We start from the raw sequence: 72,089 nt of genomic DNA on the forward strand, positions 1-72,089 counted from the left end.
TTATCTCACATTATTTTAGCAGCACGTTCAGGTTTGCTGTGAATTGCCCTAAGGCCTACACATTATACTGGATTTTAAAGTTACATTTAATTCGGACATGATTCTTTTAACATGAGAACATGAGGTTTTCACATATATTCCAAACATTTCTACATTAGTCTCACACAGTTATGATTATTGTTACTTTACTTAACATTCTATGCATTTCACCACTGAATATAAGACACTCTGTATATTTCACTCCTGGATATAAAACACTCGTGTACAAAACATGTTTAAACTAACTACGTGCTTGTAAATATGGCGTACTTATACATTTTTTTCCAAACTTGTGCTCTCTCACCCTCATCAGTCATTAATTCAGTATTCTTTCACCCCAGATATTCCCAAGTTGCAAATATATCAAATATATCACGCAATCAAAATAACGGTGTTGCCTTATTTATTTTTAGTGTAATGGTGCCCTTTTGCAACTACGTTATTGATATTACAGGGGTGTCCATGGGAGACCTATTCTCAGTATGCTTTAAATTCTTCCTACAAATGTAAGCACAATTACGAGTCCCAGTAAATACTGGTGGGATGTAGGATCCTAACCCCTTTCATGCAAATGGTGGTCTGCACACTGGCAGTGACTGAAATGAGGGAGTGGCTTCAAAGGCGCCTGAACGGTATCAATTGCAAGGCTCCATCCTCCCCTGACGTCATAAGGCGGAAGAGCCAAGCAAAAATCCAGAGAAATTCAACCGAAGATCCAGCTACAGATAGTCAAAAAGCAAGAACAAAAATAGTAACAAATAGGTGATGAAGGCGACTAAAAATAATGGGAATAAATGTGTTGTGAAACATCAATTTGTAGATGTCTCCTTAAAGTTCCCTGGATACAACACCCTCTTGCAAAGGACAAATTATAAGTCTGGTTCGTGCCCCCATCTTGGAGCTCATGGTATCAGATAGGCATGCAAAGAAGTCCAAGTTTTGCATCCTTCTTACCATGTTGTATTCCACTGTTTCCATGCCACTTTTCCGTGATCACAGCATTCAGCCACATGCTGCCCAGCTGTGCGAGAATCAGGCCACCTTCATACTAGTAACTTCTGATAAGATTTTAACAATCCAGGTAATCTCGCTAGAAATGAAACAGTTCGGTCCAGAATAAGAGATTGGTTTTGTATAAACGAACTTAACCTTATTAATATCTTTCTTCATCTGAGAATGTATATGAAATAAGTAATTTTGGATATGGAGACAGAATATTTTAATAACATAAACTGTGAATACAGCTCTGTTGTATTGTAAAATGATGTTGGAAGTTTAAAGTTGAACAAATTTAGATTTAGTTGCAGGCAGAGGGAGACCCTTTTTGTTTAACAAACGAAGCGAGACAAATATCAAATGAATACCTGGTAGATAAACTTAGCAGTAAGTATTGGAAAAATATTGTGAGTGTTCAATAGAGGTCAATAAATAATGAATTATTTGCTATTAGCCTTGCTTTAATCTCCAAGGTATGGAAATAACGCGGAATTATATCCCGTTAGGGATATGACACTCTTAAATCAGCACAAACAACAGTTATGTAAGCAGCGCTGAGGTTGTTAGAGTAAGAGTCCGGAATCTGCTTCTAACACTAAATGGAAATACAATATGGTTAGGGCTCCTAGGTAATTTAGGAAACTGATCGAAATATCCAGATTTAAAAATGCATTTCCATAATATGAATATATAATCTTTCGAATGTGACCACATAGCTTCATAGTTAGCTCCTCTTTATTGAATGAGATAATTATACCAACTGTATAATTCATTTTTTTTTATTTCAGAAAATTTTATTAGAGAAAATTTTACAGTACATATACAGTGAAGGCAATACTGGTGTCTTATACGCTGTGAGGGTTACAGTAGTCATATCGTTTGACATGAGTAAGTGAATGTTACATTGGCTGGGCAAAGCTTGTTACAGGCGTATGTTGAGAAACTTGGCAATCTTGTGTATTACCCTAGCAAGAGGAATATATAGAAAGAAAAACAAAAGAAAGATGGGCCGAAGAGAAGAAGGGGGAAGCGGACAGGAAGGGTGGCGCCGTCGTTTTTGCCATACAACAATTGTATGTGCTATAGGGAGTATGGGCGTGTCCTATCTAGGGTGGTTAGTGCGAGCCCAAGTAGTTGTCTAGGCGTATAAGCTTAGAGCTAAATTGAAAACAAGCAGCTTAATTCTACTCTAGGGTAATATTGAAATGGGTATGCTTAATGATAAATGTGTAAGGTGACATGTAAACGTGAAACTACAGTGGAGGGTGCAGGGACATGTTAAGGATGTTGGGTGCCCTGGTCCAAACACATTTTGGGGCCCCTAACCAGAAAAGTTTTGAATTTATGATCCAATATCAGCTCTTTCATGCCCTTTTTGGCCAGGTCACTGACAGTGCACGGGCACACTGATCCAAATTCTAAATAATTACATCTAATACTCAGGGATAGTGATGTGTGTTTTCAATATTGTAACACAGCAGCAGCTCACTAATATTGCTGCAAATAATCTCTGTGATACCCTCTCATTTTTCATACATGAGGTCCTGTTTTGATCAAAATTAACTTTTTATGGATGTTGCATGAAACATAAACACAACATTTATCTGCAAAATGTCTGTAATAGACCACACATCACCCACATTAAAAATGAATTAAAGTAAAATTGCATTTGAAACAATCTGTTTAAAAATTATTTAACTTCATCGAGGCAAGACTCGATTATTGCTTATGCCTCAGTGTATGCTTAGTTTATAGCTCATAATCGTGTGGTATTCCCATCTTCCTTCAGTATCTGCAACTCCTGTAGAAATAAGGCTCCTGAGGTCAGGGCCACAAACATGTTCCTGTCCAGTGAGTGTCTGTGGCAGAGACACGGCGGTCGGCACCCTGGCAGGACAGAACGTGAGCAATTGCCCAACCTCACCTCCCATTGAGAGCGAATAACTAGATCATCTTTTTAAATTATAAGATCTCAGCCAGACATGGACGGGACCTCTAAAGAATTGTAATAAGCCAGCAAAATCAGGCGCTTTATTAAAGCCACTGCAGATCCATTCTACCTCTACGACCTTATATACTAAGATTAAGAGAACCCCATGGTTTCTGACTATTTGCAGACATTTGCTTAGTCCAAGTTGGCCCTGAAGAAGGTGAAACACAAATAAAATATCACTGAAACGTACGTAGGCCGTACGCATACAAAGACCCTCGAATAGGACAAACTGAAAGATCATAAGAACTAAATTGGAAAATAAATCCAAATCGAGATCACAACAAGAATATATAGATTGGTTCATGATTTAAGATAGACTGAAATCATACTACGAGGAGTCTTGTATTGGACACTGATAATACATTTCCACAAAGTTTGGAAACATTTATGTATTTTTGTCATTGTTGTGTGTATGTGAGTAAGTGTGAGTATGGATGCTAGGATGAATGTTCATATCTGTACATAAATGAATAATGAGGGGTTCTATCTAGAACAACAATTTCAGTTAATATGTTGCACCTCAACAAACGCACGTTAATTGATATTTAGTTATATTTATTATGTTTTTTATGTGAAAGAAAACTGCAGAAAAATTTAAAAAAGTATATATTTTTGTATAATGAATAAATTTATAAAAAAATAACAAATATGTGAAAAGTCTATTGTGTCATGTAATGCATCCTATGTACAAATAATTGACTTAACTGCTAAAAGTGCTGAATGATATTCAGGTCATAATAAGAGGTTCTTCCCGTGTCTCTGTACTATTTGCTACTCCCACCTCTTGACCACAAACAAAATACGGAGTACCCCTGTTCTTATTGCGTATTCCCATCTTCCTTCAGTATCTGCAACTCCTGTAGAAATAAGGCTCCTGAGGTCAGGGCCACAAACATGTTCCTGTCCAGTGAGTGATGCTGAGGCACAGCACAGACAATGCTGCATCCAACAAGGCTTATTCTTACCTGTGTTAGGCCCTGAAACCGAGGTTGGTGGAACAGAGGTGCTATCTATCCCACATGATAAATAACAATACCCTGTGGTACGTTATTAATCAAGTTCAATAAATAGCATCTAATCGGCTTTGTTAAGGACTATCCTGCTTAATGCACCAAAATCTGCATGTTTCGTTAAATATTGTGCACTTTTGTCTGGTTAAATTCTGGCAGGTTTGGCCTGCAAAAATGTAATGAAAGTAGTGATGTATTTAAAGCACTTGGTAATTACCAGACATAGTAAAGAACACCCAACTCGGAATTCTGACCCCTGGGCAAAAAAGGGTTTGCTCAGGAGTCAGATAACACCGACCCACTGTGTATTTATTAAAGCTATGCCCTCTAGCATTTCACTGTCACCACAGCATGCAGTACTAGAAGTCGTTTGAGTATTTTGAGAGAAAAAGATGAGTATTAAAACTCCACAGACTAGACAAACAACAATGTACAACCAAAGACTATAGTAAGGGAGCTCCTGCATAAAGACACTGGCAGACCTTCAATCAATCAATCAATCATGCCATTTGTATAGCGCACTACTCACCCGGGAGGGTCTCAAGGCGCTTGGGGGGAGGGGTATGCTACTGCTCGAACAGCCAGGTCTTGAGTTGTTTCCTGAAGGCGAGATGATCCTGGGTCAGCCGAAGGTGGATGGGGAGGGAGTTCCAAGTCTTGGCAGCCAGGTAAGAGAAGGATCTTCCTCCGGCGGTGGCTCTTCGGATGCGTGGTACGGCTGCGTGAGCGAGGCTGGTGGACCGTAGCTGGCGGGTGGGTGTGTAGAAAGTCAGGCGGTCGTTGAGGTACTTGGGGCCCAGGTCGTGGAGAGACTTGTGTGCGTGGGTGAGGAGCCGGAACGTGATCCTCTTGTCGACGGGGAGCCAGTGCAGGTTCCTCAGGTGGCTGGATATGTGGCTGCGTCGGGGGACATCCAGGATGAGTCGGGCGGAGGCGTTCTGGATGCGCTGGAGTCTTTTCTGTAGCTTGGCTGTGGTTCCGGCGTAGAGGGCGTTTCCGTAGTCCAGTCGGCTGGTGACGAGTGCCTGGGTGACAGTCTTCCTGGTCTCGGTCGGGATCCAGCGGAAGATCTTGCGAAGCATACGCAGGGTGTTGAAGCACGATGAGGAGACGGCGTTGACTTGTCTGGTCATCGAGAGGGAGGGGTCCAGGATGAAGCTCAGGTTGCGTGCGTGGTCGGTTGGTTTGGGTGCGGTGCCCAGGGCTGGGGGCCACCAGGAGTCGTCCCAGGCGGAGGGCGAAGATCCCAGGATGAGTACTTCCGTCTTGTCCGAGTTCAGTTTCAGGCGGCTGTCCTTCATCCACTCGGCGACGTCTTTCATCCCTTCGTGTAGGCAGGTTCTGGCGGTGTCGGGGTCTCTGGTGAGGGAGAGGATCAGCTGGGTGTCGTCGGCGTAAGAGATGATGTTGAGGTTGTGCTGGCGTGCGATGGCTGCGAGAGGTTTCATGTAGATGTTGAATAGGGTGGGGCTGAGTGAAGATCCTTGCGGGACGCCGCAGATGACTTCGGTGGCCTCGGAGCGAAACGGGGGGAGGCGGACTCTTTGTGTTCTTCCGGCGAGGAACGAGATGATCCACTCCAGTGCCTTCTCTTGGATACCGATGTTGCTGAGGCGCTGGACTAGGGTGCGGTGGCAGACCGTGTCGAACGCAGCGGAGAGGTCCAGGAGGATGAGGGCCACTATTTCCCCCTTGTCGAGCAGGGTCCGGATGTCGTCGGTGGCTGCGATGAGGGCGGTCTCGGTGCTGTGGTTGGCTCTGAAGCCGGACTGCGAGGGGTCAAGGGAACCGTTCGTCTCGAGGAAGGCGGTCAGCTGTCTGTTGACGATCTTCTCGATGACTTTAGCAGGAAAAGGGAGGAGCGAGATGGGGCGGAAGTTTTTGAGATCGGTGGGGTCCGCTGTAGGTTTCTTCAGGAGGGCGCTGATCTCGGCGTGCTTCCAGCTCTCCGGGAAGGTGGCGGTGTTGGAGGAGGCGTTGATGATGTTCCGGAGTTGGGGTGCGATGGTGGAGTCGGCCTTGTTGAAGACGTGGTGTGGGCAGGGGTCGGTCGGTGATCCGGAGTTGATGGTGTTCATCGTGCGGGCTGTGTCTTCGGTGGTCACCGTGGTCCAGGTGCGAAGGGTGGCGGTGGGGGGCGTTGGTTGGTCGGTTGGGTGCGTGGGTGGGGTGCCGAAGCTGTTGTGGATGTCGGCGATCTTGCGGTGGAAGAACGAGGCGAGGGAGTCGCAGAGGTCTTGTGACGGAGTGATGTCGTTGGTGCCGGTGCTGGGGTTGGAGAACTCCTTGACGATAGTGAAGAGCTCTTTGCTGTCGTGGGCGTTGTTGTCCAGTCGTTCCTTCAGGGATTTCTTCTTGGTGGTGCGGATGAGCTGGTGGTGCTTGCGGGTAGCGTGTTTGAGGGCGGTCATGTTGTCGGTGGTCCGGTCGAGGAGCCAGGCTTTCTCGAGGGTGCGGCAGGTCTTCTTGGAGTCCTTGAGGTCGTCGGTGAACCAGGATGCCTTCTTGCTTCTGGGTCTGCTGGGAGGGTTCTTTAGTGGCGCGAGGTCGTCGGCGCAGGCGGTCAGCCACTGTGGTCGTCTTAGGGTCGGTGTGAATCTGGAAGTGGAGATGTTCGGCTGCGGCGAAGGAGTCGTTGGCGTCGGACGTGATGCAGATGGTGTTCCTGTGGACGATGGCGATGCCACCTCAGGTCTGGTTGATGCGGTCCCTCCTGATGATCTTGTACCCGTCCGGGATGGCGATGGCGATGTCGGGTGCAGAGGAGGCGTTCATCCAGGTTTCCGTGAGGAAGGCGACGTCCGGTGATGTAGCGTCGAGGAGGTTCCAGAGTTCCACGGCGTGTCTGTGGACGGAGCGGGTGTTGATCAGGATGCACTTGAGGTGGTTGCTGCTGGTGTTTGTCTTGGCGGGTGCCGGGCAGGTTCGGAGGCAGGTGAACTTGCAGGTGCAGCAGGTGAAGGGTCCGTGGGTGCGTCTCGGGGTGGCTCGGCAGCAGGCGTGGGTCCGGCCGGCATTGAGTGCGTTGAGAGTGGCGGCATCGTAGGTCAGTCGGGTCGTCTTGCCTCGGCGGGGAGGGCCAGGGGTCCTGGCGCTGGGCGCGGGCCAGGAGCGGACGGGCGCAGACGGGCTTACCTTTGGCGCACCTTCGGCACTCAATCGGTGCTCCCGCTGCGCGCGTCCGCTGTGCGGTCGCTCTGAGGGCGTCATAAGTAAGGAGCCGGGAGGGAGGAGCAGCTGGGTGGCGGGAGCGGGGCGGCGAATGGAATCACAGGGGGGCGGGGCCGCAGGGAGGCAGCGGCGGGAAATTCCAAGAAGCAGCGGGCAGCGGGAAATTCCCAGGAGCAGCGGGAAATTCCCAGGAGCAGCGGGCAGCGAGCGAAGGAATCTGCAGGCAGGAGGCGGCAAAGGCAGGCAGGAGCGGCAGCAGTGAGTGAGGCGACCAAGCCCTGTGGAGGGCTGAGCGGTCACCTTGACTGAAACTAGTTACCATCAACATTTGTTTGAATGAGGGGAGAAGTCAAAAATAATAGTGAACAAAGACTGCAGTACTTCATACGACATGGGCAGTGTGCCGACATCCCAAGGGGTGCCATTGACCTAGATCTGTGCCACGCGCGTGCTCTTCGTTAAGCAGGATTTTGGTGTTATTTTCAGGGTTAAGCCTGAAGGCATTGATCGGCAAGGCTAATAGCTAATCATTGGTGCAGAGCAGATGGAAGCATCCCAGGTCACGAGCCACAGTGCTGCTGTGAGCATCAGGGAGTGCTGGTGAACTTATGCTCTGCCATTGGGGGCTCATACATGCAACAATCACGGATGATTTGCTAACCTGAGAGGCCTTCGTCCAATCAATACACAGGGCGCGTGTCTATTGACTGCCTCGTGCGCCTTTAATTGACCAACGGCTTCCTTTAAGAAAGCATTGATGTTGACAGAAGAGGCTCGAAAATCAGCTAAAATGTGATCAATAAATTAGAAGGGACTGGGGAGACAGGTATGGGCCGGAGCACGCATCACTCAGCCTGCCTGGGAAGAGATGACGCAGATGCTGCCCGTCATGTAGCTCGCGCCTGGGCTGTATATTTACTTCTCTTTTTCCTGCTTCTCCGTCGGCAGGTTGGAAACATTGATGATAGCTTGAAATTATACCGTGTGTGACAAGTCGTCATTAACAATGAAAGAGCACGGGGCAGAAGGGAGGCAGCACTGGTGGTGGAGGCACGGCCGGACAGGACTTTTATTCCACTGCGCATTTCCCCGGTGGGCTGGAGCCGGTTTTAAAAGCCCAGGGCGTCTCGGCTCCCCGAGGTTAATTACAGCAGACACAAGGAGGCAGGGGAGGGAGGGAGGGGGAAGGTAGAGAGAGAGAGCAAGAATAGAGGGAAAATATAAAGAGGAGCTATGGAGAGTGAGAATGGATGGATGGAAAAAGTGATCGTGGGAGAAGACAGAGGGAGCAAGGTTGGTTCGACCAGGTTTGCCAGGGCCGCTCCTGGTGCCTCTATTCCTCTCCCCTGCTCCTCCCCCACGTTAATTGAAGGTAAGAGTGGATTCAGGAAAGAAAGACAGGGTGGAAAGAGGAGGTATAGGAAAAGCGATCAAAGAGGGAGAAGAGAAAGAGCGGAGAAGAGTGAGAAAATGAATGGAAAGAGATTGCACAAGAAACGAAGGGAGCAGGACTTGTTTGAGCATTTCTTCCAGGCCTGCTTTTGGTCCCCCAGTCTGGCCATTGGTGAAGGCACGTTTTATGGCAAGCAGAGCCAAAGTTTCTTGAGTCTAACAACTGTGTGGTGTAAATACCAGGTTGAAAATGTACACAGTCAGAGAGCAAGGCTAGCAAACCACAGCTACTTCAGTGATTTTCGAAAGTGTGGATGGGGCTGGCCTCTCCTGCAGAAATAAAACGAGAACACTGAGCCCAGATAGTGCATTCTAAAGTATAATATGTACCTAAACTTGCTAAATAGAGGAACGCTGTGAAGGAGCAGTCACAGTTCAGTTTAATACCTTCATTGTGTGCCAAGCAAACCTGCCCATCTCTAAGGGTGTTTGGGGTTTACGTGCTCCAAAAAACTTGAAAAAACTGCGTACAATTATGCACTTTTCAGCACAGTTTCACAAAAAAGACATTGATATGCCTAGAATTACTTTTAATAGTTCAGCGGTGCACTTCATCGGGCAGAGATGGCCCTAGAATAGCTGCTGCCTGGCATAAGATGCTATGGGCCACCGAGGGTATTTGGGACTACGACAGGGAAAGGGATGTGATAGGGAACCAGAGTGTGACACATATTGGGAGGATGACCGCAGTGGCATAGCAAGTGTGTCATGGGCCCTAGCGCAAAGAAGGAAATGTGCCCCGCCACTATTTGAACTGTCAAATACAGCAATAATCAGGGTTCAATGGAATCAGCAGGCCACTGGGCACTGGTGTCACTGAACCGGCTGCACCAATGAAAGCTACACCCGCTGGTTGACAGCTACCTTCGTGACAGGGATTGTGAGTGTGACAGGAATGGTGAAGTTGACAGGGCCGGGGCAGCTGACAGGGACTGAAGCTGTGCCAGGGATGGTTAGGGTGATATGGACTGGGAGTATGGCAGGGACCAGGGATGTGAATTTGACGAAGAGAGTGACTCATGAAGAAGGAGGCAGGGACTGGGATGGTGACAGCATGGAGAGGGTAACAGAAATTGGTAAGGTGATAAGGCTGTGAAGGGTGACAGGAACAGGACTGCGCCAGGTGTTGGGTGTATGAAAGAAGAGGGGGTGACAGGGATGGAGATGGTGACAGGGATGGGGAGTGGGACCCAGGTGTGGGTATGATAAGAAGTGGTATGATAACGAGGTCTAGTAAAGTGACAGGGATTGGGAGTGTAATTGGAACTGGGAGTGTGACATGGATGGAGGTTGACAGCAACTGTGAGGGTCACAGGTATGGGGAAATTACAGGATCTGGGAAGGTGACAAGTTGGCAGATGCGTAGCAAGGAGTGGGGCGACAGTGAGAGGGAGGATGACTTGGAAGGGGGAGATAGATAGGGTTAAAAGGGTCATTGTGCTATGAGGGTGACATGGATAAGAGGGCGACTGGGATGAGGATGACAATAGGGATTGAGAGTGTGTCAGTGACTAAGCGGGTGACAGGGTGACTGGGACAGTGCTATTGAGAGACAGGAATGTTGACTGTGATGGAAAGGGTGACAGTGTAAGGTAGTGTGAATAGATGAGGAGAGTTAAGGGATTAAAAGTGTGTGTGAGATGATGGGAATTGCAGGAGTGGAAAGGACTGGGAATATGACAGGGACAGAGAGGATGACAGAGGCCAGGTGACAATAAGATTGAAGGGATGTGCATATTTCTAGGACGAGGAGTGTGAGAGATATAGGGAGGATGGAAAGGAAGGTGACAGGAATAGAGAGGGTGACAAGGCCTGGGAGGGTGACATGGATGGAGTGGCACAGACATGGATGAGTGAAACAGGGCTTGGGATTGCAACAAGGAATGGTGAACTGAAAGTGATATCTAAGTGAGTACGGTCCTGCCTCTCTATGCTACCCCATTGCAGTCTCCCATATTTTCTAAGTGCGACGTCTTCTCTGAGAAGCAGGCGCAGTGACAGCTGGGACTCCACCAATGCTAAATATACCTATCCCTATCACAAGGCCCATGACCCACTATTCTGCCATCCCATTCATTATTCACCTCAGAAGCTACCTTGCCACCTGCTCGCTCACCACTGTTCCTATCCCATTCTTTACCCACCCACCGACAGTCCCACCTTCATTACTAGCCATATTTCATACAATGGACCAGGTACTTAGATGAAGGGGGCTCTGCGCACCAACGTGTATTTGGAATGTATTCTGCAGTGGTTATGTTGAAGTGGTGCTTCTAGGCAAAAGGGTGACCTGTACAACCCCTTAACAATGCACTGTGCCAAGCACATACATATAAATTTGTGAGGAGAAAAACCTGAGCACACACAAACTTCCCCAGACCCGGATCAGCAGCAAACTGCGAGCAAGAGAGCACTACAGCAGAGGGCAGTGCCGGCTACTTTCGCCCATTGTGGCTTTATCGTGAAATACTCGGAAATGGCTATTACCTTTTAATTCACGACGGATTCAATTACAGCTAGAAACATTATTTAATATTACCGTTTGTACTGCCCTTGCTGTTTCTGGTGCATGGAATTCACTGTGATTCCTTTAACTATTGATTAATAATTATACATTTGATCGGCGTGCCTCACTAGAAGACATATTCACCCGGACTGGGTTGGAATTATCACCAGTCGTGGGGGACGATACACTCTTTCTATTTGGTGACAGCCCTGAATATTTGGAGTGCATTCCACTCCAATGAAACACGTGTCGGCTGGCGCAATAAATCTTATTGCTGCACTTACCAACTGTCCCTCGTTGATGTTATATAATCAGGATCAAAGACTTTTTCATTGAAAATTGTACCAAGTTTGTGTGTGCTCAGGTTTTTCTCCTCACTTATTTACTAGCCATCCGCTTCATATGCCCCTGCAACCACCTCAGTAACTATCCACCTGCCCTCAAATACCACTTTGACAAAAACATTCATGGGCGGATTTATGAAGGCCTTGCGCCGCCGGTGCGTCACATTTTCCCATGTTAAAAATGACGCACCGGCGGCGCAAGGCCTTCATAAATCTGCCCCTCAGTGTTAACTGTTTTTGTTGAGGTAAGGCATATTTTGTGATTATTTTCTCTTCATTAAGGTTGCCCAAAAGACAGTGCATTTTCGATTTTCAGAGCTTTCCTTGTTTTTTCTGTTTATTAGATCCTAACCTACCCTAGCAGTAGATTGCATTGAAGAAGCATTTGGTGTAAGTTCCCGGTAGAGGAAAAAGCCTGCCATTTTTGCCAAAAGTAACTATATAAATGTATTGGATTATTTGAAAGGAGAGTGGATGATAGCTTTCCTCTTATGAACAAAAGGTCTTGAGGCCAAAGAACTCTCGGAATAGGAGATTTAGAAGTGATGCCTGGTGCGGTTGTTGGGATCAGATGTTGTATTGGGAGATGGTTAGCACTAGAAAAGGCAAATGTTCATTTGTTCCTCTATCAGCGACTGTCCACCTCAAGCCTTTCAATGGGCACACAGAAAATTGTGACAGGATGTCCCCACACATCACTAGGGGCCATATGTAGGTAGCTTAATACCGGTCGGTAACGGCCGAAAATCGGAAAATTTGCAGTTACCGACCGGTATTTAGCTTTTTCCAATGTAGGTGGCTGGATTTAAGGATTCAGTAATTTACTGATTCAGTAATTTAAGGAATCAGTAAATTACCGAATCCTTAAAATACCGAATCGGTAAATTACCGAATCCTTAAATCCTATGTAGGGAGCACTCAAGTGAGTGCATTTTTGATTTAAGGATTCGTTATTTACCACCAACTACAAGTTGGTGGTAAATATCGAAAACCTTTAAAAAAGCAATTTTGTGCTTTTTTTAAAAGTGCCATGTGGCAGACATGCATGCCCTTAGGGCATGTATGTGTTCCACATGCGCACACATGCAGAATCCAGGGGTGCAACAGGGTGTCAATGTTACACCCTGCCACCCTTGAATATGTTCCCCCTATTATCGATTCGGTATTTACCGAATCGGTAATAGTGAATGGCTTCTAATTCATTCCTATGGGCCTCCAGGCCCATAGGAATGAATAGGAATTACCGAATCAGTAAATACCAAATTGGTAATACCGAATATTACCGAATCGGTAAAAATTACTGAATTTTTACCTACATACTATTTACCGATTCTTAAATACCGAATCGGTAAAATTAGATATTTAAGAATCGGTAAATAGAGATTACCTACATATGGCCCATAGTGTCATATTTCAGAATACAACTCTCCTCGCTCTTAAAAACACTGTTTGATGAAGAGCGGGCCTACACTTTATAGTAAAGGATGCACTTCTAACTATTCAACCCATGATATCAATATTTAAAAACCAATCTGATAAATCAGACTACCTTTTAATTTGAGTGAGCTGTCACTTGGTATTAAAAACCAGTGTGGAGACTAAGGGCACCAAAACCCTATCCCCATTTAGACTGTTAACATGTTTCTACCTCTTGGCTCACAAGAATCACAGGACGGAACAGCTATCCTGCCTGCACACATCCTGGGTCCCGTTGGAACAAGCAATTCTTTATTTATTTTTTCAATTGTTGGGGAGGACGGTGTGTGCCCCCCCTTCCTGAGTTTTTATAGGCCCTGGCCACCCCATGCCCCCAAGACCTTTACAGGCCAAGAGACCCCATTCCCTAAGTCTGTTTTAAGGGGAGGGGTGCTTACCGCCCCCTTTTCAAACCAATACTGCCCCTGGGGATACCATCCCCTGGGTCAGTTTTCTTTTTAAGGGGTGGGGGCCTGCACCTCTCTCCCGAGCCAATACGTGCATTGGGGACCTATTACTTCGGGACCCTAGGTGGATGCCCAGATGCCCACCCAGAAAGTTACCCATAACACAGAAGTTTAGGGGCCACAAGACCCCTCCCCTTTAATTTATGCATGGCCCTGTGGTCTGTGGGCCTCCTAGGAGTTTGGGGAGGGGACCATGTGCATTTTAGCATAAATATTTAAATGTTCCGAGTCCTGGCCCACCCTGGGGAAGGGGAGGTGAGTGGGGGGGGGGGGGTTAGTTCGGGAGCCTGCATTTTAAAAACATTTTTGCAGTAGATTAGCGGATCTACCACAGATCTGTGACAAAATTAAAAATATATATGTTGAGCCCACGGTGAGTCTATTTGGGACTGCCACACAAAGCCGAGAGGGATAGGGTATGCCTACAATGCCCTTTCTATCTTTTTTAATGCTTGTTGTTGATGTGATGGCAGCCAATCAGAACTTATCTTGAGATCTTTAAACGGATTTACACCAAATCACAAAAAGCACGCTATCTGGACAAAAGATCTAGCTCTGTGCCAAATTTGGTGTATATCTGTTCAGCGGTTTTGGCTATATCTGTGTCTAATTTGCCCATGGAAAAATGATTACATTTTAAGACCCCCTTTTTCTCAGCCCCTGCTTGACGGATCACCCCAAAACTTTCCAGGAAGGAGCTGAGGAATGACACTTTTTTCAGAGAGCTTCATGGAGATTTGTCAAATGGCATTAAAGTTCTTTGGAAAAGGAAAAATTATTTTCCTATGGATATGAGGTCCTAACTATAACTTCCCAGTGGCGATCTATCATAAATATTTGTAAAGGAAGGTCATTTTAGGGGCTTTTGTGGGTCAGGGGTGGGTAAAGGAAATAAAGAGTAATTTTTATGGTTTGGGACAGGTAGTAGTAAAGGGAGATAAGGGTAATTTTAGGATTGGAAGTGGGCAGTGCTAATGGGAGGTAAGGGTAATTTTTAGAGCTCAGGGATAGGCAGCGGTAAAGAGAGATAACGGTCATTTTAGGATTTAGCGATTGGTATTTGTTAGAAATGGGATTTCTGGTTGGCTAAGGCTTGCCCCAAAGCCAGGCTGAAATCACCACTCTAGTCAGGGCTTGGGAGTTACACGCCAAAGATAACCCCTGCTCATCCCCTTGGTTGCTTGGCACGAGCAGTCAGGTTTATCCCGGAGGCAATGTGTAAAGCATTTGCGCACGCACACAACAACAACATCCCAGGCACACTAAAAATGGAACTCCACACAAGGTTATATAAAAATAGCCTTTGTATTCTCATAACACATTAGAATAGTAAACACATAACATACACTGTGCCAACTGGCACTGGGCAATATTTACAAGGGATTATGTACACCTGAAAGGGCCACATGGACCACTGTCAGAACTATCACAAAGTGAACTTAGTAAAAGTAAATCAGATCATAAACGTTCAACCAGTAACCACTGGTAATCACTGTGCTCCACCACAACCTGTAACATAAACTACATTATGCACAGTCACATCATGCGCAAATTCCATTCTGCGCCAACCTCACCAGCATAAACACATTACGCAATCTCCTCACTAGTCTAAACAAATTAGACCCTACCTCCTAAGTATAACTCACATTAGGAGCGTACCTCACACAGTGAAACATAATCTCACTAGCATAACCACATGAAATGCAAAGGAACCTCATAATCATAAACCATATGTAGAGGTATCAAACAGGATGCGTAAAACATACTAAATGCATTAAATTTCCTAGCACCACATCACATGAGCACATCAATCACATTAGGGCCTTGCACCCTATACATCTACCAGTCCCCCTGGCCAACTGGCCATCTCAAATAGTGGGCTCAAATGCCCTTTGTCCACAAAGTCAGGGCTGCTGCCTAGGCAGCGAAGGTCAAGGGTGTGCCACTGCGCAAACCTAAACGTTGCAGCTGCCCACTACTTGCTGGGCAGCTGGGAACAATAACAAGGGGCCTAAACTATGCAGCTGGCACTAAGTGCTGCACAGCTGTGGAAGGCCTGGCACCACTGTGCCACTTCTGTCCCTCTCAGGGACTCTTTTAAGAATTGCGCCTAAACAGTGCAGCTGCCCACTACTTGCTGACCACTACTTGCTGGGCAGCTGTAGAAGGTAGAATGTGGCATGGGCTCTCACTGGCCCTTGACATGACTGTGCCCCATGTTGGAGCCATCTGGGCTCTAGAACAAATACTGCGGGTGGTGGAGCCATCTGGCTCTGAAAATAATCTGTCCCTGTGGAGCACACTGGCTCCGTAGATACTTAGCCAAACGCTGGAGCCCTCAGGCTCGGGGAACAACTGGGGGACCTGGAACTGCCCCTGGGCCACTCTGGCCCTTTAAGAAATGAATGCCCCAGTTGGTGGAGAGGCACACTGACAGACGGGGCCACTCTAACTTGGTGCCTTGCACTGGCACCACAAAACTCCATCTGCTCCCCAGTGCCGCAGTCGGCACAAACAAAAACACCTATGGAGTCCCCCAGCCATTCTTAACTTATCGGGCTGCTCGCTGGGGACTCATCTCCATAGGGCAGCAGCACTTCTCCTGCGGGGCTTCCCAGGACACCTGGGAGCCCCGCACTGCCATTGGTGGCCTCGGCTGCCGTCTTCAATTCACTCGGGCCCCCTCCTGGGACCCAGGGCTCTCTTCCAACCGGCAGCAACCTCGGGGCTCTCCCCTCCGCATGGGAACCCCACGTCGGCACGCTGCAACGCCACTTCCGCTTCTGTCCAGTGGCACCGCCCACAACCAGGCGGGCCGCGGGCGTGGCGGCAATCTCGGCTGCATTTGAGGGGTAGGCTCCCTCGGATTTTGAAAACACATCGCGGGGTGGGCACCCGCTCTTCTTGTAAATAACACCAAGGCAAATAGCGCACGCATTATTAAATAAACATAGGCACCTCCATCACGTGGGGTGGCACCCTCAATTTCGGCATGACGGGGGGTAATCCCTATGAGAGGGGTTCCCTCTCCAGGGGCTGCAGCGCCGCGCTGCATGGCCCATGCTCCTCCTCAGCTGGGCAAATCACAAGCACAAATAAAGCGCTCCTCCTGGCAATCAAAGCGCTGTGCTGTAGAGAAAATAAAGCACTCCCAGGGCGCTACAGCAGAAAGGTCCTGTAGGAAGAAGAAATATAGTGCTCCCAAGGCGCTAGATAACAGAGACAGGTCGCTGGGTCCATGGCATTAAGGGAATCAAAACAGCTCCCAGCAAGGAAAATCCTTTAGGCATCCAGGGGCAGGGCAGGGACCAGGGAGGCAAGCCTTCCCTTGGGCCCCAGCAGCAGCACGCCCCTGGTAGTTTCAAGTAAAAAAAAACAAGAACATCTTCATGGGGTCACAGCCCCTTATTTATACAGCTAAATCCTTTGTTCTCAAAGGTGCAGGCAAGGGGAGAACCAGATACAACTGGTTCTGGAGCACTTTGTTTTGCTCAGCTCCCCTCTCTATCCACAGGACAGGTCAGGGACATCAGACGCACCACATGGGGTGGAGCCAGCATTGTGGAGGGAAGGCACAGCCACATTCAGGTCCCAGGTGCAACTCATACCTCCCATCTACATGCAGATTTCCCTATTTACCACTGGGCAGACCCATCCTGGCTCCTGGAGCCAAGCACACCAGCCAGACCCTGTCAATCACAAGCCAGACAGATAATTCACATCAGGCAGGCAGACACTGCTCACAGAAATGCGAACTTCTAAAAGTGGCACTTCTCCACTAGCCACAATCAATCAGCGCACACCATTGTGCAGCATTTATTCTCACGAGTTCGCACATACTAAACTCGCCCCTGCACTCCTCTCACACCAGGAACTACCAGGGGCACACATATCCCCCATGCATTCCTATCGGTGGGCAGGCCAGTCTCACCACACATACAGCACACGCACTTTACACTGGACCACAGTGGCCTAAAATCACCAACACCAGGTTACAGAAACAGGCTAGGAGAATGCAAAAAGTTTCGGGGTGAACCTGCCAAAAGGGCCAAGTCCAACAGTATTGATAAAGGGAAGTAAGGGCACATTTAGGGTTTAGGGTTGAGTTGTTGTAAAGGGATATAAGGGAACATTTGGGGGATTTAGGGGTCAGCAGTGGTAAAGGGAGACCCATGTACATTTAGGATTTTAGGTGTGAGTAATAGTAAAGGGAGGTATGGAATATTTTAGGGTTAAGGGCTGGGTAGTGGTAAAGCAAGGTTAGTAGTAATTTAGGAAAGTGGGAGTTTATCTATCTACCTGTCTATCTATCTATCTATCTATCTATCTATCTATCTATCTATCTATCTATCTATCTATCTATCTATCTATCTATCTATCTATCTATCTACACATACATATTTACCAGCACTCACTTCTTCATCACCTTCTGAAAAGAAGTACACCGACAACGGCTGCAGTGGTTTCAGGCGCTTTATTTACATGGAGATATGCTGGCAAAAGGCTCACCAGATCCTTGATCATGGGAAAGTCTCTCCCTTTTTTAAAATGACCACATGTTTGAAAAGGCCGGTCGTATTTCTCTTTCACAGTGCGCAATTGAAAACAGTCAATCTTTTCCACGTATGTAAAGTTGCGTAATTCCAAATGCCAATCAATACCAAACAGCTACTGTCCCTTTTCACAATCCATTTAGTTCCTGATTTGAGCTTCTATAAACTGTAAAGAAAACTTTCAATGGGGGCTCATATTTGCCAACATCCTAAGTAGCTGCATCGGCTGCCGATTAAGGAGAGAGTACAGTTTAACGAGCTCATGTTGGCCCACAGAGCATTCTATCAGGTGGGTCTTCGGTACTTGGCCGATAGGATTACTCCATCTTATCGGTACGAATCCTTTGCTCCTCTGATGCTGTACTGGCTGTAGCCCCATGAATAAAGAAGAAGAAATGGGGTGCACCGCCTTCTTCTTTCTCGCTGCCCGAGCATGCAATGCCCTCCCCGTTCATCTTCTAGCTATGAAAAATGTACTCTCTTTCAAACACAACCCTAAAACCTGGCTGTTTGAATCAGCGTATCAGTAACTGTTTCGGTTGCATGTGGTCAGCACGTCTGTCAGTGCTGGGACGCTCTTTGAGTAGCTGCGAACTCTACATTACCTTTGATTAATTGATTGATCTGTGTATGCCCTGCACCTACCTCCCCCCTAGAAGCCTTGGACTACTCAACCCTCAAAACCAGGGAGAATAAAATGCTGATGGGGTTGTACTTGGCCCTAATGCTCAGTATCCTCAATAGGTCAGACCCTGGGACAGCAGAAGCAAAAGGTCTCAAATCTCATGGTTGGGCCCTGTCGCCCCTGCCTACCATGTGGCCTTCTCAAAGGGGTTCTGTCAGCTTCAGATGTTGAAAGTGTATCATATGACTGTTCATTCACACTAAATAATAAGAATGAATGCTTTAGCTTAGCTTTCACATATAAAGATTTTAGTGTTTAAAAAGGTACACATTAACTTTCAAACTGTGCTTTTAATGGAGAAGCACAGGTATGTAGGCATCAATGCTGTAAATAGAATATTGAGAATAAATCAGAGGGAATCCCTTCTACCTATTTGGTATTTGCAAACGTGTCAGAAGAAGAGTACATTAGCAATCCTCATTAAATTTGGTGAAGACTCATCCAGGTGCAATTTAGTGGATATAATAACTAGAATATATGGCACAAAATGCTTTACTTTTATTGTTTTTATGCAATGTAATAACAGATATTAGAATTGTACAGTTTATGAATGGGGCTCTTTTGTAGATAGCGCTGATGTGTGTCTCTTTCATGAGACGTGGGCCCGTACCGTGCAACACCGGACTGGTTTTGCGGCTTTCCGTGTGCCGGCTGCCTGGGGAGGGAAAGGCCGCCCCTCTTGGGGCCTGATTATTTGGGTTGGTATCCATCTTGGCTGTAGTGTCAAAACTATAGAAACCCATTCTAGAGACATCCAATGTGTAGTTCTCACCGGGCCTAATGCTTCCAAACTTTGCATTAGTCAATGTTTACTCTCGACCATTCGGCATAAGTAATGAGTCTACTACCATTGAGGGCCTAGCCCTTTTCATTCCCACCATCCCGAGTGACACTCGCTTGGTGGTCGGCGGTGATTTTAACTGTCACTTCGAATCCCTAAGAGGCTTAAATGATGAAGTGCTGACTTCAGAGGACGATCATTGGTCGATACCCTTATCCCAGGTCCCACCACCTAAGGCTTGGACGCCGTTGGCGATTCAAATCACGGCACTCACCCTAAATAATTCTTTAAGAGCATGTAATGGCCAAACTCTTTCGGACATTTCACCTAAATGTACTTATAAAAAGCCTGGACACATGTCTCTTATTGATTACATTTTAGTTGAAACAAGGTTATGGCCACTTGTCAATGATTTTACTGTTTCTGATAGAGCAGGTAGTGATCATAACACACTAATTTTAGATTTGGGCTTACTATACAGCAGTAGCAAGGGCTCTTCAGCCTCCGGTGCCAATGATGACACTCTTATTGTTTCCAACGACAGACGTAGTGTCAAATGGTAAAATTTATTGGAACATCCAGATCAATTAGGGAAACTGTACAGCCTTGCAATCCCCTTATTTACGGAGGTTCTGACATTAATTAATTAACCTCCATCGTCGGAGTATTTCAGTAAATTGGAATCTCTCCACGATGATTTACTGAGAAATCTGGGCGAGATTCTTAATCCCCGGGTGTCGGGAAGAGTAAAAAAGGCGCCCCCTCACTCCTGGTATAATTCTACATGCAGGAAGGCCAAATCTGAGCTACTGCTGCAGTCAAAGAGAATAATAGACCGGCTATCAAAATCTTGAGGACACACTATAAACATTTGATTAAATGTGCTAAGACAGAGTGGGACGAAGAGAAATGGCCCAACCTATAATTGGCGCTGGCAAATAAAGACCCACGTCAATTCTGGCCCGTTATCAATAATGGATGCACTGCGCCAAAGGCAGCTATTGAATCGAATATAGCCCCAGAGGCCTGGGAAGGACACTATCAGGCGTTATACTCTACGCAGGGCCTCCCTGAGTGTACAGAGGAACCGTTCACTCTCCCCACTCTGCCGGTGGACATGGAGGTGATAGAGTTCACGGGCCTGGAATTTGTAATGCTATCTCGAAATTGCTTCAGGGAAAGCCCCAGGGTTGGACAAATTACCAGGGGACCTTTTCAAACATGAGCTCAAAATCTGGGGCCCATATCTCCAGATATTGTTCAACGCTGTCATGAATCGCATGTCGGTCCCATGTACTTGGTTGGGCGCAGAGATAGTGCCCATATTTAAGAAGGGCTCTCCTCTGCTCCCCACCAACTACCGACCGATTAGTCTTATTGATGTCCCTCAAAAGATCTTTGCAAGGCTCATCTTGGACGGGTTGCAGGACTGGATCGATGAGTCTGCAATCCTTAGTCCCTACCAGGCAGGGTTCAGAAAGAACACCTCCACCGTCTACCAAATTTTCCCTCTACAATTATTGTATTGGAAAACGCTGAGAATAGAGGGTGGCAGCCTCTATATGGTGTTCGTGGACCTCCGTTCAGCTTTTGATCTTGTTCCTCGGGGGAAACTCTGGGCTGTTCTTACTGACCTTGGCGTTCCTACATACCTCCTGATCATATTGATTAGGTTGCACGAGGCTAATTTTGGCCAAGTCAGATGAAGGATTCAAAATTAATCTATCGGGCTATACTTACCAATAGCCCATATACGTTTTTCAGTAATAATAATTCAGTCGGCAATGGAGAAGGTTCAATCGTTTATTCAATCAAATACAAGCCCTGGCAGGGGAGCCTCAGTCTACACGACCCTCGAAGGTGCGCAGAGGAGACTGACTACATGTTCAAAATACAAATCATATATACGTTTCATGCGTTCAAGATGACACCCTACAAGGAAAAATACAACTTGTCAGTACGCCAAGAGGAATACCCATATAAGGCATAATTGATGTGCTGTAGCCTAGGCCTAAGCTATTCCGGGGGCAGGTCAGTAAGGTGTCTCCTTGTCTATCTGTAGCCCAGGGAGTACAGGAACGGGCTCTGCTAGAATGTGCGCATCCCACAAGAAGGGCAGATGTGACCTTGGGTTTCCTTGAGCTACCGGCTAACAACTATAGTAGGCAGCTTGGCTGCCGTCGTGGTTTCGAGCAGAACAGCGTAATCACGTGATTTCAGGGAAACAGTACTTGCACATAGAAAAACGAAACAAAATGGCTCCGGTTATACCAATAGGAGCAAACAAGTCAAAAGTGAATCATTGGTTAATAGGCGATCATAGTGCACTCTAACTAAACGATTATATGACTACGAGGTTATATTGAATATGTTAGGCCAATAATGTGTGTTATCAAATTTCGATCCCAACAGACAGCCCTTTTGGCCTACTATAGCCAATATAACTAAATTTACTCCACGAAAACTCCTTCATCGATCTGCATGAGGTCTGACACTTCCTTTTGGATCATCTGCTTCTCGGCTTTGACTTGACGAGAAAAGTTCAAAGCAGATGTTATCCTGGCTGCACAAAATGAGCAGCAGGCCGGGCCACATTGGAGACACAGGCAACACATAAATATCACTCCAAAAGCTCCGGCAAGCACCATAAATATCTTCCAACCCCAAGTAGCTAAAAGACCCCAGAACCAACTGCTAAGGGACCAGGTGCCGTTATCCACATGTGCTTCGCTGGCTAATCGAAGTAGTTTTGGTATAGCAAGACGAATGGTAGGGGCTGAATCAGGAAAAAACACACAGCAAGAGCTGACGATCACACGACAGGCTCCTCCCCTATCTGCGAGGATGACGTCAAGAACCATCCGGTTCTGAAGCGAAACAAGCCTCGTCGCCTGAATCTCCACAGTGATGTTAGTTAAGATCCCAGTGGTGGTCTGGACCACGTTCTCAACTATTCGGGACAAGCGTCTAATACTACGGCTTTTAAATATAGGTCCCCAAAAGGGGGTGAGACCCTTGGCGAAATCCTCAAATTGCTGCAGGGAGGTGTCTGTTTGATCAGTACTGTCAGTATCAAAGCTCCTAATATTCCGGCTAATTACTACCCCTTTTTGAACTAACTGATGAGTTCTATGATAATCGGGCGGAGCAATATACACAGGAGGGTAAAGGAACGAGAGATAGCAACTTCCTGCCCATCCCCGTGGGAGCCATGTGTATGCATTCTCACCACATAGGAAATATACATCTGGTGTAGTAATCATAGGTGGGGTACTATATACCTGTAGAGTGTAGGTATAATTACATCTACTCTTTCCTACCTTAACATGGCCTCGACCCTGTATGCAGAAGGGAGAGGTAGTATTGATAATGGGGATTGGCAATGCTTTGTCATTCGTAACATTTAGTTCTTTAAAATGCTGAAAATACATAGTGTCATTAAAAAGTTCAAAATCCTGCATTTCCTCCATTAACCACATAATATTTTTGTAATCAGTATACACATTCATGCAAGCATTGGGGTCCAAAGAACCCTCTCCGCCATTTCCTTCAGCATCAAATCCTTGATGCCCTTCTATATATTTCAAAATGGCCTCATAATCTTTTTCAGTATATATATCTTAGGTTCGGCTACATAATGTGAATACATCAAAGACAGCAATTGGAACCAGGCTTCACAGCTAGCTAAATAAGACATTGGTAAGGAGATGAAGAGTTCGTGCTGGTGCATCACTGAGGGAGGTAACCCACATACCCAACAATTTGTTTTGTTTGTGGTGCTATGAGTCTGATGCAACATTTCAATAAAGGCGTTTTCATATAGGTTTCTCTATGTCTTGCCTTATGAGGGGGCAAAGAATAGAAAATATGCTCTTCCGGGGCAACAGTAGTTCCTAACAGCTTCTGTACTGGTTGCTGAAACTCTAAGTATACAAATACACACATCATAATTACTGTAAAGATAACAATAAAAGCGACGAATGCCACCTTCACTCTGGTGGACCATCCGGAAAACAAATGCATATTATCAACATATCGCCGAGGGGCTAATGGCCTTTCATCTTCCATTGCGAATTGAGCAAAAGGAAACATGCTCTCTATAAGTCCGGATCTAACTCGGTCCCTCTCTATAAGTCCAAAAACTATCTTTGTATCCACAAATCACGCACACCACCAGAGGGGATCTTCTTTCCTGTGTCCGTTTAGAGCCTCACAGACAGACTCTTATCAAAAGGAAAAGATGACAAGCGACTTCCGTCGTCCTGCAGACCAACCGCGGCCCTCAACTCAGTCTTTCTTTCTGAACAGAGCTACTTAGCACAGTGTCCCAAGCTCTCAACGGGTTCAGTCCAGTGTCTCGCTCAGTACCCCAGTGCGTCTATCCAATGTTTCTCAAATGAAGTCTTTCCCTAATTCCTTCCACGAGAGACTGGGGTACTGCGCTGTTTTAGGGGCTGCAGGTCGTATTTACAGCGACCCGGTTGCTCCTGGTCAGAGAACAACTCGGTTGCAAGGGCATCAGATGCATCCGAACCCTGTGATGCACCAGAAACAACGGCCTCCGCTGATTGAGCCGCCGCCCTGTCACCTGAGGGCAACGCTTCACTTGGCTGTCCCTCTTCTCGGGCTTCTGAAAAAGGTACAAGGCTCTGAAGCGACTCTCCTTCTTGGCTTGGAATTCCTTCGCGGTTTTGCAAATCAAAGGGCAAAGGGAGCGGGAGGCGCTTCAGGTGGCTGGCATGGATCCAATGCTTGCGTCCATGCACCTTCACAGCCGACCTCGTAGCGAGTATGATCTGGTAGATGTCAGACCACTTCGGTTCCAAACTCGATTTCCATTGATAATTCTTCACCAGAACCCACTGGCCGGGTTCCAATCGATGTCCAGGACCCTCTGGTAGCGGCCGCAATGTCTCGGATACCTGTTGATGAATAGAACGCAGATCTTTAGTCAAGGCATATAAATAGTCTGTCATCAAAGGATAATCAATATCTCTAAAGGACCTGGGCCTAGGGACTCCCCACACATTGGCAGGACGGCCAAAGATTATCTCGTAGGGTGATAACCCCGTTCTTGTGTGTGGTGTTGTTCTCAGAGACAATAATGCTAAAGGGAGGGCATCAGGCCATCTCAATCCGGTACTAGCACAGACTTTGGCCATCTTCAGTTTCAATATACCATTATATTTTTCGACTAGACCAGCTGACTGGGGATGCCTGGCTACATGAAATTTCTGTCTAATTTGTAAACCATCACAAACACTCTGAACCAGCAAAGAATTGAAATGTGTCCCGTTATCAGACCAGATAATCCGGGGCAAACAATATCGGGGGAAATATTCTTTCACCAAAGCTTTGGCGGTTGCAATAGCAGTGGCTTTTTTGGTGGGGTAGGCTTCAACCCATTTACTGAAAGCACAAACCACCACCAATACATATTTCAAGTTGTTCACTCTTTCCATTTGGATATAATCGATTTGTATAACTTCAAATGGCAGAGATGGAGGTGCAAAATTTCCACTCAGGACAGATTCTCTACCTCCTGAATTGTAACGCAAACACACAGGGCAATACTTAACCACATGTACTGCAGTTTTGGGAATATTTGGGTTATTCCAGACTGGGTCTAATACTGCACAAATACCTTTTGCTCCTATGTGTGCTGGACCATGAGCCATGGTCACTACAGCATATACCAATGCATTAGGAAGTAACCAACGCTGCTTCTCAGTTCGATCTATCCAACATTCATTCTAATCCAGTTGTCCCACTTCCCATTCCCATCTCTGTGCCTCGTCTAGGGTAGCTTCTTTCTGTAACTCTTTTACGCTCTCAATGGTATTATCAAACACAGATGTTTCCGCCACCCACCGGGCTGAAGCACTAGGGAACATGGGAGTCATCTTAGTTTGCGCTGTTTCCTTAGCTACTGAGTCAGCATAAGCATTTCCTTGTCCCGTAGAATCAATGATTTTCTGATGAGCACTGCATTTGATGATGGCAACTTTATCTGGTAGTGTCAAGGCAAAAACCAAACGGTCAATTAAAGGACCATGTTGAATTTTCTGGCCATGTGTGGTATAGAAACCCCTTTCCCTCCACAGCCTCCCAAAACTATGGGCAACGCCGAAGGCCTACTGGCTGTCTGTGTAAATATTTACTCTCAGGCCTTTACTGATCTCACAAGCTCGTAACAAAGCTATTAGTTCAGCTGCCTGGGCTGAGTGATGTGAAATCCTAGCGGTTTCCACCACCGTTTTTAGGGTCGTAATAGCATACGCAGCTGTGGCAGTACCATCTGGTAATTTAAAACAAGAACCATCAACATACAGCTCTCCTTGGGGCTCTGGTAAAGGGGTGTCGGTTAGATCTACACGCCCTTTTGTTTCTTCTTCAGTTCTAAATATGCAATCATGGATATCATCCTTTTTATCATTGGAAGGGAGAGGCAATAATGTTGCTGGATTCAGTGTAGAACATCTTTTAATCGTAATGTGGGGTGCAAACAATGTTAATTTGTATCCTGTTAAACGAGCACTCGTAAGGTGCTGGGTCTTGGTTCTATTTAACAGAATATCCACAGCATGGGGTACCATGACTGTGAGCTCTGTATTCAAAACTATACCTTCTGATTGCCGGATGGCCACCGCTACCGCCGCAGTGGCCCTCAGAAAACTGGGAAGGACTTGTGCGATCATGTCTAGTACTGATGAAAAGAAAGCACAGGGTCTCTGTTTTCCGCCAAAACCCTGTGTTAATACTGAAAGGGAACAACCATCCACCTCGTGCACATAGAGTGAAAAAGGCTTCCGGTAATCCGGGGTACCCAAGACAGGTGCGGAACACAAAGCAGATTTCAAAGAGTCAAAGGCTTCTTGGCGTTCATCCGTCCAGGGTAGGGGTTCATGCACATCTTTGGTAGTCAAATACAACAAGGGTTTAGAGAGGAGTGAATAGTTAGGAATCCATTGGCGACAGTAAGAGGTTATGCCAAGAAAAGCAGGGACATCACGTTGAGTACGAGGTATCAGACATATTAGTAATTACAGATATTCGTTCTGGTGTTAGTCGTCTCCCCGCTTTCGACAGTAAGTGGCCAAGGTATGCCACTTCCTGTCGACAATATTGAAATTTAGAGAGGGAGACTTTATTTCCTTTATCAGCCAAATGATGTAACAATTTCACAGTTGCTTCTTTGCAGCCTTCCTCTGTATCAGAGGCCACCAAAATATCGTCCACATACTGGATAATTGCATTACCCGTGGGCAAAATTAATTCATCCAGGACTGCCTTCAAAGCCTGGCTATATATGCTAGTACTTTTTATATAGCCTTGGGGTGAACGTGTAAATCTAAAGCTTCGGCCTCCTAATGAGAATCCAAAGATATGTCTGCTATCAGGGTGAATCGGAATGCTAAAGAAAGCATTCTTTAAATCTATTACAGAAAAATATCGGGCAGTAGGGGGAATCATTGTAAGAATCGCCGTAATATCCGGTACCACTGGGTATTGAGGGACTACTATTTTATTGACCGCTCAAAGGTCAATTACAAAACGATATGCAGACTTATAATCAGGGGCACCATCAATTGGTGTCTTTTTCAGAATCGGCAACATTGGACTATTACAAACATTAGCAGCTGTTTCTTCCACCACCCCCTTGTCGATGAGGTCACGGATGATATGCAACAAGGCCTGTTCATCTTCCGGTGAAATCTTATACTGGGGAATGCGTGGCATCTGTGCATTTGGTTTCAATGTTATTGACACAGGGGCTATTCTTAACAGACCAACATCGGTGTCCCCTGTCGCCCACAGTGTCCGAGGAATGGTAGAGAATTCAGGGGGCAGGGTCTCATTTTTAGCAAAGTATTGAGTCTCTTTCACAGGTGGATTCTGCATTGTCAGAAAAACGCCATCAGGGGAGCAATAAATACGTGCATGTAATTTCTTCAAGATGTCTAACCCTAAGAGATTTTCACCACAATTAGAAGTTAGAAGAAAGGGGGTATGCATGGAGATGGGACCTATCTTAAAAGGCAGAGGTTTTGAAACGGGGCTCACTACCGGTATTCCAGAGAATCCTACTGATATGTTATTTTGGCCAGACAGAGCTGCCCCTGGGACCAGTGTATGGGCGACTGAACTACTCATCGCCCCAGTATCCACTAAAAACTTCCCTGATGTACCCAACAGTTCTCCTTTTACATAAGGTCCCTCTTGGTCAACTGGTACTGTAATATGGCCCCCGCTCTGTCCTTGGCTGTCTCATGCATAATCCCGTTCATCATACCTGTCATCCTGATAAGTCTCATTGTAGGATTGTCTGTTTTGAGGGTCATCAAAATGATTCTTACGAGAACCTTCATGTTGTGACTCCTCCCTTCTCATGCTATTGCGATCTATGTTCCCTCGACCTCTCCCTCATCCTCTACTAGGTCCATTCCTTGCCGACAACAGAGGGCAGTCCGCCCTCCAATGACCTTCTTCTTTACAATAGGAACATTGGTTTATCCCAATATTCGGAGGGCCTCCTCTACCTCTTCCGGTCATCTGGCCTCTCTGAAATGTGCCTCGCACTCCCCGTCCTGAATTCTGCCCTCTACTGACTTGTTGCAATAGTACTCTTGTTTTTAGATCTTTAGACTTTTTCTCTGATTTTTCCTTACTCTCATTTTCGCCATGCTCATAATATTGGGCCATACTAAGAAAAACGGATGGTGCAGCCGTAGTCCACGTGCTTTCAGCTGATTGGAGACAGTCATTACCTCCGGGAGCAGATTTGTAACAAATCTATTTACAAACAATCGAATTCCTCCTTCTGTGGAGAGGTCCTGGCCACTGAAATCTCTGAAAACTTTCTCAAACCGAGTAAAGAAATCAGACACACTTTCATCCTTTTTCTGTTTACACGCTGTCAATTTATCCCAGTCTATTTTCCTAGGAGGGAGAAGAGTCTTCATGTATGTAACAATTTTATCGGGTACTGCTAATATTTCATCCCAGGGTTTTTCACCTGGCTTTCGTTCCTAATCCCAATTCTTTAATTAATCCCACGTTCCTCCTAATTCAGGGACATGGTCCGTATCATGCATCTGTCTCCAAATATCCACCGGAATCAGGAGACCAAAAAATAGCTCGATATCAGCTATAGTCATGATGGCGGAATTGGCGACTTCGGCCAATTCTTTATAATAAGCTGTAGGGTTTTTACGGGGGTCAGGGAGCTGGGCTTTTAGCACAAGGACCTCACTTAGTTTCCAAGGGGTATAGACCCATTGTTCCTGAAGTCTAGCGTCCACTCGTGCTCTGGTGACATTGCCCCCGTTATCCTTTATTTCAGGTAGTTCCGGAAGAAAAGAGGATGCACCTCTCTCATGGGGTGCTGTGCTCCCCATTCGGCACTCTTTCAAAGCATTCGTTCCCGATAAAGCAAAAGCGTCGTCACATTCTGATACACTTCCTCAATTTGGAGATGAAATTTATGAGCATGATCCCTGATATCACGCAGTATTTGAGGAGGTAATCCTTCCTCAAAACACTGTTCCCATAATGAAATCAATCGGATCGCCATACTCTCTAGAGCCAGCTGCTGTGCAACGGGTTCAAAATCCTTCATAGTACTCCAAATATCCTCTAAAGTATAAATAGGGTTCCGCATCCACTGGGATGCCTGAATTATAATAGCTCTCCTTTCCTCCTGTCCCAACAACGACCGAGTGAAAGCTCACTGATCACTCAAGTCAGACAACGGTCGCTTGGGCGTGGCACCCAGACTAATTGCATTTCGGAGATCTAAAGTAGTCTGAGTCGGAGGGGAGAGAAATACAGGGTGCAAGGGAGAAGGGACAGCCACGTCCGGCTGAAGGGATATTAAGGGTGAGGTAGTTGGTCGAAGAGAAGGAGGGGAAAACGGAACATCAGGTCCCGACCTGCCAACGGAGGCCGTGGCGACCACCCCCGTCTGCGGTTTGGCGGCCGAGACGGCTCCCGTCTGATCAACTCGTACCACAGGCACAGCCGGATACAAGCCTTGTGGGGCGTAAGGAGGAGGTGGTCAGGCTTCCAGCAATTCTTCTAATTCATCTCCTGTCTCTGGTCTAGCCACATAGCTTTTATCAGTCTCTAACCGAAACTGCCTATCCATTCGTTCAATATTTTTTTCCACCTTCTCCTTATCATACGCCACTGCTTTCTGAGTGACTGTCTGACCTGATTTCACTTTCCCCAGCTTCTCTTCTCGAATTCATCGTCTTTTTGCTTCCTTCAACCATAAGTTCAAGGAATCAAACATTGACTGACGACTTTTCTTCATAAATAATTTATTCTGTATATAATTGATCTTTTTCTCATCAAAAGACCCCGTAAGAGGCCATTGTAAATCCGAATTATCTTTTGTATATTTGTTCCAAAGAGTATTGAATAAAATCGGCTGTAAACCATGTTTGACATACATATCGAAACTGGGGCTGCCCTCGGGAGGGGCTGGCTTTCTTTCTTCTAGCCTTGTACCTCGCCGACAACAACACCCAAAACATATTTTGCTAAAACAAGACATTATGATAATTCTTACACGTTTTGTCTACACAAATTCGCAAAACACATACCTATTTGGACACGTCCCTTCTCACCGCTCACTCATACACTCTTCATTCAATCATCACAATAAAGTGCTGTAAAACAGTACAAGGCAAATACTTCTCGAAAACTTTTCTATGCAAATGACGTCATCCAATACGAACAGAGCCCGTCGACTCCTGTTCGGGGAATCGATTCAAAAGAATTCCAGACCAACAAAATCTTACCAAAGGGAACAGTCGTCAGACTGTTCAGAGAGCATCTGATAGGCGAACCACGAACTCTCTCACAGACCATCCCATGGTCCTGTTCTGGTTGGGCCGGGCATCTGGACACGTCTCCAGAACCCTAGCTTACCCAGTTGCTCCAAGGGCTTTCCCGGAGAGAATTCGGCCGAGCGAGCAACACCGTACTCCGCTAAGGCATCAGATGTAGTCTCAATTATTCACCAAACAAGTCCGTGGGGTCTCTACCCGTGCAGCCCCTTCGCCGCAACAGTAGATCCCCAGATTCCCTCGTGGTCCGGCTTCCCCGGCCACCTCCAAACAAAAACAGTTAACTGTTATCCAAAAAAGAAGCACTTCCTCTGAGTGAGTCTTATCCAATTCGATCTCAAATATCACTCACCTGGTGCACTCAGGTCGATTGCAAATTCTCCACTGCTGACACCTAGACAGACCGACACAGTCTGTTCTTCTCTCGGGTTAAGCCCGTAGGACTCCGGCGTAGGGTCTTCAGTAGCTGGGAGGGATACTGGGCTCGAGAGTGGAACGGCTTGTTTTCATACCACAAACGGGTGTCTCAAATCAGGATCCTCTTTCTGTCCACCCCCTCGGCCAGAATTCCTCCTTTGTCCCGTCACCCCTGTTTACAGGAGGGGACCACCCTATCGCGGAGTCCCGGCGGAGTCGCCAACTGAAGGATTCAAAATTAATCTATCGGGCTATACTTACCAATAGCCCATATACGTTTATCAGTAATAATAATTCAGTCGGCAATGGAGAAGGTTCAATCGTTTATTCAATCAAATACAAGCCCTGGCAGGGGAGCCTCAGTCTACACGACCCTCGAAGGTGCGCAGAGGAGACTGACTACATGTTCAAAATACAAAGCATATATACGTTTCATGCGTTCAAGATGACACCCTACAAGGAAAAATACAACTTGTCAGTACGCCAAGAGGAATACCCATATAAGGCATAATTGATGTGCTGGTAGCCTAGGCCTAAGCTATTCCGGGGACAGGTCAGTAAGGTGTCTCCTTGTCTATCTGTAGCCCGGGGAGTACAGGAACGGGCTCTGCTAGAATGTGCGCATCTCACAAGAAGGGCAGATGTGACCTTGGGTTTCCTTGAGCTACCGGCTAACAACTATAGTAGGCAGCTTGGCTGCCGTCGTGGTTTCGAGCAGAACAGCGTAATCACGTGATTTCAGGGAAACAGTACTTGCACATAGAGAAATGAAACAAAATCGCTCCGGTTATACCAATAGGTTCAAACAAGTCAAAAGTGAATCATTGGTTAATAGGCGATCATAGTGCACTCTAACTAAACGATTATATGACTACGAGGTTATATTGAATATGTTAGGCCAATAACGTGTGTTAGCAAATTTCGATCCCAACACAGATGTGGAAAAAATGGTAAGCTTTCATCCAGATTTCCAGTAAGTAGGGGGTAAGACAGGGTTGCGTACTTGCTGTTTTGCCTCTACGTTAACGGGGTAATTGGCCACCTTAACGGAATCCAGAACAATGATGCCCCTAAGTTGGCAGGCAACAGGGTCCCAGCGATCATGTTCGCTGACGACACCCTTTTGCTCTCCAAATCCCCAATGGGTGTTCAGCGAATTTGGATGGCTTTCAGGAGTGCTGCATAGCAAGAGGTTTGGAGATCAATACTTCAAAAACTTCATGATCTTTAATCCACAAAGAACCTCACGTCCAAACCCAAGTTTAGGGGAAAGTATGCTAGAGAGGGTAAACATTTTTGACTACTTGGGGGTGACTTTAAATGAAAACCTGACATGGGGACCCCAGCAGATAAAGTCACAACTCAAATTAGCACAACTCTCTGGCGGAATTCTTAGGCTCTCCAACAAGTCCACTATTAAACCTGTGAGACCACCATTAGAGGTTTACAAAACACGAGCCAGGGGAGCTATCATGTATGGGGGAGAACTCTGGGGATTCTGTAACAGGTCTGAAATCACCAAAACTGAATATAAATTTCTAAGAGGATTGTTGGCCTTACCATCTAGTTCCACACTGCTTCCTCTTAGGTTGGATTTGGGAATTAGACCTATTGATGAAGAGTTAGCCCTAAAACCCCAGAGATTTTGGCATAGGCTCTGGGTTACCCCGGAGCTTACACATTACGGAGAGGAACTCAAGGACATTTTGACTACCACAGGCTCAGGCAACTTTCCCTGGCTCGCCTATATAAGAAAGGAATTCATCAGGCTAGAGATTCCTGAATTGTGGTCAGATCCAGAGAATGGTTGCAGACGACTGTCTCGCACTCAATTAACACATATATTCAGTGCAGACAGACAGAATGCTGCATTATCCAACTCCCACTTAGGTTCAATCACTGTTTCCTTTTTGCAAAATAAAGACTCCTACTTATTTGAGCAGTTCCTCGATGACATATACCCTGTGTTAGCAAAAAAATATATCTTCAGTGGAGACATGGTGTACTTCCACTGCAAGCTTTTACTAGCAGGTGGTCAGCCTCTACTCCGAAAAACTGTCCGGCCTGTGGATGTGACACTGAAAGTGAAATACACGTGTTGTTTTTTTGCCCAGGGTATTGCAAGGCCTGGAACTATTGGATTGTTCCCCTATGTAAAAACTTAGCTTTCAAACAATGCTCTCATGCATTTAGAATATTCAAAACCAACACAACTGGCCCGACTGTATGTGCTGTTTCAAAATTTCTGGCTGCCATGTTGCATAAGCGCAGGCTCCTAATTGCCCGAACTTAAGCACAGTTTGCCTATGGTTTCATACTGTCATTTTATCCGGTTTTAAATCATTTATGAAATGTATTTATTTTCTTAACTATTTTACGCTTTTTCTTGTGTCGAGCTTATATGAACTGTTTTTATCTTGAGGATCAATCTGCTGCTATATGTACTATTTTTTACTGTTATCTACTGCACTGTTTTTATGTACTACTGCTGTTTTCTTTTATGGCATCTGCCGAAATAAAGATTCTTCGTATCGATACTCAATGTGCTAAACTGCAGAAGATTCACAGGCTGTGCCCTTCTGCCTTGTAGGGTTTTTGACCCATCATCAAATGGGCCTTGCAGAGCATGGCTAATCACCCATCCAGGTGCTGAGAAACCTGGTGCTGGGAGGGTTCCGGTGAAAAGCCATGTATTGAGTCCTTTCCTGATTTCCAGAAGAGAGGATGAGGTCCAGAGGTGAAGTGGGACATCGTTCCAGGACTTTTAGAGCTAGGTAGGAGAAAGAGCACCCTCCACTGTTGCTTCGGTGGATACAGGTGGTGTGAGAGAGGGAGACGTAGGCGGAGCACAGGTGTATGGATTTAGGTGTAGGTGGAAGTTCAGCCTATTTAGCCGACTTTTATGGATATCTCAAATGCTTGGGAGGGCATAGCCATGATCAATGGTTTGTTGCCTATGTGAAAATGAAATGGAAATCGAATATCACTTACTAGTTGTTTAACGTTTTAAATAAATGAGGAGTATTTATACTATAGCAATTGCTAGTAATAACAGCAGTGGAATATTTGACAGAGCATTAAGACTTTTAATGAATGATAATGATAAGGTCCTAATACAGAAGCCTAAATGCCTTTGCATCTGCCATACATCCATATTTAAACAGAGCCTACCTTTAATCTGCAACATGATTGCTCTATACCACCTTGCCAGAAATGGTTGGTCTATTTCTACCAACTTCCTGGTGCTACATACAATTTGTAAGATGTGAGCAGGATGTCGTTCTTTATCTCATGAGCTTAAAAAATAGTAAATTAAAGAAACGCAATACAAATAAAATAAATAAAAGGGCAATAATGAATTACTTTGAGGCTTAAGCATTCATTTTAAAGATCAATATGCACTTTTCATAAGTGTAGGTTAAATGTTTATTAAGCATAAAAAATAGTGGTTTTAAATAGATTCAGATCTATCTTATGTTCGTACATTATGTAAGTGCCTAATATGCCATACATAAAATATGTACATGTTCAGCTTGGAATACAAGTTCAAGTGTATTTTTTTCCTAAATACTATCCTATTTCTTCCAGCACCCATAATTTTTGCCTGTTTGGGGAGGCGTAACTTGCAACCCCACAAAGATGAAATTGTTATTCAGAAATGCCAAGCCTCTCTGGGGGATTATGGCAGATTAAACCACTAACAATCTGTTTTTAGGACAGTCATGGTACTGAAACAGCACTGGGGGAGGACTTTCTTGCCACATCTACTGAATTGGAGCTGTTCCTGCTGATAATGTTAGACTTGACAGCATCTTTTGATACTGTTAATCTTTTATTGTTCCATGGACTTTGTAACGCTGTTGTTGGCCCTCCCAACAAATACTCTCCTTGTTTGACTCATTTCGTCATGATCAGGTCCATTGTGTGGAATTAGGAATTGTTTTCTCCTCAACCGAGGCAGCAACTTATGAAATCTCTTGGTGTGCCACTCTTTTTTGTTTGCTTTTTAATATTTCCAAGCACCACAGCTTTAATTGATACATAGCTAAAGTCTTAACTTTCATTCCTATCTCGATGATTCCCAGATCTACCTTTGGGCATCAAAAACCTTTTAGGACATTAATGTATATATTAACAGCATATAATGACCAATTGTATAAATCTTACTAGCCTAAACCTTAATGCTTCCAAGATGGATGTCAACCTCTTAGGGTTTTGTGAGGATTCTGGGTTGAGAGTTCCCAGAGCAATCATACATTACTGAGCCCCATTAGTGTCAACTGAATATATTTGTCAACTGGAAATCCAGACATCAGCAACACAATTAATAATAAGTTATTCTTCAATCTGGGCAAAATTACAAATATGTACAAAAGGCCAAGTGGAACACACAATGGGAGCACCCCAAGTTCCTAGCAAACTTCACGAGGTGCACACTAAATGAAGGTCATTAAAACTGTTGGACTTGATTCTTTTGGCAGGTTCACCCCTGCTATTTTTGATATAACCTTGTGTGGAGTTCCACCACCACCATGGTGCAAGGGTGTCTGCATTGGTGCTAGGCAGCTTTTTTAGTGCCGGTGCAGGGGTGAGCACAGGAATGTGCCGTATTCTTGCTAATTGTTCTGCATTCTGTCCATCAACTGTTATTTTCGTATTCTTGCTAATATGGCACATCACAGAGCTTTGAAAATCCCTCACCTCGGTGCAGCAAAATTGCTTGAGCCACCGGGCTGCGCCATTTTCATGTAAATATGCCCCATAAGTTGTTGTCTTTCTCCAAAGCGAAGAACTAATGGGGAGCCTGCTGCTGTTCCATAGGGCCACCGGACAATGTTCTGTGGTGCTCCTGACCTTCTTGGGACATCCTAAGAAAACATTAAGCACATTTCTAGCCCACGTAGAGGTTTAAGGAGTGTTTCTTCTGCCCTCAGCTGCCTCAATGATGCAGGCACAATAGACCAGGTAATATTTTCCTTTTCCTTTTTTGTCAGACTTTTGATGCACCCACCTTGCGGAGTGTCCATGACATAAAACATGGGCTCCTGCCATCTCGGAATACCTGCACCCTTGGTACTGTGTGAGTCCACCCAAAACTTGAATTCCTTGAGTGCTGGAAAGTGGAGACAGCTTGTCTTGCTCCTTTAACCTACCTGCATTCTTGCAGGCTGCTAGTTTTCTGGTGTGGAAGTGAGGATTTAGTTCAGAGGCATGCAACCATGCTTATGTGCCGAAGGGGTGACCTCTTCTTTTGGGCCATACTAGTCAGGACCAAGGGCTAATTGACCTGCTGGATACATGATAGGTGGTCCCCGTCACCACTAGTCTTGGAGTAATTTATTGAATATACACAGGCTCGTACACAAGTCCCTAGGGGACCCAACTTTTTACCGGCTCCCTGGGGTGATACATACATCTCATTTGTGATTTCTCTATACTTTGGGTACCACTCTATGGGCAACTGCTGCAAGGTTGCTTCTTTTTTTAATACCCCAGGTCCCTCTGGGCCAAATTAGATGTGGTTTGCTTCTGTAAGCTCCTGTGAATGTGTTCCTCCAGCAAACGGGTTTGTTCTTGAAGAGCCTACTGACTCTCAAAATGTCATTTGGTGAAAGCTTGGTGGCTCTTTCACCTTTCATTTGCCTCTAACACAATAAAGGTGATGGGATAAATGCTTGCAAATAATCAAAACCTTTGGCAATCACTTTGGGTAGCATGTGAACCCATTGTTCTTTGCTCCTCTAGACATAGGCCTGCCTTAGGTAATACAATACTGACCTTATTCCTCATAGGAAAAGTCCACCTTGAACTGACAGACAAAGACCCCGTGTAGAAAGGGACATAAGCGAATCCAAACCACGCTCAGCCTTGTTAGACCTTGTGTGGTATAGCTTGGATCCTATGGCACAGTGAGCAGGGGACAATGCCTGGGCATTTAGGGTGTTAAATCAAACGCACAAAAGGTGATAGGAAGAATGCTTGCATGTAGACTAAAGCACTTGCAGATGCACTGTAAAGCTTTTCATTACACTCCACACCAGAGGCACACCATAGGCAAATCAGTACTGATCCTGTTCCTTATAAGAACAGTTCATCTTGAACTGCCAGGAGAGAGCCTCCTCTAGAAGGGAACACAAGCAACCCTAGATGACTACCCAAAAATACTACCTCCAAATTAGAACAAATCATTGTGAGTGTCCCCTCGATCCTGCCACAAACCACCAATGTCCTCTATATGGACTGGACAAACAGCAATATCCTCCTCCAAATCTGAATATAAAATAATGGCTGTCTCACTCTGTACTGCCACCTGTCCCCTCAGTGTTGACTGTAGTGTCAACAGTACCGTGAAAAATAAAGGGAACACCCTTAGTGTTGAATGTAGTGTTAAAGGTACAGTCAACACAGAGGGGAGTGCAAAATGTACCATAATGCAAAGGAGCAAACATTTCTGGGACATGATGTATTGTCTGGCCAACACCTTTTTCTGTGCCCAAGCTGTTTTTCATGACCTCCTCTACCATTTATCAAATGTTCAAAATGTTTCTTTTTGTAAAAATTACATTCCTGCCCATTGATTATACTTCATCCGCCTGTGCCGGAGAGTACGGCTCGGGTGCGAAGAGTACAGCCCGAGTGCAGAGATTCTTGCCCGAATGGGGACGTAAAGATATGACTCGTAAATGACCTCTGTGAACACCAAAAGTAGTAAAGGACTTCTGTGAATACCAAAAGCTGTGAAGTTAGACTTTGTCTCATATTACCTTTAGTTTGCAGGAGATCTAACCTACTAAAACAGTAGTGTGGGAAAAACTGTGAAAGTAAGTACAAGAAAGATAGCAAACAATGAAATATGAAAACAGACTTTACCGCTAAGAAAATTAAAATAACATTCTGCAAACCTGTTTAGTGTGAGTTTTTACAGTAATGACTGTAATTGCACAGACATATGAATCTCTCCCGATGCAAAAGTAACCTCTTTAAAGTTTTCGGGGGACAGTTCTGCTTTTGTAGTGGTTGGCTAAAGCGTGACTGAGAAAAAAGCAAGACAATTTTATTTCTGACACTTTCTCTATGTTTCAGATAATTTCTCAGGGGCTCACTGTCTCAGGTGCTATTGGGCATCTCCCGTAACAAGTAGCACAGTTTGTCCATGCAATATTTGGAACTAGGTACTACTGCAAGCACAGTGAATGCCAGGGACCTCATCTTTAGGTGTTGAATCTCAGGAGCTAGTCAGGGCAAGCAGTAAAGTTGTATTCATGAAATCAGGTGTAGGGTAGTAATTCACTCAGATAAAGGTAACACTTGATAGGTGCACAATAAATGTAATGTCCAGGCAAACGTATATATTTCTGAATATATTACTAGAAATACTCACTTTAAATGCTTCAATAGTTTAGCAAAAATGAAAAGCTTGTATTATAGTAAAATAAAATATGAAAATCTTGTAACTAACCCTGTTTGTGGCATCTATCGTGCTGAAAGCTGGCTTCTCTGTAAGTAAAGGGAATAAAATGCATGTTAACAGCACCTGCTGGTATCAAATGAGTTCTAGGAATGTTCACATAATTACAGTTCTTATTATGCATTTTAATAAAGTCTTACTGTCCATCATTTTAAATGTTTGTTTGTGCATTAGTGTTCCTGCGTGACCTTTGGACTCTGCCAGACACTCAGGGCCAGATTTACTAAGTTCTCCTACAGTGCAGCAACATAAAACTACTGTGCTGAATTGCATGAGAATGAGTAAGCAGGAGAGTGCCATATCTACAGAAATATAGGTCTCTTCGCCCCTCTCCTAGCACTGGTGCAGAATTTGTCTACTGAGTGACACACACACACCTTTGCGCCATGGTGCAAGGATGTTTGTGAGTCTAGCATAAGATTTGTACTGGAAGGGTTTCCATCCAGTTTAAAATACTAAACCTAACCAACTTTTCAAACTCTTCCGACTTTGTATATGTGCAGCACACATACTTACTTACTTATGCCTACTACACCCCCTAGGGTATAAGCCATCAACCAAGTTTCTACAGCCACCTTTGTCCTGGGCTTTTCTTTCAACATGACTCCAGGTGCAACCCATCTCTTTACTGTCCGCCTTGAGTCCTCAGCACCAGGTATTTCTTGGCCTTCCTCTCTTCCTTTTCCATTGAGGATTCCAGGTCAGGGCTTTCCTTATGATGTTTGATGTAGGCTGGCGGAGGGTGTAACCTATCCAGCCTCAGAGCCTTTCATGATTTCTTCATAAGCAGGGAGTTGCAAAGTCTGCTGCCATATGTTGCTGTTGCTGATTGTGTTTGGCCAGCAGATTTGGAGGGTTTTCACCAATCAGGTGTTAATGAAGGTCTTGAATTTGTTGTTGTTGACACTGTTGTCCTCCAAGGTTCTGCTCAATACAGAAGGACTGATTTTACATTGGTGTTAAAAAGTCTGATGATGGTTTGAAGTGTTAGTTCCTTGGAGATCCAGATCTTCTTAGCTGAATGAAGGCAGTCCTTGCTTTGTAGATATCTGCCTTGACGTCGGCATCTGTGCCGCCCTGCTTTTCTATAACACTGCCCAGGTAGGTGAAGGCCTCAACCTCTTCCAGTGTATCGTCTACAAGAGTGACTGCAGTTGTGCTAGCCATGTAAGCTTTCAGGATTTTGATTTTTCCCCTGTGAATGTTGAAGCTGACTTGTGCCAATGTAGCTGCCACCTTGTCGGTCTTCTCCTGCATCTGCAAGTGGGTATTGGGCAGGTAGGGTCATGTTGTCTGCAACGATCAGGTAGTCGAGCTGTTTCCAAGGTGTCCAATGGACCCCATTTATTCTCTTTGCTTTGGATCCCTTCATGATTCAGTCTACGGCCTGAAGGAAGAGATAACGTGAAAGCAAAAAACCCCGGCAGGCTCTGGTTTTCACTTAGAAAGCTTATGTGAGTTGCCCTCCATGGACTATCTTGCAGGTCATTCCCTTGTAAGAGTTCCTGATTATTTTTAGAAACTTATCTGGCATATCTTAGTGGTGGAGGAGTTTTCAAAGGTCTCTCTGTGCATCCTGTTGAATGCCTCCTCATAGTTAATGAAGTTGACATAGAGGGGGGAGTTCCATTTTATTGACTGCTCAATGGTGATACACAGTGTTGCAGTCAGGTCTGACAGGATCTACATATTGACAGCACGGAAGACATTTTTATTACCATGGATATCGAGGCCCTGTACACGAGCATCCCGCAGAGACGGACCTTGGCAGTAGTTGAAGATATCTTACTGAAGCTGGAATGGGATTTCCTCACTCCTCCACATTTCATCATGGAGTGTGCAGAGATTGCCCTCACTGAGAATTTTTTGAATTTGAAGAAGTGATTTACCATTAGATCACTGGTACATCGATGGGCAGCACATTCGCCCCAAGCCTGGCATGTCTGTATGTGCACCAATTTGAGGAAGGCTACATTTTTAACACCAACAACCCCTTTGCTGAACAAATAAAAACTTGGAAGTGGTATATTGATGATGTGTTCATCGTATGGAGAGGGGAGGAGGACACAGCAAAAAGCTTTATTGACTGGGTAATTACAAAAGACAGTCATCTAAGATTCACCCATTCCATCAGCAAACAGCACGCTACCTTCCTCGATCTGGACATTAGCATGACCGAAGGGGGCATCAGTACGAAAGTACATAGTAAACCAACGGAAAAGAACAGCCTCCTACTATACTAGAGCTACCACCCCAAAGTGCTGCATGACAACCTACCAGTGGGCCAGTTCCTATTAGTTCGCAGGAACTGCTCAGAGACAGAGAACTTCACTATACGAGCAGAGGAACTTGAAAAGAAATTACTGGACCGCCATTACCCGGGGAAAATGATTGAAAGAGCCAAAAAGAGGGGGAGGAATAATAACCGCGAGGCCCTGTTAGAGAAGAGTGACAAGGAGAAACCAGATTACGTGGTATGTGTAACTACATACACCCCCATCTCAAACACTGTACAGAAGATCATCAAGAAGAATTGGCACATCTTGAATGGAGCTGATAAACAATGGGCACCCCGCGCTTCACCTTTAAAAGAAGCAAAAACATCCGACTTTTCCTGGTACATGCCAAAGATCCCCCGCAACCAGTGGATTACCAGATCACCCTATGGAACATGCAGAGACCCACTGGCCATTACTCATGTGGTAACTGCGTGGCGTGCCCGCTAACTCTAACTACCAATGAAGTGGACATAGGCACAGGAAGTCCATGGAAACTCAAAACATTCAGCAATTGTAACACCGAAAATGTGGTCTATCTCCTGAAATACTCCTGCGATCTCATGTATGTGGGCATGACCACCAGGAAGATAAAGATTTGCATTAATGAACATCGTAGCACGATACGGTGCAAAAAAACAAACACTACACTCACCAGACATTTCTTGGAATCTAATAAATAAGAATGGGGACCCCCTCCCAAATATACTTGAAGGTCAGAGAGTTGAGGGGAAAAACAACCAAAAGCAACAAAAAGAAACTCCCTCTTGACCTATAACCACTTTGCTACTGGGAAAAACCTCTAATGTCACGGGCATACATAAACCACATATACATCTTTTTTTTGATTATTCATCTTTATTTTTAAGATCTTTTTATCGTTCATTAAATCATTTTTTTCTTTTTTTTGAAAACAGATAATTATTTACTGTGTTTCATATAATTTTCTTTGAATACATGTACAAAGGTTCACTTTATAATTCCATTATCTGATTAGACATACATTTCTCTTAAAAAACAAGACAGTTATTATAACCCAGGTCGAGAACCACAACCACATACACTCATTCACACATCCTAATCATGCATAGCTCCACTACAACCAAAAACACACTCTGTTGTTTTACACCAGTTGTCCACTACAACCAAGAGGTTGGATCTAAATAAAGGAATGGCCGACGCGTTTCGGTGGTAGAACTGCAATGAAGACCACCTTCATCAGGACCAGCCAGGGGCAATTTCAACAGTGTGTCTCGCAACCTGGAGTTAGTGTCTCTTTGTTAAAATGTACTATGTCAACATGCTAGTACGAGCCTTCTTCGGACCTCGACTACCAGTCAGAGGTTTAAGTCATTTCAATTTGGTGACCGGGGATAAAAATTATCCACCGTCCTCCACAATCACAGTCAGAGAAGGAGCCAGTCAAAGGAATTCGCAACTCCTGTTGAATGTTGCCTTGGGAAGATTTTGACAGAATGAACTTACTCAGTTATCCAAGATAAACTTCGTAAAAGCTTTTGGATAGATCCCGATTTCCTTCTTTGCTTCTGGTCACCGAATTTTATATTGTTCTGCATAGATCCTACAATTGTCTGGTACTCCTCTTCATACTCGGTAGCTCTAGTAAGAATTTTTTATGGTGTGTTCATCTGATGGGATGCCGGGTTGTAAAGGTCTGCATACATCCCAGAGCTCCGCCAGCATAACAGCTGTACACGAATACCTTGGAATCTAATCATAAAGATAGTGATCTTCGATGGATAATCCTGGAAGTCATGAGGAAAAACAAGACTGATCTTACGAAACCAGTACACATCAGGGAGCAGAGGTGGGTTCACAGGCTACGCACATGGGATAAGAGACGCAATGACAAGATCCCTTAGCTGCAAATGGCATAATAGCCCGTATGACCGCACAGTGAACGATTATGTCCCTAAAATGACCAGAAAAGCAAAAACATAGACCTTATCAGACTCTGTCCTGTAGGACACATCGACCATCTAGGAGCTCCGTTATGAACTACTATGGCATAAGTGCCATCATAGTAGCCTCCACCTGAACCTAGCATATATGAATAAATCACCACTGTGAGCTCACTGCACTACTTCAGCATACTCTACACATGCGCTGCACGAGGCATAGTAAACAATTATGTTTTGGGGGACAGCGCCTCTTGTGTAGAAACATTGGCCTGATTTTTAGCTTTTTTAACACAGTGCTCGGTTCAATAGAAATGCTGCTGTGTGTGTATATTTATCTTACTTAAGTGCTGCATCTGGCACGGCAGCTTATACCCTGGCCCAGAACAGTGCACGATTATGTGCATGCACGCCTCTGAGACACACGCCTCTGTGTCATCGGCGTAGAAACACTAGAGCCTGCCCTGGAAACGGATGGTTGCAAGCAGCGTTTTCGGCCCAGAATCCCACCGTACCATCCAGACAAACAAATTCGGGGACAGCGGATCTCCTTACAATGGCCGCTACGGCCCTCAATGAGCTACATGCAAAAAACAAAAGTTGATGGGCAGAATGCAGCACAATGTCATACATTCACCCCATTTCATAGATCTGGGCCTGTTTTTTTGCTCACCATGCGATTCCAGTTTGAACCCAGCCATATGCAAATATGTCTTGACCTTGTGCCCCGTGGGAACAGTCCAACCAGAACTGCCAAGCCAGGTCCTCCCTGGACTGGAAACAAGCATCCTAGGACCGGTTTCAGGCTTTCAGCCCTCATCAGCCGGCATAGCTTGATTCCAGTGGCATGGAGAGCACGGGACTCACGTCTGAGCATACCCGTCCCACTCGGGGTGACAAATGCAAAAAACAATAGTTGATGGACAGAATGCAGCCCAATGTCATACATTCACCCCAGTACAGAGATCTGGGCCTAAATCCATCGTCTTTTTGCTCATCATGCCATTTCAGTTTGAACCGAGCCATGTGCAAATCAGTCTTGACCCTGTGCCCCATTGGAACAGTCCAGCCCGAACTGCCAAGCCAGGTCCTCCCTGGACTGGAAACAAGCATCCTAGGACTGGTTTCAGGCTTTCAGCCCTACTCATCCAGGATAGCTTGATTCCAGTGGCATGGAGAGCACGGGAATCACGTCTGAGCATACCCGTCGCACTCGGGGTGACAAATGCAAAAAACAACAGTTGATGGACAGAATGCAGCCCAATGTCATACATTCACCCCAGTACAGAGATCTGGGCCTAAATCCATGGTTTTTTTGCCATGCCAGGTCCTCCCTGGACTGGAAACAAGCATCCTAGGACGGGTTTCGGGCTTTCAGCCCTCATCAGCCAGGATGGCTTGATAGGCAGGCCAGGTAAATCTTTCAAAGCTCGGTCCCTGACACCGGAACCTCGCCATTTCCGCCCAATTAACGATGAGATAAAGATGCCCTTGGGTATAGATAGTGCATAGTTTTACTCTCCCATTTACCAGCGAGGAAGCGAGGAGATCAGAGGCAGGTGTAGAAGTTGGAGCTCTCCCCAGTCACAGTAAGAGTATGGATGGATGAATGTGTTGATGATTCTGATAACATGCTTTATACATCTGATTAGCTGTTGACATCATTGCTAACTACAGTACCGAGAATACCCCTGGGACATGTTTTTAAACTCCCCTTTGGGATCTCTCTTTTTTCTCCTCATGTAGCACTTGACCAAAGGGGTCTCCCCTCCTCACTCTCCTATGGGGCTAGTAGGTCCCATCTGATAGGGTAAGCACTGGGAACCTTGTTCCCCGTTTCTAAGTGCACAGATGAATGACACGACTGGATGCACCTACAGCCACGCACTTATTAAATGCATGAGTATGTGGCATACCAGATTACCTTTTCCAGACTTCTTATTGTATCACTTGTGTCTGGAGTTCACTTATGTTTTCTTTGCTACAGGCGTAAAAACGTAGTTGTAAACACGGTGGCGAGTGAAATTGTTCACCCCACAAAGAGGAACCCTCACCAACAGAGCATGGTAAGGGTGGAGTCCATTTACGCATTTACGGATTATATGTCCTGATGAATGCCACGGGCCCCTTGGGGCCAGCAGGCAGAAACATGTTGACCACTTGTAGTACTGTGGGGGGGCAATAGAAACCCCATCACACTGACTATTGTTTTTAAACACCATACAGATGCCAGTTACGTTAAAATAAGTATGACACATGTAATAGTTTTTTAACTTCACTTTTTGTAAGGGCCCCCACTTAGCTTTAGAAGTGCATCTCTGTCTTCAGGTGCATGCCCGCCCTCTATCAAATCAAGTTTTTAGAGGGAGAGGACTGGTCAATGATGAAGCATGACACCAGGTGGTGTGTGAGACCAGTCCTTCACTTTTTGTGAGATGCCTGAACTCACAAACTAACACTATTACGCTGTAGCATTTAGGTCACTACACTAGGAGCAGCTCTTTTGTGGTAAACAGTTTCATTTCATTGGCTGCTCAATGATGATGATACACTGTGTTGCAGTCTGGTCTAACAGGATCTATCTTTGTGGAAGCCAGCTTCCTGTGGCAAGACCATTGATTATTCTTCACTTGTCTACTCTTAAGTTTCCCCTTGCTTTCTTGTTGGTTTTGGTTTATTCACCTTGAACTTTGGGTTTTTTCTACTCTTGTGCAGCTGGTGTTAACTGCAGCTTTCTTTTCCTTTCTCTCTTGAATTTTGCAGACAGTCGTGGTGGAGATCCATTGTTTATGCTGGTCTTTCTTGGGACCCAGTACCTCCTGGCAGGTTGATGTCCCCACTTCTTTGATATTCTCCCGCTGACTTTCTACTGGGTCTCAGTCATCCTTTAGTTCTTGCAGGACTTGAAACTAGTTACTGAGGGTCACTGAATATTTATTCTGTTTCTGTGCTTCTTTAAGGAGGGTGGTGTTATATCTCTGGCATTGGTTTGTGAGTTCAATCTATGCTATCTTCAGCTTCAGCTTTAGTCTTGCCATTACAAGTTGATGGTCCAATGCCACATCTCATCTTCTTTGTACTCTCACATCCTGCAAGTACTTCTGGAACTTCTTGGCAATGAGGACACTGTTGGTCTGATTTTTGGTTGAGTGGCTTGGTGGCACCCACTTTGCCTTATGTATACTTTTGTATGAGATACACTAACACCTATCACCAGACTGTTCAGTACACAGAGATATGCAAGTCTTTCACCATTCTCGTTCATGTCTCCAAGGCCATGGGTGCAGATGACTTCTTCATACCCAGTGCTGTCCCTTTTAATTCTGTCCTTCACGTAACAGTGGTTTAAGCAAGGGACGGAATTTATCATCCATCTTGTACTCAGGCCCTGTTACTTTTATGCAACTTTCCAGTGCTAAACAAGTTGTGTGCTGGAAAGGAAATAACGCAGAAAATGATTCTGTGCTGGTTTGCATCACTTTTGTGATGCAAACACAGCACAAACTGTTTGTAAATCTGGCTTGTAGTTTTTAGAATTGAGCCTGCGCAAGCCATGCATTAGCTCATCCACTCCCGCTTTCTGGACGCTATTGTTTACATAAAGAGCTTGAAGCCCACCTGTTGTTTACCTTTTGTTGGATTGTATGGCACTCTTCTTCAGAGCCTCTTAATTGGCCATTGTAGGCAAAGCATAATTTCTGTTCCTCAATGAGGAGCAGGGCCAAGCACTAATTGATTCAACTTAATTAGTGCCTGTCCGCTGCTGCCAATGTGATTGAGGTACTATTTTGCTCTTTTCAACTTATAGTGCACTACAAAAAAGTAGCATACTCAAGAGAGTGAACCCATGTATAATGCAGATAATGGGAACAGAACTGTACATTACCGAGAGTTCAGGAAAACTTGCTTTTAGATGCATGCCAACATTATTGGGAAGCTGTGGAGCTGAATCATCATTTTAACGGTCAGCCCGCAAATTATTTTGAAGATCAGTGTGAATGGCAAAAGTGTGTCCAGTAGGGAAAACAAAATTCCAACATTTTATTTTCCATAGTTAACTTTTTTTCATTTTGTCAAATCTTCTTCTCTCACTTTTTTATACTTATGTTTTGTTTTTGCTCATGGGCATTTATCTCTAAAGATGACAATGATGATCTTGTTCTAAATATTGCAAAACCACGTTATTTCTTTCTCATGTGCAACTTCAGAATTGATTTCTTACCATATAATTGTACAGTACACCCCGAATCCACCGCTCTCCAGTAAACCCATTCCACCCCACACCATCCACCCCCATCCAATCCACCCCACTACAATCCACCCGACCCCACCCCAATTCAATCCGACTCAGACTACCCCCGCCCACCCCACACAATCCACCCCAATCTAATCTAATCCAATCCACCCTGCTCCAATTCACCACAATTCAATACACCCCACTCAATCTAATTCATCCCACTCAAATCCAATCCAATACACCCATCCACCCACCACAATCCAATCCAATCAAATCCACTCCATTCAATTCCTATCCACTACTCCTATCCAATCCTATCCAATCCACCCACCCAATCCAATCCAGTCCACTTCACTCCAATACAATCAATCCCAAACCAATCCATTCTAATTCACCTCACTCCAATCCATTCTACCCCACCTACAATCCAGTCCCCCTACCCCAATCCAATCCACCCCACCCCATACCACCTCACCCCACTCCAATCCAATCCTCCCCTCTCCTATTCAATTCACAACATTCCAATCCAATCCACCCAACTCCAATCCAATCCACCCCACTCCTATTCATTTCACAATATTCCAATCCACCCCAATCCAATCAACTACATTCCAATCCAATCAGCCCACTCCAATCAATCAACAATTTAATGCACTCCACTCGAATCCACCCCAATTCAAATAAATCCACCCCAATCCAATCTACTCTTCTCCAATCCAATTTCTCCAACTCCACACCAATACAATCCACCCCACTCTACTCCATTCCAACTATCCACACCAATCCAATCCATCCCACTCCAGTTCAATCCACCCCTCTGAAATCAAATTCACCCAACTACAATCCTATCTAACACAATCCACCCTACCCTACTCCAGCCTTATGAAACCAAAACCCTGAAATGGCAAAAGGTGGGACTTGTAGAATATCAAGGTACATCCATGAGGCTGTAGAAGCTGATACTTCGGGTATATTTAAAATGCCCCTGTGGCACTTTTATGGTGCCGGAGCATCATTTTTGTGATGCTCCGGAGATGCAGTGTGCCAACCCATATTTTCAAGGCCACGTAAGGTGTACCTGCATGTCTTTTCATGGCCTTGAAAATATGAAGTAAGGCAATGCCTTATTCTGCACGGAAGGGGCGTTCCATGGCTGTTGCTCTCGGTGTTACAACGCAACGCCCATTGGGGCATATTAACAAGAAAATGGCGCAACGTGGAGCCACAAGCAGTTTTCCTGTGCTGAACGGTGTCATTTTCTAAGTGCAGGAATGCGCCATATTTACAACAATATGGCACATTCCTGTACTCACCCCTGCACCGGTGGAAAAAAAATGGCCTAGAGCCAGTGCAGGCACCCTTGCACCATAATGAAGTGGTTTAGTGCCACCTTGTCAATATGGAACACGGCAAAACGCCACCGGAGCATCACAAAAAGTGATGCTACGGTGGCACAATGCCCTTGTAAATATGCCCCATGATTTTTGACACTGCCTCAGATTTACGATATACCATAAATCTGGGGCAGCGCCAAAATTAGCACCCTCGCAATGCAGTATTAACGAGGTAAAATGTTTTCATTTCTCCACGTTTTTATCTCTTTCCATGTGTGCTGCATCCAGCAGCACACATAGTACCAGGAAAACACCTACTTTTAATACGTTTGTGCAGGAAGGAGTCCCTTACTGCACAAAAACAATCATGACAACAATACAGACACCCTTGCACCATGGTGCAAGAGTGCCTGCGTTAGCACTCAGCTGCAGTTTGTGCACCGGCAGAAAGGACAGGAATGTACTGTATCTTGTAGATATGGCGCATTCCGGCCCTTTTCTTTTGATGTGGGGCAGCACAGCTAGAAGGCGTGTGGTGCTGCCCTATGCTAAAATATTGCCAATGTGCCCCTTCATATTCTTCAGTCATAATAAAGGTGCTGTGGATTAACTAAGTGTCTAGACCGTGACACTACTGCGGCTCAGCACCTTCACCATAGGTGCCAAGGCCTAGGTGAAGACCTTGGGAGAGTGCTTGAGTCCTTATGGCTGCTCCTGAAGCTGCCACTGGATATCAAAAACACAAAACCAAACTTCTCATATGCTAGGTTCTGGAGGTCAGCGGTTGCTGAGAACCTGTCTCGGCTGATCAGAGAGAGTGTCCTAGGACTGGATCACAGCACCCTTTGTGACATGAAGTACCTTGTAACCCCAGGGCACAAGTCCTAAAAAAAGAAGTGGGAGGACTAACCCAGTTAGGCAGTATGCATCACGGCATGCGACATCACAGCGCACAACATCACAGTGCTCAACATCACTCATGGCATCACAGGAGTTGACATCATAGAAAGTGGCATCACAAGCCACTACTTTACAGGAAGTGGCATCAAAAGAAGTGACATCAGATCTAAAGTCCTCACATATATGTTTAGCAGGTCTATCGTGTGTACTTTTGAGCGCATTGCGAGGATAATAGCACAGTGAGCTATGGAAGATGATATGTGACTTCTACACCTTGCAATCCCCCAGTTTTATGTAACACATCCTGTACATTCATTTACAAACTTATATAATGTATTGTACATGTAATATGCTCATTTTGATGTAAAGCGCTCTGACACCCTGCATTGGAATGAGTAGGGCTATACAAGAAAAATTGTGGGACTTAACCCCTCCCCCTGCTGATGACCGAACCGCTCCGTCATCAGCCGCGGTCGCGCTGTGCTGATGACGGAGCGGTTCCGTCATGGCCCGCTCGGAACGCCTGCGCGGCGCGGATTCCGCGCCTCCGCTGAGCGTTCTATTGAGCGGGGCGGGCCATGACGGAACCGCTCCGTCATAAGCACAGTGCAACCAACGCTGGTGACGGAGCGGTTCCGTCACCAGCATGCGCCCGCCGCTCTTCCGCCCTGCCCCCTTAGCACTGCGGCGGAATAGCCGCCGCAGTGAAGGGGTTAAATTATTTCAACGCCTACTCAGGCGTAGTAAGCTCTATATGAATGCAATTTGCTGTGTGCAAATACTGGGAAAGACCAACACACCTGACATTCTTACAGTGCATGCATATTTCCTAAACAGGGAATGAACAAAGTGAAAAGCTGCCTTTCTTAAGCATGTGTGAAGTGCTAACCTTTGTTTCCCCTCTGCTTCATTTGCATCTAGGTGTGAGGCTCCTGACTGCCCCCAGCCAAGAGACTCGAACAAAAGGAGCCTGATGACCCCTCAAATTTGGCCTTTGTTATGGGCCCAGCAGGAGTCTTAAATAAGAAAGTCTGTCCCCGCCTGCACATTCTTGCTTGTTGCAGAAGGAAAGCAGACAACATGCAGGCGGGGACGGGCTTTCCTATTTAAGACTCCTGCTGGGCCCATAACAAAGGCCGAATTTGAGGGTCATCAGGCCTCCTTTTGTTCGAGTCTCTTGGCTGGGGCAGTCAGGAGCCTCACACCTAGATGCGGGCGCTGCTAAAAGTGTACCGGTGATTGGAAATTACACCAGGACGAGTTCAGCACATTATTCAGGGGAAACAGGAACTACAACGCAGCCTTTTCCACGCATAACCATAACCACGCATGCATTACAACACATGCGTGGTTACCACGAATAGCCTTTACCATGCATACCTTTACTACGAGATACGTAGCAAGGCATGTGTGCTAAAGGTAAAAAATAAAAGAAAGGGGGGTTTGGAGGGGTCTGCCCCCACCCCCCCAAAAAAGCGTGAGTTTAAAAAAGGGGGCTTGGGGTGGTATCACCCCCACCCTCCACAAAAAAAGCACCTGTTTACAATTGGAGATATCCTTTAACATGAAAATGCCATTAACATGAATAGTTTAGCAACGAAAATCGTTGTAAAAGTATGCGTGTTAAAGGCATTTTCGTGGTAAAGGATATGCGTAGTGATGGCATTCGCTTTGTAACGCATGCGTGGTAAAGGCATGCGTTGCAACGGAATGTGTTGTTACGTCATACAACCATTATTTAGTGGTGTCCACATTTTTGGTAGGGTGGACGGCGTTCAACCTGTGAAAATAGTGGATAGACGTCGTCCACCCGCGTGTACCTCCGACTCGTGCCCTGTGTAAGCACCGCAAATTATAAATCTCATGAATTCTCAATAGGCCAGACCGTTCCTGCAGTCGGTGCGCATGTGCGCCCGCTACACAATCTTAGGTCATTAATGGCTTTTTGCGCCTTTTATCCTCTGACTGTCGTCTATTCTATTCCCTAAAGAAAATTAATGAAATACTTCTCAGTCAGTAGGAACACTAGGTGAAAGTTGCTCTAAACAGCTGAAAACAAGATTCCTTTCAAGTCCACTTGCATCTTATCAGGGTTCTTCAGCTCATAGGGGATAAAATACATTTTATACGTGAAGAAGGCGGAAATAGAGTTAGTAGAAATCCACGGGGTGTGCTGGAGCCGCAGATTGCCTGGGGGAAGGAGCGTTTGAAGGCAGGTGAAGCTGCCTGCATATCTCCTGCAAATCAGCCGCGCGAATCGTTTGACGCCGCTGTAAATCCTGCGGGCTCACGCGGAAATATTTCCCATGCAAAATTATGGACGAAAAAAACAATTAATTTGGAGGCTGGTGTTCACTCTGGAAGCGCGAATTAAATCGTTCTCGCTCTCTGTTTTCCGCGGTCCCCACTGGACCTTGCATCTTTTGCGCGCTCAACCCCGGCGAGCCATGAAAGCAGCTCTTTTTTGGGCGTATGTGCTTTTCCTGCTGTTTGGTCCATTAGAGAAAATCTCCCTGCGGTATTCAAATGAGCAGCGAGTTTATTCAAGGCACGAATTTCTGACAAATGAATTCCAATTGACAGTGTTGAGGACACACTGCACAGCTGTTCTCAACAGGTACAGTTCCGACAGACTCCTTCACTACCCCAAGATGGCGCTGTGGCCTCACAGTTTGAAATAACTAGCAGCACTTTTCTATTTGCTGACTCCCTTTAAAGATTTTAATTCGGAGCCAGGAGTGTGATGCAGTGCTTAATTTGTAAGTAATAATACTTTTAATAATAATGATAATAGCGAATAAATAAATACAATAATACATTTAGTCGTCCAAAGTTTTTCTCAGTAGCACACCACCAGCACTGCCGAATTTCAAGCTTGTCGTATGTGTTAAGGTTGCCTAATTTGGATTCGGCTACATTCCTCTTTCTTTCACCATTCTACACCACGTCTCATTATCTCAAGCTTTAGGGTTATTTTTTACCTGCTTTCTCCTGTCATCGGTGATTTCATATTCCTCTCTTACTTCTTCATTCTCCCTCGCCCACCCTTCTCGTGCTCTGCAAATGATGACTAGAAAGCAATCTGCAGGGTGGGTCTGCAGCCTCAGGTGTGTGAGCCTTTACCAGGCGTGTTATCGAATCAGCTTGAGCTGGGCTGGTCCCACTGAGCGCACGCACATGCACGTCCTTAAATTCAAGTTGATGTGTCAGCCAGAGTAGTGGCCCTCTGTCTTGTTGGACACTTCCAGCAAGTCCTGGCTTTTCAGCCAAAAGCAAGTTGGACTTCAAAAAGAGCATGGCATTTCTTACAAAGATACCAGCATGATCTCAAAAACCTCAGTATTACAGTCCTGTTCTAAAAAAACCCACAAGAGCCATACACGAAATTATTTTGGATGAGTTTGATAGAGCGCGAACTCGACCTGAAGGTCTCAGAACGCGTGACATGCAGTGCTTAATTTGTAAAAAAAAAAAAAACATAAGTGCCAGGGCTCTCATCAAGAGGCCACTGCAGCTGGCACCACACATTGCCCCTGCCAGCGCTGCCAATGACAGTACCAAAACAATTACTAAACAATACCACTGCTCCAAGTGTGCCAATTTGGACTATTTCAGACCCCCAAAGCTATAAAAATGGTTAGGGCAGCAGGTAACATTATGTTTTAATGTATTTTACATTTGTAATTAACTATTGTGTTCCTCTCTAAATTCAACAGACAGAGCCACCTAGTGGCAGACTCTCACAAGCATCAGTGTTAACAATTAAGTGCCAGTGCTGAGCACTGGAAACCACAGGCGCAAATTAAGCACTGTTTACATGAGCACCGGGTGCGTTACAGACGGGAACGTTCATTTTGTTTAGCACGGGGAGATTAAGTAACTTACCCAGAATCAGGATGTTGAGCGTTCCTGCCGAGACTCGAACCAGGTGCCCCAGCTTCGAGGTCGACAGCTGTAGCAGTCAGTATGCTAACACTTACTATCTAGGGTCATCAGATGACTTCATATTTCTGGGGAACAACTATTCCAGCCCTGGGCTTGCTTTTTACAAATTACTGTTTTGAGTTGTTAGCCCAATTAGAGCCTGACCATGGGTGACTGCTTCAGCGGGTAACGAGGGTTGAGCCCCAACAATATTTCAGCTGAGGGTCTTGTGAAATCACACCTCAGCCTGGTCTGTGCTTGGAAGCAGGGTTGTCAGCAGCAGGGCTTGAGTCGGGGGTACAGGCAGGTACACGGTGTCCCCCCACTCTCTCAACAGGGTGGACGCCGTCCCCCCTGCCAAGAAGTTGGGCCTCACAGAAATATGCTGAACTTATCCCGGTGTAATTTTCAGACACCAGGACACGTTCAGCAGCATCTGCACTTTGCCTGCTTTCCATTCCCAATATTTATAAACAGTTGGTTCATATGGGTGCAACGTATTTCTTTCGCTATCTCATAAATATATGTAGCATTCAAACAACACTTTACTTAAAAAAGTATTTCAACAAAAAAATTCTTCGAAAAAACAGAATCCAAACCATCTATATCTTCATGTAATGTTTTATAAATTGTACTCATTCATGTATACTTCAATTGTTCATCATTTACAAAAAGGGTGAAAAGTGATCAATAAGTGCAATTCGTGACATTTAGTGCTCTGTGCTCATGGCGCAAGTGTAACCAACAAAGTGTACAGGTATTATTTACAAATGGGACATAAAAAGAGGATTTATCTCGGCCTATATTCTCCGCTATTCAACTGTATATTGCCTTTGTCAGTATTCAATACAGGATTATCCTATAATAGGTCCACTATATTGTACGTCGACGTTTCGACCCTCTGAAAGCGCACTTGGGGCATCAAGGCGGGTCTTCCTCAGGACTGTGTGGGACGGGGGAAACAGCCTAAGTGAAATGATTTAATGAAAGATGGCATTAATATGGATTCTAGTATGGAGTACAGGCCACTAATTGCCACTAATCGTTTTAAGAGAACTCACCTTCTCTTATGCCCAGCTGGGCATATGGTGGTGAAGGAACTGTAGGAATCAGCTCTGTTAGAAAAAGAGCCTAATTAGTGCTTTATTGATTTCATTACTTTTTAGGGCGAATACAAATGCAAGGATTCCTCTTACAACGCTTACTTGTCGGTGAGACAGTTACTTGTGCCCCCGACGGTGAACTTGTTAATACTGCGTAGTTATTGATGTCAACCGATGCACCTTTCTGACTGAAAAGTAGAGGGTCATGTATTTAATAAGGGGTTCCCTACCCTTTGAAATTGTATAAGTACAATACCAATGATCAAATGCATGGGCTCACCTTGATTATGGTATGGTAACTCTACCCAGCGATGATCCTCTGCGAATACTATGGCCCCGTATGGCTTGGAGATTCCATGATTTCAAAATGCAAGCAGTGCTCTTTCCACTGTAAAGGAAAGGGTCACATGCGTATTAAGGGCTACTAATCAATTACCAAATGTTAAAAAGTTAAAAACGGACGCGTGTCCTTGCTACATAGAAGACACCCGAGTCACTGAGCTCACCTTTACTTGTATGACGAGTGCTAAATGACGGATGCAAAGACCAGGGATTTCTCTTCCTGCCCGGCGTTGCTCCTGCGTGGAATGCCTCGCGAGCAATGCAACACCGCTGATAATAGTCAGCTGCGGTGAGCGTAAGGACGTAAGCAGCAAAACGTCAATTGCCACACGTGACCTTGGTTGATAGGCAACCACAGCCGCTAGAACGCCCCGCCTGAAGCAAAAGCTTCGCTCCTACCCAAACACGAATCCAAGTTCGTGTGCGTCAGAGGTCATGAAGCCTACCTCCTAAGCGTCAGTCCTTGTTAACCCGAAGCTAACAAACTCCGCTTAAACTATAGTGAATGCAACTAATAAAGTACATGTAGCGGCATCTGCGAATGAAGAGGAATTATTTCAGAAATGTACAGTTACCACATCAGTTAACCAACAAGGGACCCAAACTTGTGGTTTCACATATAAATCACTGTAATGCACAATTTACTATGATGTTTCACAACAGTCTATGAATTCAGGGCAGATTTATATTCATATTTGTCATGATCTCATTGCCACATTTAAACACAGTATCGATCAAAAAACATTACCACATTCAAACACAGTATCGATCAAAAAACTTTACCTATTGATCCTTACTAGTCTGTCTGAATTCATGTAAAACACTGTGCATGGTGATTAAGGAATGACAGTAATGGAGCCCCTTGTACCCCTATAACTGCCCCATTTGTCTGTTTGTTTCTTCAATTTCATTTAACCCATTTTTCACTGAATTCAAAGAGTGAATCCAACAACACTCTTTGTATTTCAATGAGTGTGAGACGGAGCCCCCTCTCAGGTTGGTATGTATTCTCTCTAGTACCCACCACTTGATATCTTGCGGAGTATGTTTTTGGTTGGAAAAATGTTCCACCAGGGGTGCTCCTGGTGTATTGCATTTCACCCTACTCATGTGCTGTAAGATGTGAGTCTTTATTTTTTGTGTAGTCTGACCCACATATATTTTGGCACAGGGGCATGTAATTGCATAGATAAGATTCGTACTATTGCAATTGCTAAACTCCTGGAGTTTGTAAGTTTTATTCTCATGTGTGAAAGTGTCCCCTTCCTGGCAGAAGTCACAAGCCTTACATGATCCACACTTATGATGGCCAGTAATAGGTGAAAAGTTAAGCATGCTCCTAATGTCAGGAGGCTTTTGTGGTTCCAAATACTCCTGCACCACTTTGTCTTTAACATTCTTTCCCCTCTTAAATGCAAAGATCGGTTTCTCTGTGGTTTTTAGTTCGCCTGCAACCAAGTTCCCCTATTTAGATATTATTTTCTTCACATCATTGCTTTTGGTGTTGAAGGTAGTCACACACACAATGTTGTTGGGCTCTTCCTTTTTGTCTTTCACCTCCAGTAGATTCTCCCTGGGGCTGTACCATGCTCTTTTCTTTGCACGTTTTAATAGACTTCTCGGATATCCTCTTTCCTTTAGACGGTTGGTCAGTTCCTCTGCTTCGTGAAAAAAGTCTTTTCTTTGGCTACAATTTCTTCTTATACGAAGATACTGGCCATACGGCAGATTATCCCTCAAATTGCGCGGATGATGGGATCCATACATCAGCAATGTGTTTCTCTCTGATGGTTTCCGGTAGAGATCCCAATATAATCTACCTTCTTCAGTTTTAACGGTTAGGTCTAGGAAATCTATTGGGACAGTACTCCTCGTCATCGTAAATTGTATATCTTCACTCCTCTGATTTATCCATAAGGAGAAGTCATCCAGTGATCCCTGATCTCCATTCCAGATCATGATGATGTCATCAATATATCTTTTCCATACATCGATGTTATTTAGGTATGGATTTGAATCAGTATATAGATGATCATCCTCATATTTATCCATGAAGATATTCGCCAGACTAGGGGCATATGTAGCCCCCATCGCAACCCCCTTACATTGGAAATAGAATTGATTCTCAAATACAAAATAATTCTTTTTCATTGCTATTTCCAATAACTTAATCAGGAAAGATGTAGGAATCCAATGTGGTCTGACTCTTTGATCCAACACATTCATTATCGTCTGAATTGCTTCATCCTGAGGAATTGAAGTATATAAAGATGACACGTCTAGTGTCACCAAGATGTTCTTCTGTGGGTCAAATGGAAAATCTTCAAGTAATTGAATAATATGCATGGTATCCCGCACATACGATTTGGTCTGTGAAACAAACGGCTGTAGAAAATAATCAATGAATTGGTTTAGTGGCTCCAATAATGAGCCACATCCCGAGACGATTGGTCGCCCCGGGGGATTTTCCAGTCGTTTGTGTACTTTTGGCAAAGTATAAATTGTTGGTGTATGCGGTTCTTTCTGAGTAAGAAACTCAGATTCTTTTTTACTCAAAAACCCTTCCTTTATACCCCATTCTGTGGCGTCCTTTATTTCAATCTTGATTTCACTAATCGGGTCCTTGGAGATCCGTCGATAGCTTTCTGTGGCTCCTTTCCCAGCAGCAACATGCAGGCAGTGAGGGAGCCTTTTTTCACCTCCAGCTGGGCCGAAGTTAATGGGCCATCCAGCCTCCTTTTGTTTGTATATGCTGACTGGGGGACAGCCTGGATCCTTACATTTAAATGTAAATGTCACAGAGGGGAACAAAGGCACACAGCTTGCCTTCTCTTCACAGGTACTTAAGAGAAGCATGCATTTGCCTTTGTTCTGTCCCTCTATATAAATGGAGACACTGTAAGACTGTTAGATGGGTTAGTCTGTCCCAGTAGTTACACAAATAATTAAAATAGCACTATTTTATTTCTTTTATAGTGCTACGTTGTGACGTCATGAGGTCATTTGCATATTGTCTTACTTGGTCAGTCCCTCCACTTCTTTTTATAGGACTTGTGCCCTGGTCAGCAGTGAGGTGTTTAACTTATGAAGTCGGACACGCTCAGTTGCTGCTGCTAGCCTGGGTGATCACATTAGGGTGGGGTTGTAGGTGGGTCTATCACATAGGGCTCACACCCTACTTGGTTTTCACTGTGGTGGGCAGGAATGTTTTTAGTAAGTCCCAGTGTTTCAGATGATTGTGAACGTTTCCCCATTAGCACTGGGACTCTGCACATGAAATGTAATCTCTGCCTTTCACAACTTCAATGATGAACTTTTTATTGGTTCCAAGAATGAAGGGCAAAAACATTCATTTACTGAAACTTGATTTTGTAAACGTTTTGCGTAGTCCAAAGTGGCCCCTTGTCATGTATGACACCTCATTTATTCCTTGCTTTCCAAGCACCAGTACAGTGCACTATGCACAAGGGGGGTTTGTAGATTTGTACTTTGTAAGTAGGGGCTGTAAATTACAGCATGCTTACTGTGTCTACCTAAAAAAGAGAGCTGCCTGCAGGCGCCATGCATCATATAAGGGGCCAGATGTACAAAGGTTTTTTGCAGGCACAAATGGGTTTTAGACCTGTTTGCACCCGCAAAAAACACAGCGACCCATGTACTAATCCTATTTTGCGAGTCGCAAATCAATTTGTGACTCGCTATTAGGAAGGGGCATTCCAAGGGCGTCCCTTCCTAATAGCGACTCCTTAAGCTATGTAAGAATGTTTTGCCCCGTAATTGCGGTTGCAAAACACTCGCAGTTTACCACCCTTCTCAGAAGGGTGGTAAGGCACTCGCAAACGAGAAGGGATCCCCAGGGGACCCCTTACCATTTGTGAATGCATGCCCAAATATTTTTGGAGGGCAGGCAGTGGTTCCAGGGACCACTGTCTGTCCTTAAAAAACGAAACTGAAGAGTTACATTTTTATTTTTTAAATGTATCCCGTTTTCCTTTGAGGAAAACGGGCTGCATTAAAAAAAAAACCACACAAAATCCTGCTTTATTTAAAAGCAGTCCCAGACATGGAGGTCTGCTGACCCCAGCAGGCCACCATCCCTGGGAGTGCCAGCCATTCCCATTGGGGTCGCAAAGTGCAATACTTCATTAATATGCATGAGGAATGCAATGTACGTCCCCATTGGGAATCGAAAACAGTGTCTCAGACACTGTTGTGCATCCCAATTAGCGAGTTGCAAATTGCGGGTCACAAATGTGATGCAATTTGCGACTCGCTAAATTGGCGGGTTGTGCATCTGGCCCAAGGTCACTTGGACACTATGTTTTCCATTTAAATGAATGGCTAAAGATTTTTAAATGTAAACAAGCACTGGCAATGACATTTGGTTAGAATTTTGTTTGCATAGCGAAAATGTTTTTACCATGTTTCACTAAGAGGCAAAACAGGTATTGCAGAGGCAGCAGCAAAGCAAGCTTTTCTAAAACAATACAAATAATAGGTACAGGGGCCTAGGATTGGATTAATTCTTTTTTCATTTCCTGGTATGAGAATCACGTTGCAAATACACCTCTGCCTGCCATGGATGGAAAATAAGGAGGAAGGAAGTAAACTAACAGGAAACGAACTGCCCCTTTGCTGGCCAGTTTGGATGGTCGTGCGGTTGCAGTCTATGTAGATCCTCCTGAACCAGGAGAATCGCATGAACTTTATGAAACAACAGAAATATAGCCATTTTGTGGTTCACTTGCTTAGCGGATTTGAGTGGTTTTCCTAACCCAATTTCGCTCTGCAAGTGAATTTAAAAAAATGGAAACAAGTGTGAGAAAGTGTCAGAGGGCATATGTGAGAGTGTATGTCATAGAGAAAGTGCACGTGAAGAGTTAGTTTGCTTGTGAGTGTGTGAGTGTGTATGTGAGTGTGTGAGTGTATGTGTGAGTGTGAAAGGAAGACTAGTGAAAGTGTGTGAGTGCGTGTATGTGTGTGTTTTATGTTTAAAAAGTGTGCAGCTAGCTCTGGCATACTGAAATGGATTTGTGGCTTATGGAAGTGAACACCTAAAACAAATGTGACAGTGGAGCAGCGGCGGCCGGCTCAGGTGAGCGCCGTGAGGCGGGGCAGGGTGGGGAGGGGGGAAGCCGACAGACGGCAGAATATGTAGTATTTATTTATTAAATTATAACTCTTCCATCGGCTTCCCTCCCTGCCGCGTCCTGCCCTGCCCCACCCACTGCCCCACTGCGCTTACTTGAGTCGGCCGCCGCTGCAGTGGAGTGCTAAAATACAGTCCTTGGCTTACTGAAGGCAATTTGTGGCATGGAGGAAGCCATGGAAAAGATGAACAAAATTGGAAAGAATCTCCCCTTTGGAGGGAAGCCTACCTTGGCTCACCATGAAGATACTGGAATGTCTTATGAATGTCCTTTCAGATCCTCTTGCATACTTTTTCCAACTGTGTGTGCAAATGGAGCATTAATATGCACTATTTGACAACATTTTTTCACAACATTCACCTTGACCACACTTAGAAGACATTGGTCTCACTGTCTCACTCTCTGGCATCAGGGTAAGTATAAAGCTTTACCACTTTTAAGTATCACCAGCCGCCACTTATAAGAAGATGGGGAAGCATGCAGTGAGGACATTGTATGAGAGGAAGGGGCAGGAGCAGATATTTAACAATCAAATTAATGGAATTAAAATACATTTCACATACATTTCACAAGTGGATAAGCTTATCTATTTGTATTCAAAACTGGGTCAGGTGACCCTGCTACAGCCCCAGGATTGCAATGCTTTGTTAGCACTCGAAGGACATGACTGGAAACAAGGGGGCTACTCTGAGTGACATGCATGCATCCGGTAACCATAAGGGACAGAGGTAAACAAACGATCTCCTTATTCTGAGGAGAACTCAGAAAAGTGAGCACTGGTCACTTTGTGGACATACATAGCTGCCAAGTTACCTAGGCCCATGCGTGATATGCTGCTCCAGTTCAGGTTTTTTACTTTGAATTGTGGGACTTGTAGCCTGTATTATAATGCAATATGCAAGACTAAAAGTTCCAGAACTAAAAAAAAAAATCATGGACTGGAGCAGCACATCACACAAATGAACTGGGAAAATTGGCAGGGATGGACATATGGGAAGGCCTTGTGACAAACACAATAAGTTGATGGACGGAGAACGGAAACTTTTCAGCCACTCACACCCAGACAAGAGATCTGGGTTTATCCATCGTTCTTTTGCTCACTGTGCCACCTCAGTTTTTGACATGCAGTCATAGCAGGTCACGTAGGGATTTGTGCAGGACTAGCTTGCAGAATACACACACCAATAATGCCAGAGAACCTTGTTTAAATCTGTGCTACTATGAATAATTAATTTCAAATGCGGATCTCTAAACTGGCTTGTTTTCATTGTAGCATTGTATTTTAAAAGATCTCCTAGGTGCAGGATTGTAGATAGGAGTATCATGTCTTACCAGGCACATCTTAGTTCCTTCAAGTCTTAAAGACTATACTTTGGCTTTGTCTGTTTGAGTCTATGTGATTATTATACACAGGAGGCCATTCCATACTCAGACAAAATGATGTATATATATATATATATTAGATAGACCTGGGCTTAGATAAACCAGCCCAGAGAAATGCCCTTATGTTGCCTGTGTTAGTCAGTGATTGAAAGAAATCAACATGTGTTATTCTTTTAATCCTGGGTAAAGTTGTTGAGACAACGGAGATGGGCCCTTTACCTGAGAATATAAATATTTTGTCAATGAAAGATTTGCTTTACCCTTTAACAAGTGTGGGTGAAGTGGAAGCCTGAACGAATTTCATATCCTTTGCAGGAAAGAGTCTAAGTTGTTGTATGAAATTTTAATCGTTTGTTGGTATTATGGATAACATGCTCTATATATTTTGTTTTATGTCTTTTTAATACGTTATAAATAAGCTCTGGGGGGGCAATAGCAGAAGGGAAAGAAGCAAACTCATAACTAATGGCATGAAAACAAACATCATAGTCTGCAAAAAGAAGAAAATCTTTAACTACCAATGAAAATCAGGAGACATATTAATTGGCAAGATTCACTACTGCAACTATCCAGACGTTTTGCTGGCCCCCATGGGCAGCTATAATGCACCTTTGAATACCCATAAAGCTAAATCCTTCTCGATGATGTCACACCAGAACAGTGCTACCCGAGGGGTTGCACAGTCCTTCAACCACACCCACATTGTGGGTATGAAATCCAAATATGCACCTGAACTATTGTTACTGAGTCATTTTATTCAGAGAAAGCTGAGGTAAAGAATGACCAGCAAGCATCGACATCACCAGCCCACCGCGCTCAGGGGTCACAGGACAGCAACAGGTTGGATTCCATAGTACACTGAGAGGAAACAGAGGAGATCCTCAAACAGGCAGAGCCTTCTCAGAGACAAGCAATATACCCTGAGGGGAAGGTGGAGCAAGTGGGAACTGGCTCCATGGCTTTCATCTCCGGTGTTCCTCAGAAGATCTCTGCCTCTTGCACCGCACCCTAAATCCACCTGTTCTAGCCTTTTACCTTTAACAGATGATTTTCTCTCTCCTGTTTTCAGTAGGGCTAATGAGTGAACCCCTGCAAACTAACTATAAGTAATCTCCTGTAGCTCATCTATGAATACTGCCAACCAATACGTAAAATTCCCAGATCGCCCTTTCCCACTAAAAGATCACACCTAATTTCTACTAATGGAATCTACCGCATAGATACGGAATTAAAGGCGTGGAATGATTCCTGCAGAGCGGAAATCTAATTAAAAAAAACAACATTAGCGCAAATATATATACTAACCCTGGGATGTGGAACAGTATGCTACCCAGCGCATAGCACAACAATGCCTTGTCAGGTGTAGTAAGTGCTATATTTATGGGGGGTATGGAAATCCCCTGCACTTGGCTGGGAGCAGAGATAGTGCCAATTTACAAAATGGGCTCTCCTCTTCTCCCAGCCAACTACAGGTCGATTAGCCTCATAGACGTGCCCCAAAAACTCTTCTCTCGTCTCCTTTTGGACCAGCTTCTTGATCGGATGGAGGCAAACGAAATCCTTAGTCCCCTCCAGGCTGGCTTCAGAAAGAACACGTCCACCATGGACCAGATCTTCCGCCTCATCCTCCTGTACTGGAAAACGGTGAGGATTGAGGGGGGGAGGCTATACATGGTGTTCGTGGATCTGAGGTCAGCCTTTGACTTGGTCCCACGGAAAAAACTATGGGAGGTCCTAAAGGAGCTGGGTGTACCAACCCAGCTGCTGCATGCCATAATTAGGCTCCACAATGGCAATTATGCGCAGGTTAGGTGTGGGAGGGATGGAGCGCTGTCCTCAAGGTTTCCTGTTCTCAGGGGGGTAAGGCAGGGTTGCGTCTTGGCACCGACCCTGTTTTGCCTCTTTGTGAACAGTGTTATATCCTACCTTGAGGACGTAAAAGATAATGACGCCCCTTCTCTGGCAGGTAGGAGGGTGCCAGCCATCATGTTTGCCGACGACACCCTCCTGCTTTCCAAAAGCCCGATGGGGATCCAAAGGATTCTGGATGGATTTGGTCTTTTCTGTAGTCAACATGGTCTAGAGATCAATACAGAGAAGACCAAATTCATGATTTTCAACCCATCACCAAAGAGAAGACCAAATCCCACCCTGGGTACAGCTAGCCTAGAAAGGGTTACAACCTTTCAATATTTGGGGGTGACTCTGCACGAGAACCTATCTTGGGACCCCCAGATAGCGAAATCCCGGCTAAAGTTGTCCCAATTATCTGGTGCTATTCTGAAGGTTGCAAATACTTCAACCTTCAAACCTATAAGTCCAGCACTGGAATTGTATAAAGCGCAAGCCAAATCGGCCGCAATGTACGGCAGTGAGCTATGGGGGTATAGAGCAGGTCTAGATCTCGCCAGAGTAGAAAACACCTTTCGCAGACGCCTACTGGCTCTCCCCCGTGGTACACCCTTGATTCCTCTGAGATTGGACGTGGGTTTACCCTCTATCGCTGCTGAGCTGGAGTCTAAGCCAGTAAGATTCTGGCACAGGCTCTGGTCCACCAGCGAGCTTGAACATTATAGGAGTGATCTTACCCATGTATTGGCCCTGAATCAACGAGACAGAATTCCTTGGCCTGCCTTCGTTAAGAAGGAATTGTACCGTTTAAATCTGTCTGAACTCTGGGAAGCTCCAGCATCGGGCTGCCAAAGGTTATCCCGGAAACGTCTAGTCCAAATTTATAAGGAAAAAAGTCTCGATTCACTTATGACCTCGACCAATAACGGCACCCTAACTGAACGTTTCCTGCAATCCAAAAATTCTTACAAGTTTGAGGATTTTATGGATATTATTTTCCCAATTCTTGCCAGGAAGCTGTTTATACAGTGGAGGTTTGGCACCTTACCCATCAAAACTTTTACCTCCAAATGGCTACAGAGGGATGATAAATCCTGTCCGGGTTGTAACTCCCATGATGAGGAAGAAACCCATCTTTTTTTCTTTTGTCCTGCATATTACAGACCTAGGAAATATTGGTTGGTCCCTTTATGCAGGAACTTGGGTTTCAGGAGCCACATAGATGCTTATAGACTTTTAAGAACTAGTACTCTGCCTCATGTAGTTTTTGCTGTGGCGAAATTCATTATGGCTATGTGGCTTATCAGGAAAAAACTGTTAATTGCACAAAATCCTAAACTATGAATTTGTCCTTATAACTATGGACTGTGCTTTTTAAAAATTCATGTATAGTCTTCTCCTGATTATGAAATGTATATTTCCTCCCTCATCATGTCTGGAACGACTCGCTATTTATTTTATGTAAATGTGTTTTTACAATTCTAATTCCTTTTTTAAGTGTTGTTAAAATGTACATATTATGTATCTTTTATGGTCTTGTAGACCGAAATAAAGAATTTTTGGATTGGATTGGATTGGCTATATAATGCAATTATAATACAAAATATCCCCTACACTAAAACTAATACAATAACACTCAGCAGCCAGACAGTCGACTGTAGTTCATACAGGCTGCTTATTCATTCCCATAACTGTTTGCTACTCTTACACTCACATAAGACAAAGCCAGTAGAATCATGTTTATCACCCAGTACTGTGTCACTCCACAGCAATAAATCACACATTGCAATCTGATTAGGCATGTAATAAATGAAGAGATCCGCCACATGCCTTTGGCCAAAGAGGACATTAATGTAGCTCAACACTGCAGGAGACGCATAGCTGGCACAGGCGCTTCTTGGCATTTCACGATGACAACCAGATTTGGGACGATATTAACAAAGTCCATCCCCCCAACAGATCTCTTCACCACTTCTCCCTATTACCTATGCCTGCTCAGGACTATAACTCTTATTAGAACATTGGAATGTTGGGAGCTCCATTGAAGACAATGGAGTGCTCCCTGCTTCTACAGGCCAGTAAAAGCCAGCAGAGCAACATTTCAATGTTTTAGAAAGGCCTCTCGGAGCTCGAGGGGATTTAAATCCCCTCGAGCTTTGAGAAGCCTTTGTTTTATTTGTTAGAAAATTCTGCCATCTAGTGGCAGAATGTTCTAATTGCCTTATAGTAGGGCTATACCGGCTATTAAAATCCCGTCTCTTGTTAAAGTCCCTTGCCATAGGCTCGGGCCTTTAACGGGGGAGCGGGCCTTTAAGAGCCGGTGTAGCCCGCTACCGCGGGCTATAAGGCTATAATAAAATATTTCAGAATGCACAACACAGTGCAGTAACTAGCTAAGTGGACTATGAACATAAGAAACACCAAAAAAGGACTTGTAGAGCTGTTCAAAGATTCCAGCTGACTGAAACATATAGACTACACGCCTATCTGTCACTCTTCCTCATCCATCACCCTGCTAAGCGCTGCATCTCACACTGCGATACCCGCACCTCGGTGGTCCTCACTCAGAACATTGAAACACCTTCCATACATGATCAAAACACACTTTCAACCAAACATCCTACATGGCTGCAGCATGCTACCCATGTAGGCAAGCATTTCAGTACCTCCACACAGAGGCGGCAAGCGCTATATAAATCTTGCAATACAATCCAATACTTTGAGATAATTTTAAATTAAAAATTTTGACATACAGCTGGACAGGGGAGTCGTGCACTTTTTCTTCCTGTATAGTAACAATTCTGCATATTTGAGTGAAGCCTGCCCCTCAGTTCCTATGATGTACTCTTCCTATGTTTTTATGTATTTGTGTGCAAGCATTGCTTCTTTACATATTGTTCTTGTTTGGTACGTGAATGTAGACAGCACTGCTGGCGACGGTGATGTAACTGTGTATGGTAGATGATGCTCTGGTGCTGTGCTGCTGTCCCTGTTGTTTGTGTATATGGGGCAAGCTTGCACTGCTGCTGTCAGCAATCCACAGGTTCTTTATGTGTGGAAAACAACGATGTACTTCTGTATCTAGCTGCTCTGTGTAAGGGAAGGCTGAACTGCAAATGTTTCTGTTGTGTATGTACGTGTGTAAAGGAAACTTACACCGCGGCAGCCCAGGTGGGACCTGCTCTCCGTGTTTTACTGAACCAGAGAAAACCCTTTCACTACGTAGCAATATTATTGGATTTTTTTGTTTTGTAAGGTGATTCCTAATGGAAATCTGCATTTGTGCATATATCCTGAAGAGGGCAGTAGAGCATTAACATTTGATGAGACCCGAGCCTTAAATGAACACATTTATTGGAACGATGATCGTCGCTGGCGTCGCGCGCTCCTGCTACTGCTGCCGCTCGAGCTCCGCTTGCTTTGTAGGCAATTAAAGTTGGCTACGGTCTCCAGAGGACTGGGAGGAAGTTCCATTCAGCTTGAGAAATTACTGACAAAATTGGGTTGGCGTTTAATAAAGGATTTTAAGATATATTTTTAATTATGAATTTAGTGCTCCGCGACCATGCCGTATTGGCAGATGTGTATAAGCTGGAGTTTCACGTGCAGTCTCACAGAGGATGGCGGAGCACAGGGGGCCGCGCTGTTCGAGTGGCAGAATGTGTAGGACATGAGAAATACCATGTACAAACATATAAGAGTGGTGCACGTCACGTGCGGTTTCACGCCTTGCAATCTTGGGAGGTGAGAAACCTGGGTCAGAGCTCATGAGTTTCCCAGGTCTATGCATGAGTGTCTCATCCAGTCCAGGTTTTTGCCTTGATTATTCGTGCTTTTTGTCTTGGCTTATAATTGGATAAACCGAACTACAAGTCCCAAAGTGCATTGTAGAATCCTACATTAAGTGTGATACTCGAGCACGCGCATTGAAAGCATGGCACTTGTGATCTCGGTTAAACAGACATGGGGGATCCCTTACTCCAGGTGATTACTGAGACAGTCTCCAGTTCTGAACCTTTCATCTGCAGGTCATTGATTCGAGGTGTGTTAGTCTAATTAGTTAGATGGAGTCAAAACAATACCCACAATGCATCAGGCTATCACACACAACTCCAGGGCTGGAAATAGTGCTTATAAGATCTGCTGGAGGTGATGGTCCTAACTAGACACTCGTCCATCTAACAAATCCCATCTAAACTTTTAGTTGATTGATTACGACTTTTGCAGAGTGAATGATTACCCCAAACGGTGTCTGGGGGCAAATATAAACTTCTTTCCCTGGATTATGTAAGTCAGAGGATGTCTATGTAGGGCCTGTCTCAATGATTTCCCCAAAAAGAGATGTTTTGGCTATGTATGTCGACCAATAGGGAGAGAATTCCGTAATTTAGTTGTCAGAAGGAAAACGACCTCATATTTGCAATTTGTGGATAGTGGAGAGACTAAAGAGACAGTGGTGGCTCCTCCGCTACGGCGGAGGAGCACCAGCCTCACTGTTTTTAAGCAGTGTCACCAAAGGAAAAATAAAATGATACTAACTCTAAGTTATTATCATTTTATTTTTTCCCTTTCTTTTGCAGCTTTGCGGGCGGAACGGGCGGGGCTGCTGTGCTGACAGAGCAGGGGAGGGTAAGAGTGGTTTGCTCTCCCTAAAGTGCGCATGAATGTTTGGCCAGCCCTCTGGGGCCGTCCAAACATTCATGCATACTTTGCATGTTCTTCACCCAAGCTGCATTACAGCCCCCTTTCCCAGCCGGAGCACTGAAATACAGTGCTCAGACCAATCACAACATTGCATTGCAGCTCTGTCATTGGCTCAGGGGAGACTAGGTGCTTACCAATCCCAGCGCTGCGTTGCAGCGTTGTGATTGGTTCAGTGAAGCCTTGGTGCTTCCTGAGTGCTCTGTTCTGGAGACAAAGAAAGAGAAAGTGGTGAGACGCGGCGAGGAGGTACTTTTAAAAAATTCTTTACCCCCCTCTCCCTGCTCCCCTGGCCCATCCTGATCTGTGCCAGCAGGCTCTGCAAACAGAAGAGCAGTAGGGCGTCTGAAAGAAAGTGAGGGGCGGTACATTCGGAAGTTTCTCTGCAGATGGATAGGTCCTTTGTAATTAACAGTGTTAACAACGTGGGCTGACCTGTGCTGGTGGGCTGCTTTTCCTGCTCTTGCTTCTGTTGTAGAAGCGCTGTTGACTTGTTCTGGGACGCAGCTCCTGGCCCCGAGCTGCCATCGTTAACATCAGGACCCGCCCTCCGCCCACACCGCAGCGGGACTGCGAGGCACTACAACAGCTGAAGCCTCTTCCCGCAGCGGCCCCGCCCCCCGCCCGGGGTGTGTGTATAACTTTCGTAGCACCCGCTGCGCGGGTGCTACTCATCGTTTCAACGTGGGCTGACCTGTGCTGGTGGGCTGCTTTTCCTGCTCTTGCTTCTGTTGTAGAAGCGCTGTTGACTTGTTCTGGGACGCAGCTCCTGGCCCCGAGCTGCCATCGTTAACATCAGGACCCGCCCTCCGCCCACACCGCAGCGGGACTGCGAGGCACTACAACAGCTGAAGCCTCTTCCCGCAGCGGCCCCGCCCCCCGCCTGGGGTGTGTGTATAACTTTCGTAGCACCCGCTGCGCGGGTGCTACTCATCGTTTCAACGTGGGCTGACCTGTGCTGGTGGGCTGCTTTTCCTGCTCTTGCTTCTGTTGTAGAAGCGCTGTTGACTTGTTCTGGGACGCAGCTCCTGGCCCCGAGCTGCCATCGTTAACATCAGGACCCGCCCTCCGCCCACACCGCAGCGGGACTGCGAGGCACTACAACAGCTGAAGCCTCTTCCCGCAGCGGCCCCGCCCCCCGCCCGGGGTGTGTGTATAACTTTCGTAGCACCTGCTGCGCGGGTGCTACTCATCGTTTCAACGTGGGCTGACCTGTGCTGGTGGGCAGCTTTTCCTGCTCTTGCTTCTGTTGTAGAAGCGCTGTTGACTTGTTCTGGGACGCAGCTCCTGGCCCCGAGCTGCCATCGTTAACATCAGGACGCGCCCTCCTCCCACACCGCAGCGGGACTGCGGGGCACTACAACAGCTGAAGCCTCTTCCCGCAGCGGCCCCGCCCCCGCCCCCTGCCCGGGGTGTGTGTATAACTTTCGTAGCACCCGCTGCGCGGGTGCTACTCATCGTTTCAACGTGGGCTGACCTGTGCTGGTGGGCTGCTTTTCCTGCTCTTGCTTCTGTTGTAGAAGCGCTGTTGACTTGTTCTGGGACGCAGCTCCTGGCCCCGAGCTGCCATCGATAACATCAGGACCCGCCCTCCGCCCACACCGCAGCGGGACTGCGAGGCACTACAACAACTGAAGCCTCTTCCCGCAGCGGCCCCGCCCCCCGCCCGGGGTGTGTGTATAACTTTCGTAGCACCCGCTGCGCGGGTGCTACTCATCGTTTCAACGTGGGCTGACCTGTGCTGGTGGGCTGCTTTTCCTGCTCTTGCTTCTGTTGTAGAAGCGCTGTTGACTTGTTCTGGGATGCAGCTCCTGGCCCCGAGCTGCCATCGTTAACATCAGGACCCGCCCTCCGCCCACACCGCAGCGGGACTGCGAGGCACTACAACAGCTGAAGCCTCTTCCCGCAGCGGCCCCGCCCGGGGTGTGTGTATAACTTTCGTAGCACCCGCTGCGCGGGTGCTACTCATCGTTTCAACGTGGGCTGACCTGTGCTGGTGGGCTGCTTTTCCTGCTCTTGCTTCTGTTGTAGAAGCGTTGTTGACTTGTTCTGGGACGCAGCTCCTGGCCCCGAGCTGCCATCGTTAACATCAGGACCCGCCCTCCGCCCACACCGCAGCGGGACTGCGAGGCACTACAACAGCTGAAGCCTCTTCCCGCAGCGGCCCCGCCCCCCGCCCGGGGTGTGTGTATAACTTTCGTAACACCTGCTGCGCGGGTGCTACTCATCGTTTCAACGTGGGCTGACCTGTGCTGGTGGGCAGCTTTTCCTGCTCTTGCTTCTGTTGTAGAAGCGCTGTTGACTTGTTCTGGTACGCAGCTCCTGGCCCCGAGCTGCCATCGTTAACATAAGGACGCGCCCTCCGCCCACACCGCAGCGGGACTGCGGGGCACTACAACAGCTGAAGCCTCTTCCCGCAGCGGCCCCGCCCCCCGCCCGGGGTGTGTGTATAACTTTCGTAGCACCCGCTGCGCGGGTGCTACTCATCGTTTCAACGTGGGCTGACCTGTGCTGGTGGGCTGCTTTTCCTGCTCTTGCTTCTGTTGTAGAAGCACTGTTGACTTGTTCTGGGACGCAGCTCCTGGCCCCGAGCTGCCATCGATAACATCAGGACCCGCCCTCCGCCCACACCGCAGCGGGACTGCGAGGCACTACAACAGCTGAAGCCTCTTCCCGCAGCGGCTCCGCCCCCCTCGTTTAGGAGGATATAACCTGCCTACTTGTCACGCGTAGCGGGACGCGCGCGGGACGGAGCCCGGGGTGAAGCCCGGGCTAAAGGCGGGCCCTCTGAGGCCCTCGTAGGCCAGAGTAGGCTGGGCTGGGCCCACCCCCTAATATTTGCTGTTTAGTAGCCCGTGCCCTGCCACGTCGAATATGTCTACAGAAGAGGAAACCCCTGGAAAAAAAGGAGGTTACGTAATGGGTCATTGGACAATTATTTTCCCAAGGTTCAGAGTGAGGGTCAAAAGGACTCTATTTTAGCCGAGCGTAGGGCCGAGAGGCGCCGCTCAATTGAGAGCATGAAACACACACCCGTTAGCGACAGCTCCCTGATTGTTGTGACCCGGGAGGAAGGTTCTGTAGATTTGAGTGGGGATAATGCTAGTCAGGAAGGCGTTCCTCTTTTGTTTCATGATTTTGTATCCACACCTTGCTTGCCCTCGGATAACATTATAACTGTTTCTCCTACCCCTAGTCCTAGTCGCATCACTGCCATAACCAAGCCTAGGAAACAGAAACCTAAGCATTTAGTTGCTGCCCAGATCCATTGCCCGCCACCTAGTAAAAAAAGGAAGAAACTAAGGGTGGCACCAGGTAAAGCTAAAATCTTGCATACTGAATTTGGTAAAGGGGCAAAAACCCTCAATACAACTAAGATTACCCTAGCAGAGGAGTCGGAGTCTACACCAGCAGTAGTTCCACCACTTGTAAATAGTTCACTAGAAGCAGTTGCACAGGCTGTGGTTCCTGTCAGCAATGCTGGAGCCACAGTATCAGCTACTCCCCCTCCCCTAACATTAATAGGGAATTTGGAGTTTTTGCTGAGATCACTCCTATTACCTATTAATGAGTCCATTAAAAAGGTGGAAATCAGACTGACCATACTGGAAACTGCCATATCTAGCATGGTTACTATGACTAAAACTCAGGGGAATGGGAATGGGGTGGCACACCCTACACCTATAGCCAGGCCCCCTTCTACCACCGTTCCAAAAAATCCAACTGTATCAGCTCAGGCGGCCAAAAATACCACGCAACAACAGGGTAGGGTTGATTTCCCCTCTCAAAACCCATTGCCTCCAAAACAGTTAAATGCACCTGTAATTGAAAAGGGTGGTGACCCAAAAAAACCAGGCCCAAAGGCCCCGTCAAGTAAAAACAACCAGAACGACCATGGGGTAGGTAGCTTTAATAGAATACCACGGAAAAAGGTGCCACAAGTGGAGATTCCCCCAGAAGCAGTGCCCTATGTGGTAGTTTTGACTGGGGTCCCCCCGTTAGCAGAAAACAAGAAGGAGGGATACGCAGATCTCAAAAATAAAATTATCCATTGGTTGAGGACTTACAGGCCGATAGCGCCCAATATAGATGGGGATATAGTGCATGTCAGACGGCTTAACTGGCTGGGGAGTAGAACTAAAGATATAGAGGGAGACCTAGTGGTGGTCAACTTCAGAGACCCCAGAGCATCAGACTATATCTTAAACTGGCCACCTGGAAACGGGGAAACTTGCATTATCCCTCGGGCCCTAACTTATTTCTATCCCAGGACTGAGGCTATTCCTCCCAAATATCCAATTAAGTTTCAAACATACAGGCCACCCCTCACCGTGCCATACAGCAACAATTATCCCCAGTATGGCCAACATTTTGCTCCGGTGCCTGAACAGCACTCCGCCTGGTCTACGGTGCCTTATAGACACAGGTTGAACCATGACAGCAGGATGGAACATCTAAGACCCTTCACTCCCCTGGACACCTACAATCGGTTTTCGCAGCTCTCAGGGCAGGAAAATTGCGATTGAAGTTTAGCGCCCATGGGGGTGACATGCGAACATCTTGGGGAGGAGGCCCCACGTCTTCGCGGCAGTATAGATGCAGGGCAAGTTAGTCCACCTCTAGTACAAATTGCCATTACTAATAACATTACTGAGGCTCCCATGATAGTCGAGTCTATGGCCAGCACCTCTAGTTGTCCTGTAAACCCTACTCCCTTGGCCCAAGACGGGGACTGCTGTATGACCATGGTGGACAATG

General features: G+C 45.6%; 1 long non-coding RNA gene across 1 annotated transcript; it reads right to left on the bottom strand.

Annotated features, from left to right (window-relative positions):
* Positions 1 to 21,263: 21,263 nt before the first annotated feature.
* On the bottom strand, positions 21,264 to 54,497 carry LOC144781261 (uncharacterized). The gene is made up of 3 exons (XR_013600924.1): positions 54,411 to 54,497; positions 54,185 to 54,292; positions 21,264 to 24,395 (listed from the first exon to the last, which is right to left on the bottom strand). It is a non-coding gene; the product is annotated as an uncharacterized LOC144781261 (long non-coding RNA).
* Positions 54,498 to 72,089: the final 17,592 nt, after the last annotated feature.

This window comes from Lissotriton helveticus, chromosome 9 (assembly GCF_964261635.1).
Source record: "Lissotriton helveticus chromosome 9, aLisHel1.1, whole genome shotgun sequence".
Taxonomy (NCBI): Eukaryota; Metazoa; Chordata; class Amphibia; order Caudata; family Salamandridae; genus Lissotriton; species Lissotriton helveticus.